We start from the raw sequence: 72,089 nt of genomic DNA on the forward strand, positions 1-72,089 counted from the left end.
AAAGCGAGATCGGGTTTAGGGTTACCTTCTCTTTAAGATGAAGTCTTTCAAGAGTCACCGTCTCTCTCAAGAACTCTCTCTCTCTCTCTCTCTCTCTCTCTCTCTCTCTCTAGGTTCTGGTGTGTCAAATATGATGAAAATGAGACATAGGATTTATCTTAGGTCCTTAAATAGACCATATGGTCACACAATAAGTTAAAATTCTTTTAATATTTTTACTACAGATTATGATTGATTGTTCGACAGTGAAGATAATGCCAACAAAGATAAAGGTCTAGATGTGTTTTCATTTTATTGGTAGTAAAACGCAAAACTTATACGGACAATATGGACAAATATATATATATAAAGATATTTTAGGAAAAATCCTACATGATGCCTATGAGTAAACCAAACATTGGGAACTCACATTCCCAAAGAATGCTAGTCGATTTCTAATATTTTTCAAACATGGGAATAATCACATTCTTGAAAATTTAGATTCCTAGGCATCACATTCCTAGAAATAAACCCATCCTGCAACACAAACCCGCTGCTCTCAGCACATCTTCCACCAAGCCGCTCTCAGCTTCTATCGCTCTCGAAACTGAACATTGTATTTTCGATTTGAGTTTGTTGTTCAGGAATCCACTCATTTTTCGGCTTTCAAATTCCTTGTAACCCTTTTCTAATATTGCTTCTTCTTTTTTTCTTCTTTTTTTAAAAAAAAGAAAAAAAAAATGGCAGTTCAATCGTTTTCAAATTGTCCTGATCCTAAGATGAAGGAAAATAAAATAAGGTTTGGGTCAACGTTTTCTTCACGGCAAGAATCATCTCTTTGTTATTATTGGTTAGACAATATTTGGATGGGCCCTGCATGATTGCTTTTTGATGGGCCAATCATAATAGAGGCCCATATTATCCTTACTTCCCTTGAGCAGTACTCTTCCCTCCACTGCTCTTATGAATGATTTCGAAATAACTATAATATGATTAAGCTCCTTTGGAGTTAAATGGCTTCACTTCAACTGCACTCTTCTCAAACAAGCCAAATAAAATATGTAAACAATGATTTAGCTTTGGTTCCAATCAATATAATGGAAAGTAAGGTGACTAGGGTCCAATCTTTTCAAATGTAATCAGTCTTTCTAATCATTTTTCATCATCAAGTTTGTGTTCATTATTTCTTGCATAGACCCCCTCACATCTCAATTTGTACAAGATTTCCCATTTGCCCATCAACACTATCCTATAGATTGATAAATTCCTAAGTCACCTTCATTTTCAATGTTCTCATCAATCTTATATTTGTTGCATAATACAACACGCTCTGCAATCGACGTCTACCGCAACCTATTCTATCAACACTGACCCGATGGTAGCCATTTCCCTTTTGGCAGCTCCACTAATTTATCAGTATTCAATAACTTAATACGATGCCCATACATAATATCAAGACATTTTAATATAATCTACAGATCGCCCCCTCCAGGACTCAACTGCAAAATCACAACTTAATATATTCGATCCCATACTCGATGAGTTGGGTGTAATCCCATACTTAATGTAATGATGACTCTAATACCAAATGATATAAAAAAACATGAGTTATACCTGTATGTTCTAGATGACGCGTATTCTCCAACAAACCTTTTGGGAAGTAAGAGAGGAAAAGTGTTTTCCCTTCCCATTCACTCGGGAAAGCATCAAATGATGTTCTTCATTGAACTTGAAGCCAAAAAAACAAAAAATTACTTGTTTTATATGCATCATGTCTGGGGGACCATGAGTGGCAGCTGGGAGCATAACAGATATATATTGCATATAAATTCTAAGCATGTATGTCAACCACAGGCATTGACTTGTCAGGATATCATGGGCTGTCATGGACTGCCAGAAGATGGGCACCCATGAGTTGTATTCAAAATGGATGGGGCTTGGTGATGGCTGCTGTAAATTGTCCAACAGTTGAGGGAACCCCTTTCTCTAAATTTGTTTCCTTTGATCTTATGGTCTCTTTAGAGATCATCCAAACAAAATTTAAGGTATATATGTTAGGATTGAGTCACCCATAAACAACATAATGCAGAATGCAGCAGAGAATTGCACCCTGGCAAAGCTCCAATGCAGAATGGTAGCCTTTGTTTTGCTCGGTTTGCTGGTGGATTCAAAGAGTTTCATTTGCATAAGGTAGAAAGGGTTAAGAAAATAGAATCAACAACTTGGGACCTATTTGATTGTGTTTTCAGAAAATAGCTTTTAGAAACTGTTTTCAGAGTACAAAGAAAAGATACAAGAACCATAATCTCTTATTATTATTATTATTATTATAATATGTTTTTGTAGGCTCTCACCTGATCAATCTTCTTAGGTGTATCAGTTGTTACTAATGAAATATTTAATTGAGATGAAAAGTAAATTGTAGAGTTAGTATTTAAACTCAAAACATTTGCTCTGATGCATATTAAATCAACACTTATCTAAAAAATTTAAACTAATTAGAAAAAAAGAAAAAAAAAATAATCATTTAACTAATATTCTAACAACAAAAAACTACATAATGCTTGAAAAGTTGAAACGATGTATATGTAATTTCCCATCAAACACGGTAAAGGCATTATCATAAATGATATGAAATGACATTTTTCATATTTGTCTAGGGGTATACCTGCGGATATTGCAAATATTCGCAGCCGGATCCGCAAAAATGCGCATATTACTTTTAGATATCTACATCCGCATCCGCATAATGTTTTTATTAACTGCATTCGCGCAATTATTGTTGTTATTATCTGCTATCCGCATATTAGGTAATAGGCCTTTGTGACATTTTTTTGTGTCTATATTAGAACCTATTTTAAACGATTTTAAAATAATTTGGGCCCATTTTTAGTGTTTTGGGTTCGGTTTGATTTTTTTTTTAAAGCTCTAATGTTTTGAAAATATATTGATTTCACATTACTTTTGCCTTTTTGTCTAAGTGTTACACGAGACGAAAACTTAAAACAATATAAACATAATCTATACCTAATCCAAAATAATGTCATTTTGGTATTAAACACCAAAACGACGTCAATTTGATGAATTATAAAGAATATACGGATGCGGTTAATTTTCACATACCCTAAAACTATTATCCGTATCTGCATATGCGGATAGTGATTTTTGCTATTAATATGTGGATGACTATTAACCGTGTCCACATTCGTGCGTGCAGATAATTGCAGATAGTGAATACACGCGGTTAATATTCATCCACATGTACGCCCTTATTACTTGTCAAGTCCAATTTGAAATGTAGTTTAGTTGAATTGGCTTAAACTGCGCAGATTAGCAGAGTGGTTTCCTTTTACTTCTAAAATTATTAGACCATCGTCAATCAGTTTTACAAAGTTACCCGGTTCTCTACCAATAATGTATACTTCTTGATAATAAAGATAATATTAACAATAGCAAAACAACAATTAATAGTAGAATAAAACTGATGCGAATTTGATAATACTGATGCGAGCTGTAGAAATTTTGAAAGAATGATATTTGATTAAAGAAATTGAAGTTTATGTCTCTAATGCTACCTGTCTTCCTATACTCTATTAACTTTGATCCCCTCAAAAGAGTTAAGTCTAAAGCTGTATAGTACAAAATTCTACCTTCTTTTTTACCAACTTACAACAAGAAAGAAAGAATAGATTACAAAAACCAAATATGGGTGAAAATTGAAAAAAACTGAATAACATCTGGTATCAGCAGTGACCTTAAAGGGGCAAGTGCTTCTTCGATTCAACTTCTCTGTTTATTGGCTTCGAGAGGGAAAAATATATGCACGCACGAATGCTAGTCATCAGAAGCCAGAGTAGGGCTCCTTGAGCAGCTCTCCTTTTGATGAAGTTCTAATAGCTTCTTTTCTGGGTCACAGAGCCCTGCATGAAGTGCAAGGTCATGAAACATATATTCCTCTCCTAGAGTAGTAAATAAACCTTTATTAAGCAATAACCAAAGCACTTTTGAAGAATTTTTATCCTCCTCCTGAGTCCTCACTCTCACGAATAAGATACATTCCATAATATTTTATGAAGCAAGTGAAAAGAGATTAACATTGAATTTATAGCACAGACTCATGCCTTTATCATGCACAGATTTGTTATTAATTTTATCAAGTAAAAGGTCACTTATTAAACTTTTCCTCATCATCCTTGCGATGACTCCAATCTTTTGCAATGATTATCGTTTTTATACTTACTATACTATAAACTACATGCCAGAGGATAAATGTGTGTCAAAGGTAATAAGAAAAGAAAATGGGATGATATTTGTTAGACGTGGAACAGTTTTTATCTCCATCAGAAGTCCAAATTCTCAATATACTGTTATCTATTGTAGTCACCCGGCATCAGGTGGACATTTTTGAGGTCCCCATAATGCACAGATAAAAATACATGAGTGTCTGTAGTTAATTGTAGAGAGGGAGTGAGGAAATTATAGACTACCAGAAAAAACTCTGGACCTTTGGCTTCTTTTTCATTATTTACTTCTATAGTTTATTTGAGGTAACACCAACCTGAACACTTGGGAATATCCCAGACTGCAATAGATGACTGTGTACAATCTGGTTCACACAGTGCTTGATTATTCTCATGTTTGACATTCATTGCAAGCATCCATGCCCCAATTGTAACATCCTCATTGCTGAACATCCTAAAACTGCAATTTCGAACAAGATGAAACACGTTATATACAAGTAGAGATTCTGAAATTGGTAAAGGAAAAGGGCATCATTTGTACATTTGCATCAGTGCATCTGTTATCATTTTTCTCCCTCATGCTCCCCCTAAAAGGTAAGCAAACGGCATTTCCATTTCAGCAAAAGAAAACAAATTGCTAATAATATAGCATACAAATTTTCATTCATTATATCAAGTTTTGTATGGGAGGAAAAAACAAAAGCAGGATTGCTGGCTGTGACTCGAAAGCAATCATGTTAGCACAATGAATGTAAGCTCTAATATTATATTTGGGTTTCAGCTACTACTCAGAGAACCAGAGGGGCGATAACCAGATTATCAAAGTATAGACAACCAAGAATCAAGCCCTACCTATTAATAGATCCTAATAAGATATCTATGCAGCTAAACAGTATGGATAAAAATGCATATGATTTAACCACATCCTTCGAAAGGTGACGTTTATCTCTTCTCTTTATTACAGGGAAGGACAAGAGGTTTTCACACCACAAGATCAAATTAAATCAATCAAAATATCTTCAGTATGGAGCGTATTCTACGTCTAATGGAAGCCCATCTAGATGTGAGGCCTAAAACCTCCAGTCCTTTGGACAACTGATATTGCAGGTGAACCCATGAGCATATAACTTCCAGTGATTTGGGCTTTCTTTTGTTTGGGGAAGCGGGGGAGGGAAGATGGCACTGACTACCAGTCATTCAAGATTAACAACTTAAAATAAAGGAAAGAGGGGGGGGGGAAAGTAGTTCAACCACAAAAAGATTAGGCATTCGCTAAAATATACTTTGTTTTACTCTGAACTTTTTCTCTAAAAAGCTAGAGGAAGAGAACCAAACACTCAGCTCTCCATCTTAGACACACTAAGAAAAGATATTTAGCCATAAATTTTAAATTGAAGATGCTGTCAACAGGTAGTACGTTTTCCAAAATTTAATAATTTATTGCAACAAATAAAGTTGGACACATTCATCCCCCCTGGGCCTTAGCTTAGCTGGCAACAAAGGGTTGGGGCAGGTCATATGTTTGAATTGTGTAAAAAAGAAGAAATTAACAACAAAAAAAAAAAGTATAGATTGAGCATGTACATATGTGGACATCCCATGCATTTTCTGCTAGACAGATTTAACATGCAAAACATGCATATTAAAATATGACTAGAACGTAACATTTCAGATGTTACCAAATAATCTTAAAAACACCGAGGACTGAGAACGGAGAGGAGTGGGAAGTTTCTATTAAAATGTTGAGAAGATTTTTGAGATTACTATTATTTCTCTAACTAATAAAACAATGGTATTCTGTAGAATTTGCAGGACTGGAAAAGGCCAATCATTAGTCCCACTTCTTTTATCAGTCGAAAATTTTATTAAAAGCGTAAGACGACTCTACGTACATAAGAAGTATACAACAGAAAACACCTAACTAGAGCGAGAAACACCGCAACCATAGAAGACCCCCACAAACACGACTAACTTCTCCACCCCCACATTTATGGTGGAGATCAGTCCCACTTCTCTCTATATGGTTGTATAAATACCAACTTTAAATTCCTAAAAATAAAAACTTCAAGGCCTACCAAACATTAATCAATACATCTAGTGTTACATCTCATGATGAACATCAGTTACCCTATTATTTTAACAGATGCAACTGGAACAAAGTCAGAGATGCTTGAGTGTCTTTAATATTAGGAGGGAGGTACCAGCAAAGGAAAAAACTTGCCTATTGTTCCTAAGAGCAACCAAGCTTGTAACAACATCGGCAGAAAGAGCATATATTGGGCCATAAGCATGAAAAAAGTACTCCCTTCCAAGCAAATAGGAGAGTGGCTCGTACCTGCATTAATTTAACTGAATTGATCACATCCTTATTATTGAAAAAACAAAAAAAGGTACTATCTTTGCTGCTAATAACTAATCACCTTAAGTGAGTGAAATATCATAATCAGGTCAACTAGGTCAAATCATGAGCAAATAGAAAAATCATTATATATATGTGTGTGTGTGTGTGTGTGAGAGAGAGAGAGAGAGAGAGAGAGAGAGTTTGAAATAGATAGCAAAGAATATATATAAGACATGTATCATCGACTATTTGACCTCTTCAATTTAGCTCATATCATTTCACAGTTACAGTAGTACGAGCCAAACAAAAATAAAGAAAGCTGATAAATTAGCATCATTTAGCCATTTCATCCATTTTCTTCTAGTTACCTATCAAGTTCGTTTATTACCTATCAAAAAAATAAAAAAAGAACAGCATAATCTAGTTACTATTGATGATCTCCCTCCCTCCCTCCCTCCCTTCCTTCCTTTGTGAATGTGTGTGGTTTTTCCATAATTGAGCAGCAAGACATTAGTAGCAAGAAAGGGGGATTAACAATCACCCTGATATTAAGTCAAAATGCAGATAAATGAAAACCATAGAAATCATGGATGTCAAATGAAGAAAACAGAACTAACCATTTGAGTTTAGGGTCAGTGAAAACAGGGCCTTTTTTCATGCACCCGATGTAAGTCTGAGAATGAGACCGCTCTTTAGCCAAGAGCAGTGAGAGGCGATCTGACAATTAATGGGAAGTGATTAATTGAATGCCAAGAAAATCTCAGAATGAAAGCATAGAAGTATATTGAAGAACAGCCTTATCAATCCAGTCACCTGGCCTTAGATATATGTCGTCATCTGCTTTAACATAAAAATCAGAATCAAAAAGTGCATATGCAGCTTTAAAGAAAGCTATCCTGCAAGAAAAACAGTGAGGAGATTGATTTCATGGTAACAAACTAAAAGCATGAAAGACATCCATTATATTACAGTTTGCACTAACGTTTTGTATGGGAGCTTACTATACTCCTCTTGAATATCCAATAGCAAGAAATCATCATATTCTGCCACCTCCTTCTTGAGTTCAGACATCTTTGATTTATCATTGGTTTTACCAATGACAAACCTGAAAGCTAAACCAGTTGCTTCTTCCAAGCTGCAAGCCATATTCCAATCCGTAAAGTGATTAGAATAGAAGGACTAATGTTATTAATTTCCAAAGCAGATGACAAGTATCAGCTAACTGCAATAATTAATATAGTTAAAAAAAAAATCGCTATATTCCTGTTGAAATCATGGCCTACATCAAATCCTCTTTTCACACAAAACTTTCTCCATCTAATGCTTACCACACGCAATTTGAAGGTCCCACGTTCGATCTACGCTCACCGAATTATTTCCATAATTTCGTTTTGTAAAATTTTAATACTATATCAAATACTTATGACCCACCAAAATACTTTAGAGATCAACTCCTCCTTCACTTTCTATATAGATCCTAAATTGTTTGACTACTTCAATTCATCTCTCACCTCCAGAGAATTGATTCTCATTCTTCAAAATTTGAACTAGAATTGTAAATCACTAGAATACTAGCTCGAACCATAGCATTTTGATACATACGTATGTATGTACATACATGCAAAGGCACCTACGAACATTTAAAGCTAAGATTGATATCAGTGAAAGCAGGAAAAGCGGAATCGGTACCGTTGAAGGCCTTGGCGATCGGACGGCATCCAAGTCTGGCGCAGGGAGCGCCGGCGACCAGCGGATCCGAACCCGGTCTGAATGCCCACAAACCCCATCACCTTGTGCCGCTTCGGATCCCCACCAATCCCGTTCGCATTCCCATCGCCAGCGCCTCTCTCCCACACCACTCGGACCGATCTCGGCTCGGCGTTCGAGCATCTGTTCGGCGAGATGCCCGGGCCGAGGATTGCCACGAGTCCGAATATGAACCCCGTGAACCCGATCAGGAGGCAGCTGGCGAGGATCAGGACCGTCGATCTGCGCGGCGACGGGGATGGGCGGTGCTGCGCGTGGAAGACCTTGGGCGAGGAAGGCATGGTGGTGAAAGACAAGGAGAAAAAGGAAAACCCTAGACTAGAAGAGGTCTAGGGTTCGTGGGATTGTACGGATGGCTGGTGTGAGGTCTGCTTTCATGGCAGAGAAAATTAGAGAGACTCAGTGAGTCACAGTCTTAGTGGTCTCGGAGAAGCTTCGTGGTTCTGTTAATGGCAGTTGGCAATATGGGTTCGGATCTGGTCCGTCTGGATCTTTGGGCCAGGACTGGGCCCGAGTTCGAGTTTGTCCCTGGTCTACTTTCGACTACTAAAAAAACATTAACACCATCTTTTTATAGCATTTCTAGGACCCTCATCAAAATAGTTTAAGCTATTTTGGTGAGCCGATTTGATAATAACACTAAAAAATCACTCTTAGCAACCTCACCGTTTTAACCAAAAAGTTTTGGTGAGTGAAAATACTCACCAATTTTGATGAGTAGTATTCACTCACCAACTCCCTCACCAATTTTATTTCTCATTTCTCTCTTACATGATCACAGTACATTTTTTTTCCTTTCTTCTCCCATCTCCCATCTCTCTCACACACGATGATGTTCTTATTTCATGGACATAAAAGTTTCTTTGTCTCGAACACAAACTTTGTGATTCTTTCATTTGTCTTTTCTTTTTTTCTTTCTTGAATTTGATTGAGAAGCAAATGAAAACTTCAGTAAATTTCTTAGCAACGATCTAATCTCAAGATGAAGATGTATGGTAGCTTATTGTATAAAAAAGATTCAACAGAGAAAGAATAAAGAAATTTGAAAAAGTATCGTTTAAATGGAATAGTGATAGTGAATAGTTAAAATAATGAAGCTGCTGGGGGAACTTTAAAAAAGTGGCTCATCAAAATAGAGAAAAGTGATTTTTAACTACTTTGGTGAATAAAATTTAGTAAGACTAGTAGGAATGCATACATATTGTTTTTTCAATCTCAAAAACTAGTAGCTATAATTGTGATTTATAATAAATCATTACCTAATGTTTTATTCTATTTGATCAAATAATTAAAAATTAATTAATCACTTCCTGAGGTAAGCAAAAAAATAAATAAATAAATAACAAATTAGTCATTGCCATTAAAAAAGTTGACAAAATCTGTTAATATGCTATGCGTCCGTTTGAGCTTGCGATTTTAAAAAAATGCGATTACAAAATGATGATTTTAAAATGTGTTATTTGAAAAAGTAATTTTTAAAAACATGGTTAAGCGTTTGGCAAAATCGCAGGTCAGGCTTTACAATTCTGCGTCTTTAAAAAAGTATCAATTTGCCTACGATTTGAAAAATCAAATTTTTTACATTTTCAAATCACAATTTTTTAACAACACATTTCACGAACGATTTATTTTTTGCAATTTGGTTTAAAATCGCACTTTTATCTATGAAATCGCAATTCTAAACACAATCTAAATAAGGGTGCAAAAAAAACATTGATGAGTGGCCGAACTACTTTCAATGGCCATGAGGTGGCTTGGCCACCCCATTTGGCCAGCCTGATTCGTGCCGATGCGGTACATTAACGGATTATGTTAACATTTCTAACTACGTGAACTAATTCGTACTTTTTATAAAACTTCAAAATTTTATTTGTCAAAACCCCAAATCACATTAACCAAAATTACATTTATCTCTAGTAATAATGGAGAAGAGGCAATAATAAGGCCATGGACAAAACCAAATAGACTGAAAACATTGAAAATCACTCCATCCCTTCCTTTCTTTTTTCTTGTCCCTTTTCATTGTTTCCTTCCATTTGAAGGCTCGTGTTGACATTGATTTTGCACCAACCTCTGCAACCTCCAATTTAACATCCATTACCACCAACCACTATACCGTGGGTTTTGCTCACACCACAGCCTGCAAAGAATAAAGAAATTTTTGAAAAATAATATAATTAAATTGAATAGCTAAAATAGAGAGCGGGATGTACGTGCTTTCAAAAAGTAGGTAGCTAGTTAAAAAACAAAAACAAAAATGTCATTTTTTAAGCTAAAATTTAGAATAATTTTGGATGAGCCGAATGTAAATGCTCCGATCCGAAATTGAGGTAGGCTTATAACACACGATTAATGATTTTATTTAATCCTTTAAGTTAATCTTTTAGTCTTTATGTCCTAATTCCACTAGAATAAGTAGGTATATAGAGCTTTGTATCCACTTAACAAATTTAATGAAGAGTTACGAATGAGTCTCATGGGCCAACAATGGGGTTTGGTAGAGTCTCATTATAGAAGGAAGAGAAATCACACATCAAATAGGTTAGAGCTTTAATAAAGATTCTTCCTTCATTGATTATAGATAAATGTTTTGTTTCCATCTTTTTACTCATCCTTATCTATCTCCATATAAGATATGGGCAAATCTAGATTAAATATGTGGGACAAATTCAATGGTAGATTTACAAATAGGTCTCCCAAGTTCAATAATGGATTTACAAAAGAGATGAACAAAATATAGATGTTTAATAGCTCTCTTGATTATAACATTATTTACATCACCTTATATATTGAGCTACCAACTTAGACTTCTATTATTTCATAATTAGCCCAAAGTTACCATTAATTATAGGAAAATGATTAGGGTAATACAAATTTTACTACAAGTCTCTTACAAATTGATGTAGCAGTCCATAATTTATGAAATGATTAAGAGTATATAATTAACAAGTCAGCTACTAACTAATTAAATTAACAAATAAGATTTTTGCTTAGTCATTTCACTAATTATGTCACATTAGTTTGTACAAAAACTTGTGGTAAAAGTTATAACCCCTGACAACACTCTTAATTGTATTTTATTCCACTATAAAAATACAAATGCACTCTAGGTTTTTTTTTAAAAAAAATAAAACAATTATATAAGAGCTGAACTACTAAATATTGCATTCGATCCCTCTATGAAATATTTGTAGAGAAATACATTAAACTAAAACTATTGTCACTTTATTGCCTCTTGATTTCTTGAGTATCCAATTTAATCTCTTTATTATTCTTATACTTTCAAAATTATATTCTAAAGAGTACTTATTTTAGTAACTTTTTTACTAAAATGCTCGGGCAAGAAACTTAAAATAATCAATTCTCGTCAAATTTATCTTAAGGAGATATTTCGTGTCTCATATCGAGATTATAAATTCCATATTGAGTACTAATGTTTCTATAATGTTACATGCGATTACTTAATGTATTGAGGTTTTCATCATACAAGATTTCACTCTTATTTATATATATATATCAAATTACCCTATACTTTACGTTTGAGTTCACAAACCTTTCAATTGAGAGTCAATGATTAGCAGTCATGAGTTTAATTATTCAATTGACAATAGTTTGTAGAATAATAATTCACAATGTTCCAGTTCAGTATTTCTAGATCGAATGGTTAGTTTGGAAAAAAGTTGTTAAAATCGTACAAGAGTTGTATAGAAGTTGTAACTTATCATATTTCATATGAAGGTGTGTGTGTGTGTGTTAAAGTGTGGTGGTGTGCATGTTCAATAGGGTTTCAAATGGGAAATGAAGAAAGATTTTAGGGGATAAAGAAAAAACGTTAGGTAAAGGGAAATTCAGAAGGACATTCAAGTGGGGTGAAGAATAGAGAAGTTGGGTAAAGGGCATTAATGGCTGCGATAGACTAAGGTTACCTTTGGTATGCGGAATGACTATTCCATTAGGAAAAAGAATAGTTTTTATTGAAAATAAAAAAATGTAAAATGAAATAGCTTTGAAATAGTCATTCTCATTACCCAAGAAAGAATGGTTATTCCAAGTGTCAGATGTTTATCATATACTCTAATACCAAGGCTATTCTATTCTACTTTCTTTCATTTCTAACAAAAGCCATTTATTTTTTCTAATGGAATAACCATTTTGCGAACCAAATGTAACATAAGTGCATGTGAATGGCCCGAATGGGGTATTGGCAAACATTGGAATAGGGAGCCCCATACATTTATGGGGCGACAGACATTTGGTGAAGAAATGAAAGTGGCACAGGTTTTGGAAAGAATAGAAGAGACATCACAAAACTTGGGAAGATTAGTGTGAAACCTACAACATGTGTTGTAGTTTTTTCAACGGGTTCATGTTTAATTTCACTTTCTTTCTCAGGGAAAACTTGGAATCAAAACTAAACCATTGAAAATACTACAGCACTTATAATATACTGTAAATTTTTTTACAATACCTAAGCCAAATCCAATAAGATGTGTGGAAGTAAGAAGTTGGGGAATCATATAGTGGTTGGTTTAGAAGAAAGGGCAATAGGTAATTTGTGTAGTAGCTCACAATTGGGTTTGAGGTGAAAGAATAGAAAAGGGTTAAGGTGTGTCAGTAGATTGTGGAATGCTAAAGTGATGTGGGTGATCTAGTGTAAGGAGTGTGGGGCTTAAGGGGGGGGGCCTGAGTGTGTTTTGCATGGGTTTCATCTGATATGGCAATGTAGTTGAGAGAGCACAAGCAGCCAAAACTAGCATTTTGCCCACTATTTCCAAAGGCCATGATACAACAATTAATCCCCATTTTGTTCTCTCCCACTCCACTGAACCATAATCTTTTTGTTTTTTCTTGGGTGTTTTAAATCTTTCGTTTTTGTTACTTTTCCTGATTTGCAGCAGGGATTTTTAAGGCTATGCTATCCCCGTTAGACATTTGTTTTCTGACCATCAGGCAATTTTTCTACACATAATATATTTCTACTTTCCATTCAACTCACAGGCTTTCTGCGGCTGTTCGCCCAAAGAAAGTTGACTTTCATCATACAAACCATAGAATTCATTACCAGAAACTATTTTAGGCTGGCTATCCCCTAATGTTGGAACCGGCTCTTCACAGGACATTTCTGAAAATTGGTCCTGCAAAGTACCTACTTGGCTTTCACCTACTTCCATTTTCTTGCCTTCTGTATGCCTGATATCCAATTGAGCACCACCTTCATTAGTGCAACAGTTTCCATTAGATTGAAAGATTTCCATTTTAGCTCCATCTTCAGATTCCTGCAAATTTGCGTCCACGAGTCTGATTTCCATTTCAGCATCAACTTTTAATTCCTGCCAATTGTTGCCTACCACGCGTCCAATCTCCGTTTCGGCGCCCACTTGGTTAGCAGAAAAGTTTCCGTCTTGCTGTACAGACTCAATCTTGAGCTCTCCTCCGGAATGGAAACTAGATTCTTCTCTTCCAATTGAAGATATATCTACTTGTCCCATATCACCATCAATGATTGCCAGTTCACTATCAGTTCCAAATTCTCGCAATTCAATTATCGATTTAGCACCGACTTTCTTACTGCAGGAGCTTCCACCAGATTTCTGTAGGGACTCTCCCACGGGCTCCCTTTTGGAACAAGCATCTACTTTTGTTGATTCATCTGCTCTTGAGGGTGATTTATCACCTGGTCAATTAAGCTCTGAGAAGATTTAAAAGCCAGCATGAACATGGAGTCATATAAAGAGACGAGAAAACACTCACCAGAATGTCTATCTGCCTTTTGAATTTCATACAAGGGCTTTTTGAGCAAAACTGTTCCAGGAAAAACCATCAAGTTGATCTTATTCAGATTTTTCTTTTCATTTTCTTCCACAGGTATGAAGCCAAAACCTTCTGTCCATGTCTCCACTAAATTTGGAATGGCAGCTATCACAAGCTTTTCCACCTTGAAAGACATTAGCATCTAGAGCCACCAAGCCACAGAGAAAGAATACGACAATGAAGCAATTAGAAAAACTCGATGTGAATAAATGTGTGGGAATAACAAACTGTAAATTGATGCTCTGATCTACATGCTATACATGGGTTTTAGTACTGAAAAGTTCTTAACTTGTGTAGAAAACTAAAGACTGTATATTCCACTCATATGCAGTAGTAGAATTTAGTTGAATCTGGAAATATAGAAACAGAAAAGTTATCTACCATATGCAACAGAGATATTTTACCAAGAAAAAGGTCCTTGGGGGGGGTGGGGGGTGGCATAGACCTCAACTTTTAGCTCTTCTATTATTTAGGAAGATTCATCAGGCTTCTTATGCTTTATAATATATGCAGGGCAGCCGAGAAACAAGATGATGGCTAAAAATAAGTACTTAAATAGCTTCTTCATGGGAAAGAAGATAAGGACAGGGGTTTCCCCCATACTAGGTTGGAGCTATAAAATTACTATGTATCCCTTAGTATGTGAGAAGCACATGCTTTTTTAATAACATTAATAGAGTCGGAAGAAATCCTATTCTCATATGCTCGAGCGACAATGCAACATTATAGTTTGGTTTGGGAGAAAACTCTGTCCAAATAAAAATGAATGGAAAAAGGACCCATACTTCAAATAAATACTAGAATCATTCTATCCAAACAAAAGATAAGCAAACCCCATCCAAGCAATTCTTGGCAATAGCTAAAATCCAATTACTACAAAAACTAAATATATTTTCAGAGTTAACTGCAAACTTTTACCTCTTCAATAGCAATCATAAGGCATCGACACATTCCCTGGCGACGATATTGACTGCAAGTAGCAATAAGAGGCATCTCTGCAACTGTAGTACCATGCACCCTGTAAGCAGATAAAGTTCCAGAAAAAGAAATTACATGGGGAGGAACACCAACTTAAGTAAACCGGAAGGAAGCAAACATGACCCTAAGGTATTAACATTCCCCCTCATTGCATGTTTGTAATTGGATGTCGGTGCATAAATCAACATGATAGTAACTCGATGAACTAAGGTATTAACATGCAACACTTATTTCTCAAGTGATGTTGGACTTCTCAGTTAATGTCGAATTTATGATTTTGTTTGTCTGCTTTAGTTTGCAGGGTTGGTGTTTTGGTTCAAAATTCTGCAGCTACAACCAAAAGAAGGCCGGATATCTAACAAGTTAATAATCTTTGAAAAAGCAAGTTCCAGGAAGGCATTTGGGCTTTGGCCAAGGGCAGCCACCCCCTTATTTTTTCCTCTTCTTTATATATATATATATATATATATATATATATTAGTTTTTATTTTATTTTTTCGAATTTATAAGGGTATTTTTGTGTTATTGAAAACTTTTTTATGGTCATTTTTGTCTTTTTCCTGGCCTTGAGGGGGAATATTGACAATTTTTTTGTAGTTTCGGGGGGACATTGTTCCACTTGAAAGTTTGGGAGAGACATTGTCAATTGAGTGGTAGTTTGAACGAGGGTATGTGGACTTTCCCCTAAATTTTTAATCCAAAAACAGACAACACATGGTAACCATAACTATAATAATTAGTGATGCAACCTGCAGGATGAAATTTTAGAAGTGTTATTAGCGTCCACACCTGATATCATGAATATCAAAGGGACAACTAAGATTAACAACAATTGTTCAACATATGATTAAGAAAAATGTACTTACAAGGGCATATAAATTCATAGTACCTGATGGATGCTACAGAAATCAGCACATCATCTTTCTCCAAGACCACTGAGTAAAAACCATAAAAATTTAGACGTGCAAAATCTGACCTGAAGATCATGGAGAAAAAACAATGCAACCAATTAAAAAAAATAATAAATACAAAAGTACATTCTCTAACCCCAGATTTGAATAAACCTGAAACATAGAAGCATTAAATCTTAACTCATAATAGTACCAAAACCAGTGTACTAGGTCATATAAAGATAAACACATCTCATATCAATATCCACAACACCATCCATGATTATTAGTGTCACTCCTATAGTCCAATCTTTAACATGTCATGTCACACATTTATATATGCTTTTTCGTAAGGCAACCTAACCATTGCCATCCCCTATGCCATACATAGACGTGTGCATCAAACCCTGAGTATGGGATCCTTGCACGATGATGGCAACCGTCTATGTCCAATATTCCACTACAATTGTAGATCTAAGACGATGCCAAGTAATGCTCCCATATCATGTACCTGGTACAAAGTACACTGTTCCCAGTCCAAATAGAAACTGGAAGTCAAACAATTCAAATGACAGCAGCCTAAGGAAACTAAGACATTGCTTGGCCAGTCTATAGATGAAGAACTCTAGAAAAGGAGACTTTAAGGGGGCGAGTCCTAAAAAAGGGTTGGCTTATTAAGGTGAAAATGGAAAGCTATCATTGGTCTAGAAAATGGAAAAGCTTATCAAAATGATTAGAGGTGACTTTGTCTAGGGAAGGGTCTTCTATTTCAAAAAAGAAGAGCACCCAAAAGAAGATTGGATTCTACCGAAAAGAGAGACCATGAATCTCAATCCTAAGATTTGAGGATAATGCAACACGGTTTACATCAATCATATATATTATAAGTAATCTAAATATTAGTAAAAGTGAAAAGCGCTATTCAGGTACACAGCGAGTATACAAGAGAAACACATATCTAGGAGGAGAAAATAAAAACAAGAAAATTATGAAAACTAAGCTCCCAAGGAGCTACAAACGCAGCTGTCCAAGTATAAAGAGTTAAAAAGAAAAAGGACTCAAGCTCCACTAACATCCTCTCACGGTTCTCAAAACTTTTGTTATTTATTTCCCTCCAAAGGCACTACAAGAGGCAAGGCATCATTTCCCACACAGGCTACACAGCAGCACTTCAAGTGCGACCACCAATCCACCAACAAGCAAGCAAGTCAGCTATCTAGGGTCATCCTCAACAAAAAAATTAACAATGTAATAATAATTTAACCTCAGAAAGTGCACAAAAAAGTAATAAAATACAAGGTGAGTGAAACCCCATGAAATATTAAGACTCAAAACTTTTCACATCAACAATTTGTTGAGCGTTTACCATGTTATCTCAACATTTCCCAATATGATGATCTTCAGAAGTTTCACAATTTTGAATCCCCACATAAGAAAAATCATGAAGCCAAATCATAACTTAGTTGTAAAACAACATATAGCTAAAACATTAATGACTTGGGGATATTGATCCAAGATGAAAACCTCTTGTAAGGAACAAATTAGAACGTAAATGGCTAGAGTCGGAATTTTTTTTTTATAAGAAAAAAAAAAAATTCGAACTCTAGCCAATTACGTTCTAATTTATTCCTTACCAGATGTTTACGTAATTGGCTAGTGTCAGAATTCAGGATGCCAATCAGAATGTAATTAAGCCAAAGAATCAGCTTTTTAGATGCTAACGAGTTGGCATGCTAGTACTACCAGTGAGAGAACACGCAAATTAGAGATCAGTTTTGTTAGTCAGATACAGCGCCATAATTTAGTCTCTCTAATTATGGCATGATTTTATATTATTGCTATAGATATTCTGTAATTAGTAGGTTGATTGTAGTTGATATTCTGTAATTAGTAGGCTGATTGTAGTTGTCTTATTTAGTCTCCTAGATTGCTGTAATTGCTGATATTCAGCCTTGTAATTGATGTTTCAATTACTATATAATACAAGAACCCTCACAAAGAGAGGTATTCAGTCCAATTGACATGTTTTTCATGTTGATTTTTGTTTTTTAAGAGTGAAAGCAACCACTATTTGATAGCAAGGACATCTATCTTCCTCTTTGTCAAGTTTCTTGGGTTTGTTGAGATACATAGTATTTCTAGATAAGCCCCTCCCTTTTTCTTTCTCTCTTTCTTGGAGCTTTCCATGAAACTTACAACAGTAATGCTACTCTTCATATCCATTTCACACCAGCTGCATGAGTGTTTTAAGTGATTTTCTTTTTATTTGTTTTAAGTGACTGACATAAAAAGTTACTTAAAATACATTATGTCAGTCGGTGTGATAAATGAGTGTGAAGAGCAGTATTACTCAACTTACAATAATAGAGTCATCTCAATTGAAGCAAATTGTGAAATATTCTATTAAAGGGGAAGTTCAAGACCAACCAGGATTAAGAATGGAATTAATAAACCCAATAAAATATATAACAAAAATCACATCGAATGGAGCATGACATTCATAGATATTTTAGCAAACATTACAAAATTAGTGTATTACTAAGCCAAGTCCATAAGAGTCCAGTAGAAAGAAGATGGAACAGGGGAAGGGAGCAAAATAAGAATAACATGAAGAGCCAAATGACTGAAAATAAGGAGAATTCAAAAGTGACTCACCCCCAATTGTACAAAACTTGAGGTATCATGTCTATGCCTGTTCTTGGATCCACCATGGACACAAAGCATTCCTCCATGATAGCAATAGCAACAGCTAATTTTGAATTGCATTCTGCCTTCAATGTAAAACGTTGGGCAGAATGAACCTTTTGGTCATCATGAATGCATCTAAGAAGTGTCCATGAAAAACCATTAGCAACATGATTGACGAGCCCAACACGAGACTGAAGACCAGAGTAAACCTGCACATACCAATGAACCAAATTCTTTGTTACAATATTAATTAAATGATTACATTTACCATTTTCTATCAACTTAAGCTTTTAGGACAAGTAGTAATTTAACATAATATTAGAGCCAGAGGTCTTGAATTCGAACTCTGACTCTAGAGTTTACCTCTCATTTTTCAATTAAATATTTCATGTATTGGATCTCACTTATTAAGAGGGAGTGTTAGAATAGTTTACCTCCCATTTTCAATTAATTATTCCATGTGTTGAGCTTCACTAAGAGGAAGTTTGAGCCCACACGTGAGGAGTGTTAGAATATTAAAATTTTGTTTGGGCAGCCACCTTGGGAAGTTGAAATTGTGGATAAACTAATTAAAAGCAATATTATCCTAGTAGACTGGTGTTGCATGTTTTAATATAGTAATGAGACAGTTAATTGCCTATTAATTAACTGTCAACCATTAGAGAGTTGTGGTCCTTTGTTTTTGGGGTTCCATGGATAATGCATCAGAAAGTTGAGGTGTACTTCAGTTGGAAAGGTCTCTTTGAAAGGAAAAAAACCAGTTTTATTTTTGGGTAAATATAAATTTACTCCAAGAGTAATAGTGTCATTTCAATTTATTCCTTGGGTTTCTAAATCGTCTTTTAACTCCCTAAGTTTTTCATTCTTTTCATTTCACTCCTGTCCAAAACTGTCTTAAATTGCTGACATGGCATTAAACCTAAAAAGAAAAGGTTGAGAGGGATGGCCTGCGCACCCCTCCACTGAGGCTGGCCAACAAGTTTTGGACAAAATGAGTGAAATGAAAAGAACAAAAAACTAAAGGAGTTAAAAGTCTGATGTAGAAACGCAGGGAGTAAATTGAAATGGTGCGATTACTCAGGGAGTGAATTTACATTTACCCTTTATTTTAATCAGCTCCCTTTGCTTATGTGGACAATATGAAGCAAAAGGGATAACCACGCATTTAATGGCATTGAGCTCTCTATTCTTGGGCTAAAATATTTTATTTTTGCCATTATTTTAAGAGTAGTCCAGTGGTTTTGGCAGTGTTCACATCCTTTCCTTTGTAGACTTCGTTGGTTATTTGAATTTTCATTTGTAATTCTTCAGAGGGATTCTTTGAACACAATTCTTAAAACACTGCTTGTATGTATGGATTTTCTCTTTCTAATAATTTTGTTATTACTTTTCAGGGGAAAAAAAAAAGCATACAAGATGCAACAAGTCTCCCTAATTAAAGAAAACTAGGTAATGCTTCGATATGTTATTAAATATGAGAATCAACATTACCAAATGTTTTCCTAAATTTCCTGGATGATGGTTCAACTAAATAAAATAGGAGGATTGCACAGGAAAATATTTTATTTTTTTGATAAGTAAGATAATTTCATTAAAAAAAAGCGTAAGGCGCCCCTAAGTACACGGGAAGTATACAAAGAAGCAAACTCAGCTAACCCACATAAAAACCCAAGAAAACCCACAAGAAACCCACAAGAAAACCCCTAACAAGCATATTAGAAACCTCCACAAAATAAGAGAAACCCCCAAAAGAAACCTGCGAATACAAAAAAGCCCCTAATAGCACCGAAACCAACCCCAATACCCCAACAGGACTCCCAAAACCCAAAGGAAAAAACCCCAGAACCCGAGAAAAACCCAAGAGAAACACTCCTCAAAATAAACCAAGCAAAAACCGAACCCGATGGATGACCCACAGACCCACCCAAGCAACAAAGGCACACAACTCTACAACATAAAGTCCTTTCCTATCCTACGCCTAGCGGAAAATATGAGCCAGACATACTTTTTATGAGGAAAACAATTTACCAAACACACAGTCAGTCCTTACCAACAATACTAACATACAGGAGAAGAAAATTCCCTCATTTTCTAGGTCCACAGATCCTCTAAAAACCAAAATTTAGAAAGTGTGCAAAACACGCTAAAGTACCTCATGACAGCTTTCACCACAAAACCAAGTATCCGGTACAGCTCCTTCATATACACCTTTTCCTTTCATGCATGCGTCATGATCTGTTCCCAAAAAAAAAAAAAAAAAAAAAAGATTATTAAGTTTTAAACATAAAAATTGCCTGGAAAAGCATCAAGAACAAAACATTGTCAGAGTGACAGTGGAAACTCCTCTATCTATAAATACTATGATCATAGAAAAGCATCATGGACAAAACATTGTATGAATGTAACTTTGCAACTCATTATCTATTTATAAGGACTATGACATCAGTTAAATTAGCAGCCATGTTGGCAGGAAAAGCAGAATAGGTAAAGCATGACTGAGGGTAAAACTGCAACTACCCCACAGGCTCCTTAACAACTAACAATTCAAGACGCTACATAAAACTGAGATCGAGAGGAACAAGTTCCTAGTAGTTTTAATAAGAGATATGCGCAAGTGATCACAGAAGAGCTAAAGTTGATAGTGATGACCATTGGCCATTACTTTTTTCTTTTTTTCCCCTTATAATTCTACTCAAACAATTAATCAATATACCAATCCAGATGTTAAACTAAATATCCAAACACAGATCATATTATGATTTATTTATTCCAAATAAAAAATTCAAACCATCCACATTGCTTTTCTCCATAAGAAATTAGTCCATAATTCTACTTAAAACAATAATGAATATGCCACTCTAGATGTTTAACTAAATATTGAAACACAGATCATATTATAAGTTATTTATCCCAAATAAAAAATTCATCCCATCCACATTCTTTGTAACTGCTTTTCTCCATTTTTTTTTTTAAAGTCCATCAACAAATAAGAAAGGAAAATTTATTGATCCCAAAGGAAAATTCCTTTCTTTCAACAGCGAGTAACCAATATACTAAACATTCTCATGCTATCCACAGACTTTAGAACAGTTTAAGCTACGAGAAAAATATTCAATCTAGATCTGGGGTGGGGGGATTCACATTTATGCTCGCACTGTAAACATTTTAATGCATCAGAAGAACTTGAAGCCTCTTTATCATTAACCAATTCCCCACATATCCGACAGGTGCAATTTGGACAGTACCAGCTGCCTTCAGGGAGCTCCTGAAGTACAAAAGGCAAAATAAGATCACTCATTTACAGAAAGTATGGAAACAATCTAGAGCTCATAAGAATCACATTCAACACAAATCTGTATACAAAGACAAACAGTAAGGTAAATAGTTTTGATTATTAATTTACTGAAATTATAGGATTAAGACACCTTATTTAAGAGAGTAAATAGATAGATATCATCACCTTTCTCCAAATGCAAGAGAATAATCTGATAGCAGTCAAATACATAATGTAAAGATATCATGCATTCTGGAGCAACAAAAATAAACAGTGCCAACATGCAAGTTGGTGGAAAACAAGTTCTTTCCCATGATAAATATACAGGAATTCAAGGTTATCTGCACAAAAGGAAAAAGGAGAGAGAGAGAGAGAGAGATAAATTTACATGCCTTACTTAGTGTTGTTACCGTGCATAACAATGATGAATAATACGGAATCGAAAAGAGAGAACAAGAGAAAATCGAGACATAGATTTACATGGTTCGGCAATGTGCCTACGTCCACAGGAGTGTGACTATTTTTCTATATGATTTAGGACCACAGGCTTACAGCATAACGTATTTATAAGAAAACCCTAATTGTACGGACGTATTTTGAAAAACCACAAAATACCTTGTATCGTACCGCGGGGGCATTGGCCTTGCACCCCCACAACTTATTCTTCCACAGGCCAACATAATCTTAATTACGCCTAATGAGCCAGTTGTCAAAGCTCCACTCCGCTCTAACAACTGACCACTATACTAACATTTCGTATTACTCTCTATGCCTGAGAGAATATAAGCCACTTGTTCCAACACTTGGCTAATTTCAAAATCCTTTCATGGTAGAATTTCCTAGTTTGATGAACTAATGCCATTATCAATTGGTTGATCACATAATAAGATATTATCTATTCATATCTGATCAATAACATTTTAATGATTCTTATGTTGGTATTCGTTCATTATGTGACCGTGTATATCTAGATGCCCATACATGTCAACTAATGCACATGTCCACCATCTTTGTACTCCAACATTTCACAAATCCTGCTTTACGTAACTCCATTTTCTTTTTCTTAATGGATGAAATTGCATTCCTTTGATCCTTATACTTTGCTAGAAAATAACAATAAAATTTATTATGGGGTATGCAAACCATACATAAAGTGTCTATACTAACAGCTTATTACTTTGTTAGCTTACTGACCATTTCAACACTTTTATTAAATATACAGTCATCCATATCATGCAACCTTTTCGAAGCTTTCATAGTTTCTGAATCTTAATTTGGCAGTCCTGTGGCAGATAAGCATCTGGATCAATGGAACAATCTCCTACTTGTTACTTAACTTGGCAAGCAATGCAGATTAAATGCAAGAACATTAAATACTATCACGAGTCTCTATAGCTATCCAATCTAATTCAAGAACTAGTCAATAAACATTGCATTAGGTTTTCCTGAGGTCAGAATGTATCCAGATAAATGCAACAATAACAGAGTTCAAAATTCATGCTTATATTGATATTGTTTACCTTAAATCACTATCTTCAGAAATGTAACAACCTTGTCAAGGAAATCTAGGGTATGTTTGATAATGGTTTTGAAAAGTGTTTGTTGGTTTTTGTCTAAAAAAGTGTTTTGATGTGATACAAAGATGAAAATTGTTTTTTGGTTTTGATTTAAAAAATTGCTTTGAGGTCATATAAAGGTAAGAAGTGTTTTTCTAGTAGAGTCCACATTCGAGAAAATGTTTTCTAAGGGGTCCACTTAAGAAAATTGTTTGGATGTGGTTTCAATGAAACAAATACTAAACATGCTTATTTTGAGAAAACATAAGTAGGTGTAGACTTGACTTCTTACTTTAAAAAAATAATAATAATTTTTTTTAAAAAAAAAAAAAAAATGAGTCAGCGTGTGGCCATCCTTAACGAAAGAGAGATGGTTGCGCAATTACCCTTGGCACACGACTACCCCCGTCCTGGTGTGGTGGCCAAGTGGCCACATCTTACCGGGTCAGAGGTAGTGGCGCAGCCACCCTATCTAATCGAGGTGGCTATGCGGCCACCCCTAGCTAGTCAAGATGGCTGCATGGCTCCTAGTTGGTTGATGTGGTCGCACGGCCACCTCTGACCTGTTGGGGTGGCTGCGCAGCCACCTTTGTTCGATAGAAGTGGTCGCGCAGCCACCCCTCTCCTTCGTTGGAGGTGGCCGCTCTCCAATCTTTTTTAATTATTTTTTTAAAGTAATAAGTTGGCCATACACCTGAAAAATTACAGATCTGTTTTCTCAAAATATTCCTTTAACAAGGTATTCTAAAAAGCTTTTTTATGTTCTGAATTGTTCATTAATGGTTTTGAGAAAAGTGTTTTTGGTTTTGAAACAGAAAAGTGTTTTTAAAACCATTACCAAACGAGCCATAGTTTCCAGAAGCTTTGAATCCTAGACCATCAATAAACACAGGATATTTGTCACCAAATTTTTACTATTCCAATTTAGCAGCATCTATCATAAACCATCCTTTATTTGCAGTAAACAAACTACAAACGAAATTTGCAAAAGATATTGTCAACCAAAATATATCCAACAGGGACAGAAGCATAAAAAACTTGCCTACAGTATACCAGATGGATCTAGAGTCATTAAACGAATAGAACCAATCATGCCAGGTTTGCAAGCATTTCACGGAAAAGGAGAGGAAAATAATAAGAATAAGAAGCAGATAAGAATGAAGAAAACCAAACCAGCACAGAACATGCAACACTGACAAAAGACAAACCTGTGTAGACAAACAAGCCTGATGAAAAGTAGAGGGACAGTTATCACAGCATATCAACTCGCCTCCATCACCACACAGCCCGCATGAATCATCATTTTGATCGTCCTCACCAGCTTGCACCACCCGGGTCCTGCTTTTCCTGATCTTGTATTCCGCAGACCAGGCTTGAAGCTGGCATAATGTGAAGGGCTTACCAGACTCCATGAAAAGATTCAAGCAGGGACGGTTCAGTTTAAACCCTGCATGGATCTTGAACTCAGAGATTGTAAGCACCTTACTGCAGCATTTACAAATTATACCATCCCTGGTAATCAGACCATCTTTAATAACAGAATCATCCTTGGGGTTCCGATACTGGATTACATCATTCAGAGAAATGACTCCAGAATCAATCAACCACGACAACACAGTTCTTGCTCCAGCAGAATGCCACTTTCCATCCTTAAAGTGCTTCCCCTCACTACCCAGGTTTCGTGGAAGCAACCTGCAACGACTCTTTTGGCTTTTAAGCTTTCTCCGAGATCTTAACTTGCAGGCTTTTATTTTAGCAGAATGTCGAGCAGTACTTGGGCTGCAATCCTTATTTTTTATAATGGCTGAAACCAAGAGGTCATCATCGTCAATTTGGCATGATTTCTTTTTTCCAGTTCTAGAACCATTATGAGCACATCGTCTTTTCAACCTTGAGCGTCTTTTCTCAATTTGAAGCTGGCAAGAACTTAAGGACAAGGAGTTCTTGTAACTTCCTCTATTTCTAGAATTCACAGGAGTACCAGCAATGAGGTACTCCTGGACCTCTTTCAACTCTATGTGAGTGCAATGTGCTTTGCTATTTGGCAAGTCAGCCTTATCAGTAGAAGTTGTACCCAGAATGTCACTTTGGTATAATGTACTCAATTTGATTTCAGATATCTTTTTAGACTTCCTGCGGATCTTCCTTTTCATAATAACATCTACAGTATCTACTGGAGAAAATGTATCCACCATTTTGAAATTCGAAGCTTCAGAGCACTGCCCACCCTCTTGCTCACTATGTTGAGACTGCTGAACTGCCTCTGAGTCCTGAGAATGATCCAGATTATCATTTGTGCAGTTTGGATGGTGAACCAATGATCCCTGCAGATGACTTCCCACTTTATCAGTAACTTTGCCTTCCAGCAATTTATCTTTCCCCTCCAAAGATTCCAACAACACATCTTCCGCAACTTCCTTAAGTGCCCCCACATTATGTTCAGAACTCTGTTTATCAAAGTTTGGTGATTTTGTATTAATATTCTGATGAGGGGAAACAGCTCCAGACCCTCCAAGCATGTTGTTACAGTTTCTGGGAGTAACAAGAACATCATAGCGACAAATACCTGACTGGGAAAATGTGCTATCAGACCCACAAGCTGGTGAGGAAGTCAAATACTGACTGTTTATTTTGTTCCCAGGGATTCCACTACACTGATTTCCCATCCCATTGACAGTATGCAGCAAACACATGCCATCAGCCTTATACATAGATACACCAGTCAGAAGTTCCACTGCCCCATTATTTGTTTGTCCACCATATTTTGAGACTTGTTGACAGCAGGTGTGGAAATTCCTCCCAAAGACTGGCAGTGAATTTTCAGCTGAAATCTGACTGAGAGGAAACTGGTGCTCAACGCAGTTGTTCAAGGCCAAAACAGTATCACTTTTCTTGTTCCTATCAATCAGCAGGCTTCGAGTTGCTTTAACTACCTCTCCCTTTCTCAATGTACCAATTTTTCTATCAATAAATACAACAGTTACAAAGGGATCTAAAAGCCTCCACCAATGAACCAATCTGCTAGCAGTTTCCAAATGGTTCATTTCTTTCTCAATATTTATCAACGTATCAGAAAGATCTGAATAGAACTGACTAAAATCAGCCCATTCCTTACACTTGTTTTCCTGCATAAAGATATACCTATCTTCAAATAAAAGTTCACCACATAACCTCCAAACCTTAGGGAATTCACGAACTGGCCTTCCCTTTGGTGTTATATAGACTGTATCCATATAATGCCTACTAGGTCTTTTACGCCTCTCAATACGCCATCCTGCTGCCTCGAGTAAGTTAATGACATGGTACTGGAGAAGAGAACGAGGATCCTTCATAGGGTCTGTCTTCAGAGACAAATTAGATTCATCCATTTTAGGAGATTCCAATAGCTTTGGTCTTTCCTCAGCATGTACAGATCCAGACTTCTCCAAAACAGGGACAGATGGGCTTGCAGTCAATAATCTGGTTGCAAAGCTCTCCTGGGAAACGGGTGAAGCGATGGCTTTACTTACAACCACTTCTTTTCCGTCATTCCCATCCAAGCCAGGCAATCTACACTTAAGAACATTTTGGTCACTCACAATACCCTGTCTGTCCATTCCCACATGTTGCTTCAACAGATATGAACTAGATGTGACACCATGACTTGATGATTCAACTAAGCGGAAGGTCAATGTTTCACAAACAGAGCCACTAGCTGGACAGAACATGCCAGAAACAATTTCTTTTGGAATCACGGATGAATTGGAAATCTTTCCTGAACCAGTTATGGTATTAGGCAGTTCATCAACTGAAAACTTCATTCGCTTTACACTCACATCCTCATCATTCCTCTCTACCAAAGTGATTTTGTCTGGAGAACACCCTGGTGCAGAATTCTCTTTAAAAGCCTCAGATACGTTATTGAAATCCTCTATATGTATATTTTTAGAGGACGACTGACTTGTTACAACTGAGTTTTCACTATTAGAACAGAGTGATGTATCTGTGTTCTTACCAGACTCACAATCTAAGTTAATTACTCCAGTAACAAGACACCTCTTACTAGTGTGATCAGTGTCATTACCAAACAAGACCTCTAGGAAAATACTGCGCTCATCATTTGATCCCTCAAAGCCATCATCACACAAATCCTCAATTTCTTGGCTCAGTAACATCTCTACCAATTGATTCCAGTTCCACTTACCTACATTCTATTTCCTCTGCTCTACATATAATTAACATCACAAAAGGCAATGTCTACCACATTGGAAATTAATGTGGCAAAGAGTTACCAGATTTCTCCACTCATAAATCATTTGTAAAGAAGAAATTAACAAACTTCATCTTTTTGATTGATGATCAATCTGCCGTTCAGTCTGTATGAAATCATTTCAAGCAGCCTTTGGCTTGCTGAAGTTAGGCTAAAACATCCAATAATTCCTACAAAATCTGCATTAAGAAAGAAAAGCATTATTCAAAAAATAAAAAAATAAAGACGAAGGTATAGTGTAACTAAACTATGTAAATCTAAAAGGTTGCATTAATTATACAATTTGATGATGGCATCCAAAAATTGATGCAAAATCGGCAAGAAGAACGAATAACATATGAATTAGCAAAAACAGGACTGGCATAATCAAACTACTATGCAAACTTTAAAGAGCTTCAACTTTATAGAGCAGAGAGACGAAAAAAAAAAGCTTAAACTCTTTGTGACAATCATATAAGAACTCTTTACGAAAGCATACAATGACAGTCCCCCAAAACAGTCCAACTCTGAACTACATGCAACACAAGAGAGTCCAAAACCAGAAAACCAAGAACCCAAATAATCCAGTAATAATTAAAGAGTCACCTCAACAAAAAATGGGAATAGCCCATAGATTGGGCTTAAAAATTAATTTCCAAATAGATCAAAATTTCCAGATTTAATTGCATTGTGAGAAAATACTTCAATATATGACAAGACATTTACGAAACTCTGCTAGAAAAAAGTAGGATGTCAAAAAAAAAATCAAATAGAAATCTCTTTTTTCTTTGGTCAGTCAAAAAGCCAAACAAATGACTGAAACTATTCTTAGACAACAGTCAGAATGCCCAACTCCAGCTGTCAAAGAACCCCGAGAGTTCGCTCAAGCAAATGTCGCGCCAATGTTGCGCGAACTCTCAGGTCCTCAGCATTCTAAGTCATCCATGACAGCACTCTGTCTAAAGTGGTATATTTGGAAAGAGCATTACCACATGATCTAAGAAGGGCAAGAAGGGGTTTGCATATAATCAGTCTTTCATATGGGTGGACATTACTATCTTATTTTTAACTTCTCACACAAGGTAGGTTCTAGGGGATATTAGCTCCAAGTTATGTTTGGTTTGAGTTTCTTACTTTACATTTCAGACTGGGCTATTCTGCCGAACACACAATGAGGCAACTGATGGGATCACTAGTTTGTAGTAAATCTCCTCCCCCCCTCCAGTGAAAAGAGAGATGTCTATGAGTCATATAACAATCATATACTTTGTAATTAGCAAAACGATATTTACATCCTTGACTTGTTTCAGTTGTTTGATCTAGTTGGCATGTCTTGTTCAAAAAGGAAAGGGAAAGAGAAAAGCTTGTCTGTCAAATCACATTGAGTGATTTTTTTTTTATAAGTAATAAATTTTATATAAAAAGCGTAAGCGCTCCTACGTACATAGAAAGTATACACAAGAACAAACAAAACTGCCCAGAAGAAGAAACCCAAATAAACCCTCAACCCTAAGACCCTCAAACCCATAACCCACATGGAGCATGCACGCTACAACACGTGAGCCTTGCCTTTCCTTCATTGAGAAGACATGCTTGCATCACCGTAGTTAATAGAGCTATTTAGGTTTAACACCTCCCTCCTACCTTTGTTCTTTGGACGTGCAAGCTTTACAATCCGAAGAACGTCCTCTTCAATGGCATCCTGAAACTCCAAGGAAGGATCCTCAACCTCCTCACCATTTGACACCCCATCCTTGTCATCGACAGTCATGCCTGAAGAGCTATAGCCCACATAGGAGGGAGAAACGACCGTCACTACAAGCAAGGACCATTCACAAAACCCTCCTTATCACTGACTTGCGCTGAGGTGAGGGACTGCTGGAGAAGAAAATCCCCGAGACCTAGAGGGCCTTGACTTCAGAAAACCCCGCCGAAGAAAACCCACATCCGCACTTGTCGTGGTATGGGTCTTCTTAATAGACGGTGACTTGTGAATCTCGTCCAGCGTCGGGGCCAGACCATCAACAACAGGACTTGACGGAGAGGACTGAATAATCAGCAAAACTTGAGGCTTCTTCGCAAACTGCGACCTATGCACCACTTCCAACGAAGGGATCACATCCATATGAGAATCCTCCTTGCCACCCAAAAAGCAACCCATTTATTTGCTTTATCCGCTCTCAGTGGAATAAGCCCGTGCATTCAAGCTAGGTCTCTCGCACACGTAAGAGTAGAACCCTACCCCCCCTTCGCTTGCTATCACTCATGCCTCTCCTCAACCGGGAGTCATGAGCAATACCTGCACTCGTCCCAAGGGGGGAGTATGATACATTCACTCAGTATGCTACCAATCCTGAATGCCCTCCCCGCCTCTGCTTTTTGGGCGACAACGGTAACAATAATGTTATTCTGCAATATTTACTTTGTGCATGTCGCTGGGATGTAGCAAAACTTCATGTTAGGAAATTGTACATCTTAAAGAGCCTACTATTGTTGGTCCTAACTCATACTGTCAACAGATACAGAAAGACAACCACTTTTTTGTATTATTATACTTTACTCAACTTTCACTTTATCAATTGAATTACATGTTTCAGCATATTAACTAGGTATTTTCAAAGAATTCCAAGAGCTTTAATTTAAAATAAAAATCCATAAAGCAAATCCGGCCATAGCTCCCAATGTTCATGAACCTTACAACCTAATAAATGTATTTTTCAGCATAATAAATATAACAGACTTATAGCATTAATATATTTTATTACATTGGAAAATTAATTAGGTGAAGTAGCATTCAATTAAACTCTGAGGCAGACATTTTTCCATCTGAGATTCAACTAATGTAACAGTGTGGAGACAAACTTCCACATTAGATTCTAGTGACTCCACCCACCCTAGATTATAACAAACAAACAAAATACCTATATCCATAACAGGAAAAACCCAATAAGAAAAATAAACTAATGCCTAATATCATATATTGAAAACAAAAAATAATAACAGTACCACCACTATCACATCTTAAAACACATGGAAAACATCATATGTGGAGAGAGGTAGAGAACAAGAAAGAGAGCAAGAGGGGTGAACAGTCGCCCATGCAAATGATAAGATTTGACACACATACAACCCATGTTTTCAACAAATCTCTTTTTTCACTTCCCCATATCACCATTTAGCTTAAGCCACACAAGTATATATAGAGAAATCACAAATTACTTTTTTCAAAGTATTCCAGCTTGATGTTGCTCGTGCGTGTTTTTGTCTGTACACACCCGAGAAAAGTTTGTGTGCACATTCATGTAAGTGAGAGAGAGAGAGAGAGAGAGAGAGAGAGAGAACAGAAAAGGTGATCTTCAGCCACATCCCCTTCACAATAGGCCAAACACAACCGGTAATGAGGGATGCAGAAAACCCGAATCGGCTTCCTCCTAAGTACAATAGCACCATTTTAACTCTCTCTCTTTAGGACCCAATCCCCCTTTTCCACCGCCCTCTGGATCTCTCATGTGTGTATATGTCATCTTATTTGTATTCTCTTCCCTCTCTCTCTCCACTTAGCTCTCTCTGTGTTTGTTCAACCCTTATTCCATATGCATAAACCCCAAAAATGAAAATTGTAAAGTACAACTTACTTTAATTTGTAGGAATTGCATACAAAAAATTTATAGTGATTTCCTTGTATAGTATTTAGTAAGACAGAGTTCTTAGATGCCTTTTTTTTTTTTTTTTATAAGTAAAAGTATATTTCAAAAAGTGCAGAGGGATGCAACCCATAGTATATAGGATGTATACATGATACCCCTAATTCCAAGAGAAAAGCGAGCACCTATCTAAAAAATCAGAATAAGAACACTCAGACATAGACTGTAGTTTCACTCTCCACATAAACAAAGTTTGTATCACCAGCTTTTTCAAGTTAATCAAACCAGTCTCACAATCTTTAAAGCTACGTGCATTCCGTTCCCTCCATACACACCACATCAAACACAAAGAAGCCATTCGCCAAATCGGTATCAACATCCAGTTACCCTTTTGCCCCCTCAACTCCCCAACATATCTTTCACCCATCGCGGCATTACCCACACCACACCAAACAGCAACCATACAATACAGTAGTTGCCTTTTTAGATGATACCATCTTCTATTCTCACATATCTATATTGGTATGTGTTGCTAATGGCCCTTGTCTAGATTATGTAGAATAGATACAAGGAGTGTTACATAATGGCTTCTCAGAGTATGCCTTTTTGAGATAGTATGTTGAAAAACTTCTTTTTTCCTTCTTTTTTTTTTTTTTTTGGGGGGGGGGGGGGGGGGGGGGGGGGGGGATTGAGAGAGAGAGAGAGAAATTGCTTTAAAATGAGAAACAATAACCAAGAATGGCACTGTTTTCATTTCATGTAAAATACGGTGCGACAACAACTACCAATGTCCAGAAAAACCAAAGATACCTCCAAACTCTTGATCATGATGGGATTTTTGTAAATCTTGAGACATGTCAGTGTACACCGCTTCTACAGTTACTTCTCAACTACCATGCACCATTGAATTAAGTAATAATAGAGAATTATTAGGACATGTCTATTAATTTCAAGGCTGGTGTGCTACAACAACAATTTATTATACATTCAAAAATTCTAAAAATATGAACTAGTTATAAGGAAACTACCAAAATATACTCATTATGATATTTTATATGTAAACCAACTAAAGAGTTAAGTGACAACCAAGGAAGGAAAAAAAAAAGTTATAAGGAAAAATGGGACAGTCCCCCATGTAAATGGTCAACTTCTCCACATACAGTTTAACCCTTAAAAAAACAAATAAATTAAAAAAAAAAATGACAAGTAAGAAACCAATCTTATTAAAAAGAGTATACAAGGAAAACACCTAACTAGAAAGAGAAAAGCGAGCGAGAAAGTCAGGAAAAGAAAGAGACAAAGGGTGGACATAAGCCATAGTCCAAAAATACAAGGAATGGTAGAACGAGGAAAGAATCTCTTCCAAGGTACTTTCAAAGTCCTCAAAGCTCCTATTGTTTCTTTCCCTCCTATTTCTCTGCATTGTAATTTAGCTTAGCCTTTTTCAAACAATTGAGCTTCATCAGTAAGTATTAAAATGTACAGGTGGATGAAGTCATCCTACCAACAATTAAGAATTACCATCCCCTTTCATTAGCATGTAGAAGTATATAATAAATTCATGGAAAAATTGAAAGTATTTTTAGTTTGGTACATTCTACCAGAGCTGCATTTCCCATTAAAACCCACCAGTAAAGAGGGATGCAGGAAACCTAGACAGTGCTCCCAAGTGCAATACCAACTTGGATCTTTCTTTCTTTAAAACCTCCTCCTTTATCTACTTCCCTCTGGTTCCCTGTTGTTCTTACATGTCATTTATTTTACTCTTTTCCTTTTTCTCTATCTCCACCTAGTTCTCTCTCTGAGTCTCTTCATTCCACGTGCGTAAAATCCTATGAAACTCACTATAATTCGTATGGAATGAGTATAGTTTTAGGGTTTCTTTGCCTTTCCTCGTATAGTTTCTAGTAAACAAGAATTCGAAGTTACCATAGCTATTTTCAGATGACAACATTATATCTAGATTACTATGTGCTGTTAAAAGGCCCACATATGCGCTATGCAGGATAGAATTAGGGAGTCACTGAAAATCAATTTAGCACATCTATTTTATTTTTATTTTTTATAGAATGGGTTCACTTCTTTTTGAGGTGGTAGAGAGAGAATTAAAAGGAAAATGAGAAATGGTAACAGAAGAGGGTCAGTTTCATTTAGTGTTGAGTATGTGACAACAACAACAAATAACGAATGCAATGAATGATACTGCTAACTTCTTGGGGTCAACTGTATTGTTGCAAGATGTGAGACATGTCAGTCCATTTATAGTTTCTACTGGTTTCTCTTCAAATAGCTCGTGTAACAAGATTATTTTAAAAGGAACATAGACATTTTAGGACAAGCTTATCACGCTTTCCATTTTTGTAAGCTACGACTACCATGTATGACATTAAAAAATTCCAACAAATATGGAAAGATTATAAGGAAACCAATATGAACAATTTATTCTCTTTACCATTTCATATTTAAACCCAAACAATCCCCATTGAAGTGTCAACCTAGTGCAGGAATTTTTTTTTTTTTTTTTAAAAAAAGTTGTTGCAGGTTCACAGGTCCCTTTTGTAAAAGGTTAAAATGTTAAATCCTCCAATATATGTTTCAACCCATGTTAATCATATGTCCCTTTTCTTATCTTTCAGATATGTAGCTTAGCTTAGTTTTTTTTTTTTTTTTTTTTTTTTTTTGATAAGTAGCTTAGCTTAGCTTTGTCAGAGTAACGGAGCTTAATTAGTAAAAAAAAATTTCTTTTTTTTTTATGAATAGCTTAATTAGTCAATATTGAAACATACAGTTTAATAAAGGCATGTAACCAGCAAGTTAAGATAACCGTCAGAGTTCATATGCATGGAGGAGCAAACATTAACTCATGAAAGCCAAAAACTAAAAAATAAAAATTAAGTTTGATTCATTTCTAGAATTCCTACATTCCACCTTTAGAAAAACATATCTAAAATTAGTAATAATGCAGAGACATGACAACAAGTAAATTTACTAGCTTGCATGATTACAACTCCCACAAATTTTTTCCTTGCAGCCAGCCCAATTTTAGCAGTAAAACACAACATACCCATCCACTGGGCCCTAAAATAGAACATGGAAAAAGAAATAAAATATTCAAATTCCCAAGACTATAAAACCGGGCATTACGGGGAAATAGGGTCAGAGATTCACTGAGCATAAGAGATCAAATACACATTGATCATGACAATACTTTATATATATATATATATATATATATATATATATATATATATATATATATCTATCGGACAGATCCCAACTTTTTAAAAGAAATATATGTACATATTAGAAAGAGAGCGAGAAAGAGTGAGAGATAGCCATGAATTTATCCTACAAGCAATAGCATAAACCATCCATGCATTCAAATCAAAAGAGCATGAAACCACAAAAACCGAACAAAATCAAAAACCCACGAACATTTCCCAACAATTCTTTAAGCCCATTTCCAGGAATAAACGATTACTCAACAATCAAAAGCATAAAAGCCCAAGAAAAGAACCCACCTTTTTTTTTGCATATCAAGACCAGAAATTACTCCCAACAGTCACATTTCACTCTTTCCAGAACCACATTCAATAATTCCACACATTAAAGAAAGGAAAACTAAAAATTAACAAACAAAAAAAAAAAAAAGCTCACCTTTGCGATGCATTTCCGGAGCAACGTGCAAAGAAGATTGAGGAAAAAAAAACCAGGAATCAGGATTCTAAATTTGAAGAAAGCTTGATGGGTTTTGCCGAGAGAAAAAGATAGAATCTTGGAATACTGTGAAAAAGGAAGTTGCCTTTGGCCTCCCTCACCTGCGCAATCGACCAAACCCAACAGTAAAGAAAGAAAGCTTTGGGAAACCCGAATAGTGCTGGCGAGTACAACAGATGTCATGTATTCTCTCTCACTTACCCCTCAAAAACCTCACTCTCTCTCTCTCTCTCTCTCTGACTCGCTCTCCCATGTGAGTGTTGTATGTCATCTTATTTGTACCTCCAAAACCACTTTTCTTTAAAAAAATGTTTCTTTTTATGGAGTATCATTCTGGCACCTGATATGATATGGGTTATGGGTGTTTGGTTTGTTTTTGCCATTTCTGAATAGTTTAGGAAACATAGACACCAGCATGCTATAATAATATTAATGGTCTGGTCTCCAAAGAGGGACTCATCATTTGGGCAAAGAGAGCTGGAGACGGGAGAGGACGGTCTTTTATGGCTTTTGTAATGGGTTTTGATTCTGGCATAGGATTTGGGGCTGGGGTGGGGATATGGCTGTATTCTAATCGAGCTGAGTTGAGTTTATGGCTATCGAATTCGACTCGAATACATAGAATAGGGGTTCGAGCTCGACTCTGTTCGAGCAGAAACCGAATTTTGAAGAGATGTTCAAATTCTACTTGTTAAGAGCCTAGCCGAGTTCAAGTTTAGCTCGAACTCGACTAGTTTAACAAACCGAGTCTCCAATCATGCTCGAGCGGCTTGAGCTCGATTAGAGGTTTAAAATAATTTCTATTTTATATATATATATTAAAATTCACTATAATTTTAACTTTAATCTATATTTTACATTCAAAATTGAACGTTTGTAGTATTACGTATTATCATGTTTACTATGTTAATATTTATACACTACAATTATAGAATCTTATATTTATAAAACCGAGTTCATGAGAAACCGAACTCATCTAACACTCCCAGGTGGGGACGATAAAAGGAAGAGAATTTTCCCTAACATTAAAAGATGGCAAATGAAAAAAATAATGGAGCTTGCTTTCATTTTGGGCAAATAAATGTTTTATATTACATCACTATTTTACTGGACTGATGTGACAATAATGTCTATCAACCTTTAATAAAAACCAAATTAAAAAATTGACGGGTACTTACACATAAATAGAATGAAAATACGATAAGACGAGAGTATAGCACGTAGAAGAGTAATGGTACATCAGCTTTTTGAACTTTTGTTATTATTTCAATAATGAGATTGCATGTAATATGTGGATTACTTTTGCTGAAATATTGACCAACCAGCTGTATCCTAAAATAGTATGTTTTAGATCACCCCCTTTCTTTTTTAAGTCATGTTTTGAAATCAAGCTCGTTTTCAACCCTCTGAACGGCCGGTACATACTACATATGGCTATAGATTATTTGATCTACCTATCAGCGTTTGGTCAAAAGATTTGGCGGCTATACAATTATTCCATTTTTAGCTTCTGCATCATTTATAAGAACTTCAACCAATTATTATTGTTGTTCACGTGGTTTGGCGGCCTTTCTACATCTGTAACTAATGTTGAATTGAGGTCAACAAATCCGGAAAATCTCACTACTTACGTCAATTAATCTTCTTCTTCTTCTTTTTCTTTTTCTTTTTCTTTTTCTTTTTTAATAAATTGGGAATAATGGGGAAAGGGGATAAATAACAAACAAATGAAAAAAAAAATGAAATTATATACAAAAATAAATTAAAAAAACAAACAAAAAAAAAACATTTTTTATTGAGAGATTGACACAATTGGTATTTTGTGGGAAACATTGGCAATGAGATAGCAGTTTGAGGGGATTATGTGTATTTTTCTCCAAAAAAATTTGTAGGGCTAAGGTTTAGGTTAAACAAGTTGGCGGGTTGGGGGTTGACCCATTTACCGACACGATTATAAACGAGTTGACCAGCCAACCCGTCAACTTGCGGATTGACCTGCAAACCCGTTTATTTTATTTTATTTTAAAAAAAATGCGATTAAAAAAAAAAAAAAGAAGTAAATATCTTAAAACAAAACCATGATTCCCTGACATCTAGGAAAAGAAAAAACGGAAAAAAAAAAATATATATTTTTTAAAAAAAAAACTTTAAAAAAGTCGGGTCGACATGACCCGTTAACTTAATCGCGTCGTGTCGGGTAATCCGATGAATTAGTCATGTCATGTTCGAGTTGTGGGTTTCAACTTGATTAATAATCGTGTCGAGATTGGGTTGGCGGGTTAACTCGAACCCGACACGACAACCTTAATTGCCAACCCACCATCTGTCCATGAGTTGTCCAGTGTAGACCAACTAGAACTAAGGGATATCTCAACCAGAACCATCTTTTTAAACTATTCTAACGAGCAGATTGACCTCCTAGTAGCTGTTTAGTTTTTAACAGGTATCCCAACAACACCTTCATGCTTTTGCATATTTTAGCCCATGTTGTGACCCTTCCTATGCAAGATTTTTTATAGGTGGTCATGAATGGTGTTAGCTATCTAATGGGAAAGTAGCTCTAGACCTTTTATATCTCTTTAATTGATTGGGCCCTTGGCTATTTATTTAAGTATCAGTTGCCCCCTAATTCCTATATCCGACCTGTTACCTAGCCAGCCATCGAGAATATTATTTTTGCCCACAATTAGGGGTTATTCTGCGTCCTTTGAGAATGATACAAATTTTCAAGTGTTGATTATGGGTTCCTCCCTTCACTGCCCTTTCCGGGTTGGCCCCCAATCTCTTGGGGGGTTGGTCATTTGTTGGTGTCAAGTTTGTCGTTTGGTCTTTAGGCGCCAAGCTCATGGCTTCGTCTTTTCGCATCGAGCGCGTGACTCAAACTTTCGATACCAAATTCATGACTTGGTTTTTTTTGTACCAAGTGCAAGACTCGGGTTTTGGGTACTAAGCTCATGACTTGGTCTTTTCCTATTGAGCACATGACGCGAATTTTGGCTACCAAGCTCGTGACTTTGTATTTAGGTGCCATACACCGTAGGGGTGGGTATAGGGCTAACAAAACAAGTTTAGGTCAACCCGTTTGACCCGCCAACCCGTTAAGGGTCAACCCTGATACGACCTGTTTAACTAAAAGGGTTAGACCCTTGGACCCTAACACGACCTACTTAAATAATGAGTTGACATGACACCACCCGTTTATTAAACGGGTTGTGTTGGTTTAGCACGACTCGACACGACCCGTTTGACCTATTATATAATAAAGTCTATAAAAATAAAAATAAAAACACAAATATAAACTAAAATAAATCATATTGTTTGAAAAATCATATTGTTCCCAATTGAAAGTGTGAAACGTTGAGTTGTTTTCTTGTTTACTTGTTTTTGTTTAACTTCGAATTCGAAAACTTGAAGAAAAAAAAAAAAAAAAAAAAAAAAAAAAAAACTTGGCTAATTTTTTTTAGTCATTGCATTTTTTGTTCAAATTCTAACCTAATAAAAGAAAAAAGACTTGTTTTGTCTTTTATATGATTTTTTTAGTTTAGTTTTTACTCTTTAGATAGTGAGAGAAAAGAGATGTAACATGATTATTTAGATTTACTTTTTAATCGTGTCAAAAATTGCCAGCCCTAAATGGGCAAGGCTTAGGGTGGGGCGAATTTTCGATATTTTTGAAACCCAACCCAAGGTAATCGGATTTCGGAATTCAAGCTCAATACCTGAAACATAATACTGGTTTTCCACTAAGTATCGAGCTTGACTTAGCGGGGCGGCTTCAGGCTCGTGTATTTCTTGTATGGACAAAATGTTATTTTTTGTCAACTGTTTGAGTTGGGCCTAAAATTATATAATTAGCTTTTTTTAATGTAAATCATGTTCAAATTGGGCTTTCATAGTACTATTCAAACTGGGTTAAAAAAAAAAAAAAAAACCCTAGAATCAAACTGAAATTAAAAAATTGGTCCTAATACAAGATTCGTGTTATTCAAACTGGACTATGCTACTATCAGTATGATTTCTCTATGTTGGTTTGTAATTAGTTGCATTTTGTTGGACAAAATCACTTCCATGTCATGATGCTTTTAAGCAGGGATTCAGTTATTTTCAGTCTTTTTATTCAAAGTTACTTCTAGAAGATTCTGCACAAATTCTAAGTTAGAGAAATCGGATCCCTTGCATCTGTCCAAACAACATGATATTTCATTCAGATGCTCGGCAAATCCAAGCACTAAAGGCCGCAAAAGGTGGAGAATGATCAATACTGGAAAGAGCTACCTACTTGGATACAGAGCATGATCTAGTGGATGGATCATCATATGAAATCCTGCCAACAACCATAGACAGGAAGGCAGGCATGGGTCAGGAAGAAGGATGACATTCACCCCTTGAGGGGGAATGGACTCACCTAGTTGATGCGGATATTTATGCCTAGGATTTGGCTCCTAATCCTAGAGCATCAGGTTTGATTGCATTGCATGATATTTTACTTGTTATATCTTCTAGTTGCTTTGCAATTTATGAACCACTGTTATTTGCCCCCTATTTCTTTTGAGAGAACTTTGCAGGTACCATTTGGGAAAGACAAAAAAAGCATGTCGGGTGACTGCTTTTCTGTATTGGTAATTTTGATCATTCACAAGTTTGATCTTGTCTTACATGCTAGTCTTATGATTTTTTTTTTCTTCCATATAGCATGTTTTTATTGTTTTTAATAATAAAAAAAAAAATTGGGGAGAAAATGCAAGGAATTTTTTTTTTTTTTTCTTTTCTTGGCAAGTCAGATATTGCATGTATTTTTACCTAATACCTCAGTTCATTGCGCATTAATTGACTATACTTTTATATGATTTAGAGTTTATGCCTAAATATCTGCCAAGTTTTTCCTATGCATCTAAATGTTAGATAGTTACTTTCCTCGTGCAATGAAAATGTGCACTATTCAAGGCTCCTTTAAGGTACATCATTTTTCTCTCTGACTTCTTGCTTCTGGAAATTTTAATAAGAGAGATGTTTTTGATAAGATGATCAAATTGACCAACATGCTAGTTGAACCTAGAGCCTAAAAATTCTAGCATTCTCTCTAGGTTGCAGCACCAAAAAGAAACAAGCAGTTATTCTTCCGAATTCCTTGTTATATGCTTATATTCACTGCTTCTGTATTGAGTTAGCTTTATTTCTTGTCCTTCATGGTGCAAGTAAAAATTTTATCTTATCCTTCATGTTTCAAGTAAAACAATAGGTGTTGCATCTTAGGGGGATGTATCAGATGAGGATAGTTAGGCCCTAGTAAATAATAAGGTATGACTTTAGACTAATATTTCTTTGATTTTATCTCTTGTTTAGAAATCCCGGCTGTTTTAAATCATATCAGTGAACTTCATACCTTATTGAGAAAGTCTTTACACATACACGCATTGCATGAGTTGAATAATCTATATAAAATTTCTATATACAGGGAATTTTTGTGCTGATTGAACTCTGAACTCTCTTTTATATCTCTACATATTTTTGAGATACTATCTGACTGCTTTATCAGTTGATTATACATGCGTGTTATGAAGTTGACATTAGGGAAAATAATTTTTCTACAAATTTTCCTTCAGATTTTTTTTTTTAAAGTGAAACGTCCAGACGGGTGCGGCTTAGACGGCCGGACGATCAGGTTACACGTCCGGACGCGCGCAGGCTGTCGCATGCTTATGTGGCAACGCGCGTCCAAACGCGTTAATGATCCATCCGGATGGGGACCCCACAGGGTTAAAACATCACTTTCTCCCTTAGCCGCCGCACTCTCTCCAATTTTTCTTCTCTTTTTGTCTCTTTTGGGTGCAATTTTCTCAATTTTTTCTCATGATTTCTCTGTGATTTTTGTATGTTGTGCATATTTCTCTCCATTCCAGGTACTTTTTCAGTTCTCTTTATTCTTTTCAGTGTTTTATTAATTGTTAGAATATTGAATTTTTTGGAAAATTTGTTTGAGATAAAATATACATATTTGTGATATCTGTTGTGTTAGGGATTATATGTTTTGGTTTCTTTTTGACTGTATTGGGTTGTTTGCTATTTGTAATTTTTGGAAAAGTCCATTTTACTACCGTTATAATACCGGATTTTTTTTGGAACTAACAAGAATCTAATATTTTTGAGAATATTGTTGGCATATCTTGTTGGTTATTTTTGCAAAATCATGTCTGCTGGTAGTCCACAACGCAGGGTACGTCAAAGGACATAAGAAGATGTTGCAGCCTTTAGAGCCAGAATTATGAACAGGGCAGTCATTCCAGAGAGGAATGTCATTCGTGCTGATATTATGGTTGCTCCCCTGAATGATATTCATGAGATTATCCAGACTTCTCACTAGGGCTATCTCCACAACTGTGTTTGTGTTGTACTCACCAGACTGGTCCAAGAATTTTATTCAAATCTTGAGGTGGTACATAATGATGACAATAGGATTGTCCTACAGTCTACCATTGCAAGGCAAATTATTATGGTTGATCCTCAGGTTATCAGCCAGATCATTGGAGTGTCAGTTCTTCAGATTTCTGCTAGTCCTTATAAAGAAGTTGTATTGCCTCCTTCCTTGGATGAGCTCTGGAAATTCTTTCATGCTGTCCCCCAAGGTAAGGAGCGATCTTTTTCTATCAAGATTGGTGCTTTGTCTGCCCCGCACCGCATGCTTTTAAAGATTGTCCAGCACAATCTCTAGCCTATTGTTAGGTGAAGTAATCTGATTCTGAAGAGGGCATAGTTTGTTTATGCCATCTATCTACACTTGCCTTTTTGTCTATGCAAGCATATTATGGGTGTTATGCTAGAGGCTCAAGATGAGAATAATACCGGTCTTCCTTTTGGTTGCCTACTTACTCAGATCATCTTACAGTTTGGCATTGATGTAGCTGGAGAGCCGAAGATGAAGATCCAGGATCCCCTAAGCAAAAAGACCTTGATAAAGTCCAATGCACAACTGAGGCGTGATGATCAGGATGACAACCTTCCGCCACCTCCTATTCTTGTTGAGATGCCAGACATTGCTTCTTCATCTCAGACTACTCTGTCGCCTCCACAGCAGGATGCCGGTTATGCACAGATTTTGGAGGCTTTGGCTTCTCTACAGGGGGGCATGAGCGCTATGCAGCAAGCGATGTCATCTATGCAGTAGGAGGTTCACTCTATTAACATCCGTGTGAAGCAGAACCAGCTAGACATCCATGAGTGTCTCAAGGACCATCATCCATCTAGCAGTAGCAGTGATGACGAGAATGATGCGCCTATGGCTGAGGCTGTTTGAGTTTTCTTTGGTGCTTGGTTTTTCTTTATTTTGAGACATTTTATCTTTCTATTTTTGGATAATTTGTTAAACATTTTAACTCTTGGATATTTATTACTCTGTTTACCCTTGTCTTGCTGAGAGTCTAAGACATTTAGGGGGAGTAATTTATTTGTGGTTTTTCTAATACTCTGTTTTACCCTTTGTCATTTTGTGACAAAAAGGGGGAGTATTTTTTGATTGAACTGGGATTGTATTTTTAACCAGTCAAACGTTTTTGTCCCAGAATGGCCAAAGGGGGAGTTTGTTGGTTTGTAATTGGCTGCATTCTATTGGACAAAATCACTTCCATGTAATGATGTTTTGAAACAGGGATTCAGTTATTTCAGAGTCTTCTTATTCAGAGTTACTTCTAGAAGATTATGCATAGATTCTAAGTTAGAGAAATCGGATCCCTTGCATCCGTTCGGACGACGTGATATTCTGTCCGGACGCTCAACTGTCCAAGCATCATCTGTCCGGACGACGAGAACTTTCCTTCCGGACCTTCCTCTGTGTCGAGAACCTTTGAACTATTCCTGGTTGCATCCGTCCGGACGTTCAGCAACAAGGCCAAATGGCTTTCAGTGTTCGACACGGAAAAGGACTTCGTTCCAAAATACAGATATGGGAAGACAGCTGCAACCGTACGAACGATGTGTGTTCCCGTCCGGACGTTATCCTTGATAAGGTAAGATGTGCATACAAAGTTCAACCGCCCGGACGACATTCTCCATGGTCTGAACGGGCAAGCCTTAATATGGAAATAGTGTGCTGCAGAAGTTCAACCGTCCGGACGACAGACTCCATGGTCCAGACGCTCAAGCCTTAATATCGAAATTGCGTGCAGCTGAAGTGCAATCGTCCGGACACTAGGGCAACACTATCTGGACGCGGCTTTATTCAGGAAAGAATTTCAAGCGAATTTGGAAAGCCGATCGCATAGTTGTTCGTCTGAACTCCCTCAACTACCGTCCGAACGCCGCCTAGGAAATTTAAGTCAAACTGGAATTTGGATTCTTATAGCCTATAAATAGAAGCGCCTAGGCATGTAATTTGTAAGAATTCGATAGTGAATTCCGTAGTGCTTAGAGAGTTTATTTTTAGAGTTATTGTGCTGATCAACTCACTCTCAAGTCGTTGTCAAATGCTGTTGCTATGTTGAAACTGAAATCTATCTTAGGGGTTGGCCATAAGGTTAAGGATTCCATTGAAGAGCCATTTAAGTAGGTTGTTGGGAGGCGTTCGTGTTAGGTTACACGCTAGAGTGCTAGATACAATCGCTGCATCGGGTATGTGAGTGTTATTGTCTATGTACTAGCTTTATCTTCTGAATAGTGGATATCCTGGGTTTGGCTACCCCGGAGTGGTTTTTCTTTTAATTGAGTTTTCACTTTGTCAACAAAATATCTGTCTCTTTATTTTCTGCATTGTGATATTTTGTTGCATACTATTGCACACACTTAATAAATTAGAAGTCCTATAATTTTCACTCTAGATAAACAAAATAAAACAGCTAAACCTTAGTAACTTACAATCTCAAATTTAAGCAAAACGCATAAAGCTTACATAAAAGATAAATCAGCAAATAATAAAAGATAATCCAGCAACAAAAAAACAGAAGCCAAAAGCCATCAAGCAAAATGTCGAGCATAGTAGCACCTTCAACTAATCATCCTCAAGCAAAATCATGGTCTTCTTAATTTTTTTTTCAACAAAAGGGAATGATACAAAACAAAATTATAGTCATAATTTAAACTGATAAATAGAATTTGTAAAAAGCTAAATAAATTAAGAAACGAATGATAGCAATATTACCTCATTCGAGCCTATAACTTTGAGCACCATCAACGAACTTTGAATCATTATCTTTGTCACTACCTATGAATTTTGACTTTAACCAATTTTATGAGCATATCAAAGCTTCAACTGTTCTTGGAGCCAGTGAACTCCAAAAAGGGTCCAACACACGACATCCGTGCTAAAAGCCGACTCTTAAGTAACCATTGTAATAGGTATGGCCAAAACATCTCTTGCTATTTGAACAAGTATTGGAAATTTGGTTGAGTTGACATTCCATCAATTTAAAATATCAAAATTAGCAATCGATTTTCAACATCCTCCATCAAATATCGATCTATCTCTCATTTGTTTTCTATATCACTTTTAGAAGCTGAGTACTTATGAAATTTATTCATGAAATGAAGTGAAAGATTATCACTCTCACTTTCACCTATTATGATTGAGGAACATTTTGGCGATTCACTACTATGTTGAACATGAGATGCACTCCCACCAATGTTTTTGTAGTGATCATATAAGTTGTTAATGTGGTGCCTTAATTTTGTAATCATATGAGTTGCTTGCTCAGCATCGAAAACTTATTTAAACAAAAAATCTAATGAATCCAATTTAGTGTGTGATAATAGCTTAAATGTGCAATTTTTTTTTTAATTAGTATGCATTATCAAACCTTATTTTGTACAAATTCTTGCATTTGATATTAAATTTTTTAGTTTTTTTCAATTACTAATCTTGAGTTTAAATGAATATTAAGAATTTTGTTTCTATAGAAAAGAAAAGAAAAAAGAAATGTATGAGACATACATACGTGGGAGCAAATAAAAAGTCTTTTTGGAGGCAATTTAGACTTTTTTTGGTCTTCGAAATGGTGTTTTAAATTCATGTCACGCGAGTGTTTAAAATAAAGCCAAAGGAAGATAAAATGAAAAAATGAAAAGCCAAAGGAAGATAAAGGTTTGTCTTGTAAATTATAACGTGGAAAGAAGAGCAAAAACAAGAAAGCAAGTTGTCTTTTGTACCAGCTGCCAATTATTTTGTTCAAGGTCAAGTTTGTAATGTGAAAAAAAAAAGAAAAAAAAAAAGAAGAGGACAAAACTGTTTGGAAATTATTATCCCCTAGGATAGATGGGCTCGGATTGTACCATCGGGTTGTGCACAGGTCAAATATACACAATGGCGCTTGGATTATATAAAGGTCGGGTATAACCAAGATCCTTAGAATTTATTAGAACCTTCAATACTTATCAACACAGTCAAATCAAGTCAGAAATCATATCAGATGTCAGCATGGAGCGTCGTGCTTAACATCTACACACATTACCGGACGTCAGAACACCATGACTGGTCATTATTCAAACAAGACCTCCTCTACAAGCCAACGAATGAAAGGGGCCTATATATAATGGTTAAGAGGTATCATGTACGGGATCTGCTCTCTCTCTCTCTCTTCTCACTCTCATGGCTCTTTACTGACTTAGTCATCGGAGGAAGCTTTGCTAGCCAACCTCGGCGGGCCTTTGTTGTCTTGCAGGTGACAGACGAATGAATCTGCACTCTTATGGCTCTCTACTAACTTAGGCATCGGAGGAAGCTTCGCTAGCCAACCCCGGTGGGCCTTTGTTGTCTTGCACGTCACAGGCGAACAAATCTGAGGCTGCCACATCACTAGACCGGAAACTGCATCAGCAAAAAACAAAAAAGATATTGAAACAAAGACCAGTGAGAAACAATTTTTGGCTCTTTCAAAGAATTGTGGAGCGCGTAAGATAATTTTTTCGTGCAAAAATAGGAAGGAACACGCTTTCTTTCATTCTGAAAAATATAAAGAAACAAAAGCAGAAGGAGAGACAGCTATAAGAACCTTAGTTTTGTTTTACAGTCCGAATGCCCCAGCCTTGGTGAAAAAAAGACACAGTATACATTCTTCTGAGAAGAGGATTGGTTAGTATTTTGTCTTGCCTTCTATAATCCTGCTTCAATCGTAATACCATGCAAGTATAAGAGACAAATTTTGTCTCAGCAGTTGTGTCTGAATTCCGCTGGGAGAGAAAGAACGCAACAACCATGAGGCTTTACGTGGTTGGGTGTAAAACAAAAGAAAATAGGAAAAACAAGTTGAAGTGTATGTGGGTGGCAAGCTGTGTGGAAAGAACATAACCAAAAAAAAAAATTGCACGAAGTCCTTAAAAAAGAAGGGGTGCTGGACGTGAAAGTCTCTCAAGTTTTTGGTAACGCAGTTTCTCTCTCTCTCTCTCTCTCTCTCCATTGGGCCTGCAACATTTTTAATCTCTTTAGTTTTTATCTTTTATTTTATTTTGTGGGTTTAATGTTCAGCACTTTAATGATGGAATTTATTTCCATGGTTATGAGTAGCTAATCTTTTAGCTAGGGCTATGGGAGAAGCCTAACATTTTTATTATGTATTATTGAAACTATTTTGGATGTTCTTAGATTTATGATTGAATTGTTGGGGATGATTTTAAATTTGATAAAAATTTAATGTTGACAAGTTTATTTTAGGGGTAATTACCTTTTTCCCCCATGAACTACCAAAAAATGCACAATGCCCCCATGAACTACCAACTCGACCAAAATAGAGCATTCAACTACCAAAGACAATCATTTTCCCCCCTTCCGTCAGTCAAAGAGGTTAAAACAAACGGTCAACGGGTCATGTGCCGCTTTATATGGGGGCATGTTGGAAGATGATGGTAGTTCATGGGGGGAAAAGAGGAAGATGATGGTAGTTCATAGGGGGAAAAGAGGAAGAAAATGAGGGTAAAACGGCGTGTGACTAACAGAAGGGGGGAAAATGGTTATCTTTGGTAGTTGAATGCTCTATTTTGATCGAGTTGGTAGTTCATGGGGGGCATCGCGCATTTTTTGGTAGTTCATGGGGGGAAAAGGTAATTACCCCTTTATTTTAATTCATTATGATTTTTGTTTATATCAAATGTTTACTTTATTTGATTCGTTATGATTCGAATTTATAATGAATGCTTAATCTCTCTTAACATATCATTGAACTCAAGTTTTTAATCAAACTCATGCTCAATCAACTTTATTTTCAATTAGTGCGTGATTGTTTTATCTTCCGATTAGGAGAGTTGATTCCCTACCTAGTTGAGGGAAAAAAAGGTCTTGAAAATATGTAATAGAATATTAGGTGGATCCTCAAGGCCCTAGTGCTTTTCCCATTAATTTTCCTTAACTCTATTTTACTTGTTAATTTAATCTCTCCATTGCTCAACTTCTTAGTGGAAAAACAACAATCAACTTGTTTTATTATTTTTTTTCCTGTACGATAATAGAAATTTTACTTGAATGTCTATCATTTCTTAATGATCGACCTCGATCTAACCGATAACTTTATTACTTGTAATAGCCTGCACTTGAGTTTTGCAATCTTTTTGATGCAGCAGTGTGTGGATCAAGTATAACCGCAATAAACAACATCAAGTTAATTGATAAGCGTCGAATGTTTCACATTCAAGCCCCTTAACTTATATATGTTAATTCCTTAGCATTGTTATTTGTTTGATTTTATGTTGTTTTATTGTTTTCAAGTTTTAAATAAATATGCAATTAATTTCTATTAATTTTGGGCTTAACGCACACTTTGAGAAGACCTAGAAGATATGTTTAAGCTTAACCAATCAGAATAGAAGACCTATATGATGTGGTTAAGTTTAATCAAATCATGTGAATGATTAAATCGAAATGTCTCCACTAAGAGTCAAAATCGGATTAGATTCAAATTTGGATTCTGCACATGTCTCAGTATTTTAATCATAACTTTTGGCTCAAATATCGGATTGTAATGAAATTAGTGGTTTTGAAAAGCTAATAACAAATTCAACAAATATGTTAGAAATAGCTTTTTCCCAATTCGAACATTTACTATGTAAAAATTACCCCACAATAAAATATCGCGATTCTGGACGAATTTGGAATCCTTTTCCTACTTGGATTGAAGTTTCAATCTCCTACTTGGACAAGAAGACTCAAGAGATAATTTTTTTGAAATTCCAAGAGCTTCTAGGCCTCTCCTAGTCTCTATAAATAGACCCCTAAGCTTTAAGAGAATGTGTGCTTGTGCTTAGTTTTAGACAGTAAATTCTTCTTGGAGGCTTGACAAATTGAAGAGGAGAAGAACATGGTAGGAGGTCATCCCAACACCACAATGAGCGGCTAAATTCATAATAGGGTGTTGATGTAGCCCTTTCCAAGTAACAATGGTTTAATTGTATTTTAATTTGGTATTTTCTATATGTATAATGGTTGTATAACTGTGAGAATTGATCTTAATGTTTATATTCAATCATTATGAATTTCTTATCTTGTCTTAGAAAGTCTTTTATATTAATTGAACTCAATCATTCATATTTTCTGTGATTATGTGAATGATTGTTATACAACAGTTTTAATTGATATATGATCAAGAGGGTTAAATAGACTATGTCTAGGGAAGACGGATTGTACTACACCCTAGTTTAGTGTAATTTAGGTAGACAGTTCGTACCAACCAAATATGGATTATACTTTTCTATTGATTGTGTGTATTCTATTAAAGACGTAGTTAATCCATACCTAGAGAAGACGAGTCGTACCACATCTTAGTGGTTAGGTGGACGGTCCGTACCAACCGAAGATAGATTATACTTATTCTTTAGAGGTAATTTCTTAACTACTCGAGTGAGACGAGCCCTATATCATGCATAGTATGAATTTTTCTTGTTAATTTATGATTGACTATTGTTATACGGTGAGTGGTGAAATCAATCCCCTATTCTTTCTCTCATCATAACTCTCTTTATTTTTATGTCTTTAGTTTTATGCATTTAACTTAGCTATAAACAAAACAAAATCAAACTTCTTTTAATTAAGTTATATTTAATCTTGAAAAACTTGATAGCAATTCCTATGTAGTCATTGAGGTTCAATACCCTCAATATAGCCCTATCTTAGAAGGATTCATCCTATTACGAGTAGTAATTATTATTATTGATATATTTTGGTAAACAAATGACCACATCATTAACCTTATCAAGATTCCCCAAATACTTGTCGCACTCAATACATAATCACCAGTACTATCACTAAAAGCTTGTAAATGTGCTTGAATACCACGATTTTTTTGGAAGTATATATTATATAATATATACAAAGAGCCCAAAAGTTACATTGTTATATCATAAAAAAGTTTGAAAAACTTAAGAAAATTTATAATATTTTCTCAATCATTACAAGTAGGAGTTCCCAAACCCCTTATCCCGTGTCCATTCACAAACAACATAGAAACAAAGTACCCATATTTTTCTTCCATAAGTTGTAAACACTTTGACATTTTTTAGGAATTTCCAACATGGGCACGCCCTTCAGCATTCAAGGCAGGCGATACAACGCCTGGCTATTGTAAAATATAATTGATAATTTTCAGTTATTTTTCCTATAGTATAACTGCTCCAAATGGCCATAAACTACTCTTTATAAATAGTCTCCTGTTAAATGGGTTGATATAAGTTTTTTGAGAAAAAGACAGACTTTCAGTTTTTCCTATGCATCTAGACCGTGGATATTGTGAATATTACTCCATTACTTTTTGGTAATGTATCCCACTGCCAAGAATAAGAGGCTTATTGGAAAATTACGTGGAACAATATTTGATTGCAATGCATATAAGGTATTGCTTTATTCCGTTGTGCATGACAATTTTATTTCTAACATTCGTATCAGATCCATTGTTATTGTTCTCGTGTTTTACAAGTTACTATGTTTTTTTTTTGAAACATAGTAGCTGTGTTTCTGCCATTTGTGGCGGTGCTCCACCACACCAACACATACTAAGTGTTGTGCAATGGCAAGAGCCCCACCGTGCCTTATAATTTCAGTCACGTGTGCCCAAAGGGGCAGAAATCTCCTCCAAAACGTCAAAAATGATGGTGCACCATCATGTGGCGGTGTGTTGCCGTCGCACTGTGAAACAAAATGGTGGTGTTGTGTTTCGGAAAAAAGGAAAAAAAAAAAAGAGATAGGAGAGGAGCCGTGGCAGGCAATGGCTATACTGCCACTTGAAGAAGAGCGTGCGGTAGCCTCCAGCGACAGGCTGTGGTGGTGACAACCATGGCTGTGTGACACTGTGTGTTTGTGACAGTGTGTTTTGTGTGTGCATCAATGATGACAGTGATGTTGAAATACAAACTAGAAGCATCGGGTAGGGTTTGTTTCTTAAAAACCATAAGAGAAATGCTAGGGCTACAAAAACTTTTTCAAAGAGAACTTTAAACTAACATGGAGCCTCATGAAAGGCTCCACGTCAGCTTAGTATTAAAATAAATTAAAACAATTTTTTTGTACATAGACAAAAATACCCTTTCATCTCATGTTGAACCTACTTCCCGGAAACCATCACACCATTGGAAACTCAGCACGCCGGCCACCACGACTTCGACCTCGACCACTTGAAACCCAGCACCCCAGACAATCTGGAACTAGACCACGACCCCGACCACGCTTTGGTCGGGAAAGGGCTAGATCCCAGCCAGCCGGCCTGGATCTGGCCGGGGATGGGCCGGATCCCGGACAGACGGCCAGGGGTGGGCCAAAACCTGGACATACGACCAGGATCCAGCCGTTCTAGCTGAGACGACGACGCTACTGGACTACTGGAGTGACCCGTTCGTGGCTGGAAGGGTATTTTGCTAAAAGGGTATTTTAGTCTTTAGGTATAATGCCATGTCAATTTGTAAAGTTCTCTTTGTAAAAGTTTTTGTACCCCTACCATTTCTCAAACCAAAATGGGCATGGCCCATTTCACAAGTTTTATTAAAAAAAAGAAAAAACTATATTACTTGGGTCAGCCAACCCAGCCCAATTTGGTGCTTCCTGGTTTAGTAAAAAGAATTGAAACCTGTTGTTTTATGAGTATATAGGGAGTAGAACTCAAGTCCTCATTGTACAAAGTCCCATAGCCCCACCACTGGGCTGCAGAAACTTGTTAGAGAAGGGAAGTCTTTATTAGTTTTATATATGTGAAAGTAGACTATTTTTCAACAAATATATTTTTTTATTGGTGTAAAGAGGCATATATATATATATATATATATTGGATTATGCCTCGACTATTTTGAATAAGTGGGAGTATGGTTAAGTTGAATTTATTTTTCCTTCCATACAATTAAGTTAAAAATTAATAATTTGACACTTGTGGCGTGGGAGATGATTAGGAAGCTTAGCGAATTTTTGATCTCGTGACGTGTTAATAATTATTTTTTATTTAAATTAGATTAACGTGGTAATTTTTTTTTGGATGTGTGTGTAGCATTCCTTGCGCATTTTTTTTTTTTTTTTTTTTTGTAGTAATATAGCTTCAAAAAGCATTGTTGCTAATTTGAATAAGGGGGAAAAATTGGATGGGGAAAATTATGACATTTGGCATCGAAAGATTCGATATGTCCTATATGAACAAGAGGTCTTGGAGACCCTGTCCCATTCACTGGCTGAGCCAGGGCAAGAGGATACTGAACAAAATATTAGTTTTTGATTGGCTGCATTATGTTGGACAAAATCACTTCTATGTAATGATGCTTATTAAACAAGAATGCTGTTATTTTCAGAGTCTACACTTCAGTTATGTACTTCAAGAAAACTTTGTACAGAATTCAAGACAGTGAAGTTCAAGTCCCTTGCATTAGTCCGGACGCTCATCTGTCAAGCATCATCCGTCCAGACGACGAGAACTTTCCGTCCAAATGCCCATCAATGTCTAGAAGCTTTGAACTGTTCAAGGTTGCATTCGTCCGAATGTAATGGCAAATCGTCTGGTCGCTCTTCAGAGTTCGAGAAGAATCCAGTGTTCAAGTGCATTTGTTTGGACGACATGGAAATACTGTCTGGACGCCTTTCAGTGTTCGACAAGTAAAATGATTTCTTTCCAAAACACAAATATGGGAAGACAGCTGGAACCGTCCGAACGAAGTGGCTATTCCGTCCGGACGCTATCCTTGATAAGGCAAGTCGTACAGAAGACATTCAACCGTTCGGACATCAGACTCCATGATCCTGACGCTCAGGCCTTAATATGAAAATTGCGTGCAATAGAAGTGCAACTGTTCGAATGCTAGGGGCAACACCGTTCGAACGCAGCCCTATTCATGAAAGAATTTCAAGCGAATTTAGAAAGTTGGTTGCACAGTTGTCCGTCTGGACGCCCTCAGCTACCGTCCGGTCGCCGTCTAGAAAAAACCGAATCAAACGCAATTTAGGTTTTCTGTAGCCTATAAATAGAAGCCCCTAGACATGTAATTTGTAAGAATTCGGTAGTGAATTCCATAGAGCTTAGAGAGAATATTTTAGAAGTTATTGTGCTAATCCGTCTACTCTCTAGCCGCTACCAAGTACCTATGTTGTGTTCATGTGAAGTCTATCTTAGGGGTTGGCCTTAAGGTAAAGGATTCCATTGAAGACCCTTTTGAGTAGGTGACTTGATTGGAAGGCGTTCGTGTTGGGTTACACGTCAGAGTTCAAGGTACGACCACTGCATCAGGGGTATATAAGTGCTATTGCTTTGTAACTAGCTTTGTCTTCTGAATAGTGAATATCCTAGGTTTGGCTGCCCTGGAGTGGTTTTTCTCTTAATTGAGTTTCCACTTTGCCAACAAAATATTTATCTCCTTTAAATTTTGCATTTAATATTTTGTTGCACATTGTTCACACACACACAGTTAATTAGAAGTCATCTTTATTTTTTCAATTGGTATCAGAGCAGGTACACTCCATTTAAATGATTTAATTCCTGAGTGTGATCATTATCTTTTGTGACTTCTATTTTTTGATTACGCATTTTATCATGAATTCTTCTCAGTTATCTGAAGAGAATTCTGATATTAATCTCTTTAATGTTTTTGATAAATTGAAGAAAGCTAAAAATTCTAAAGTTTCTCATAAAGAGTTTAAAAAGGTGAAGCAAGAAAAATAGTTTTTGATTGTTCAGTTATCTGAATCACATGTTTTGATTGACTCTTTAAAATCTGAGAATACCATGCTATTTGACATTATTAATACACTTGAGAATAAATTAAAAGAATCTGAAGATCTCTTGAAAAAAATTCTCTAGTGATAATTTAAAAGGCATGCTTTGTATTCATTCAAATATTTCTAACAAGTCTGCTTTAATTATTGATGATTTGAGTACTTTTACATCATATGCTTTTGATTTTGAATTAGATTCTGTTGATATTAAGTCTGTGATAGTAGATGCAGCTTGTTCTGAAAATTCTTGCTTAAATAACTGTGTGAAGCCTAACTCTAAGGATTCGGGAACACAAAGTAAGTTTGTTCCTATTTGTCATCACTGTGGGAAGGTTAGTCATATTAGACCAAAGTGTTATCTGTTAAAATCCCACTGACCTTAGAAGAAGCAGGAAGATTCCAAAATGGGCTATATTGAGAAAACCTTTTTAGATAAATATGTCTCTCCCCATAAGAGGCATATATCTCAAAGAGGTAAGGACTTTGTTATTTGTAAAAATTCTAATCTTAAATTTGTAGAGCCCTTTAAGAAACATTTCAACAAATGAAGTCAGCCTACCTGTTATCATTGTGGTGTCTCTGGACATATCAGGCCACACTGTCCTCAGATCCGACATCAGCAGCCTCGGATCAGGAAAACAGAGCAAAAGACAGATAAGTCTAACTCTAAACCTTCCAAGCCTCATCATGCTTTTTGGCAATTACGACATTATCCTCAAACGGGTTCTCCCTCATGCCATCACTGTGGTAAGTATGGCCACACCAAAGCTGAATGCTTGAAAGTGTAGCCTCATAAACCCAAGAAAAATCAGACCAATGAAGGGCTTATCAACATGATGAATAGTATCCTTGTTAGACTGATCAAATTGGACATGGCTCACACCCATGCCTCACAGGTAGAGAATGTATGAGTAAGGAAGGATGATGTCATTCACACCTTGAGGGGGAGTGGACTCACCTAGTAGGTGAGGTCTCCTATGCCTAAGATTTTGATTCGTAAATCCTAGTGCATGCCAGGTATATTTGCATTGCATTGATTGTCATATCTTATATTTTTGTCTTGCATTTTGTTTGAGGAACCATTTTTTTTATCCCTGAATTTTCTCTTTTTGCTTTGAGAAATTTCTGCAAATTCATTATAGGGATGACAAAGAAAGCATGTCATTGTTTCTGTCTTGGTATAATCAAACCTCTCTCCCTAAGGTCAGGTTTGCTTTTACCTACATGCTTTGTCTAGAAACTCTGGAGAAGATGCATAATTTTATTTTGATTTCTTTTGGTAGCTTTCCAGATATTGCATGTATTTTTGTCTGATATCTCAGTTTATTGTGCATTGATTAAATATGCTTAAATATGATTGAGAGCTTATGCATGATGTCTGCTAAGTTTTCCTGTGCATCTTAATGTTAGATAGTTGCTTTTCTCATGCGATGAAAAATGTATACTATCCAAGGCTCCCCTAAGGTACATTTTTTTATTCTCTTAGACTTTTAGCTTCTGGAAATTCTGATAAAAGATTTTTTTTTTTTGATAAGATGGTCAAATTGACCAACATGCTAGTTGAACATAGAACTTAAAAATTCTAGCATTCTCTCTAAGTTGTAGCACCAAGTGATAAAAAGCATTAAAAAATGAATAAATATGGATAAATAAAAAGATCCACTACTTTTGTGCTATAAATCTGTTCTTGAGCTTGTCCCTATAGAAATAGTCATTGACCAAATCATTGGGGAAATAGACGGTCACTAAAAGATTAAGTAAAAGAAAAATGCTGCATCTTAGGGGGAGTGTATCAGATGAGGGTGTCTAGGCCCTAGTAATAAATAAGGTTTGACTTTTGACTGATCTAACATTGATTTTCTCTCTTGTTTAGAAAATCCAGTTGCTTTATTTATATCAGTGAATTTCATACCTTATTGAGAAAGCTTTCACACGCACACGCATTGCATGAGTTGAGTAATCTATTTAAAATTTCTATCTGCAGGGAAATTTGTACTTATTGAATACTTAACTCTCATTTATATCTTTGCAATGTTATTTGACTGCTTTATCAGTTGATTTTACATGCGTGTTCTGAAGCTAACTTTAGGAAAAATATTTTTTTCTTCAAATTTTCCTTCAATTTCAGTTTTTCAGCGTAAAGCATCCGGACGGACCTATTCTTACGTCTAGCGAGTGCGGTCTTGCCGTACGCTGATCTAGCAGTTGCCGTCCGGACAGTCAAGTGACACGTCCAAACGGGATATCTACAGGTTTAAGACTAGCATCTATTTCTCTACCATTTGCACACCTCTGCATTTTTATTGATTTATCATGTTATGTTGTGTGTTTTTCTTGTAGATTTCTCTCGAGATTTTTGCATTCTTTGCACATCTCTCATCATTCCCAGGTATTTTCTATGACTTTCCTTATTCTTTTGAGTTTAGAATACTGGAATATTTGTTGATTGGAGTGATGTTTTGAGATATTGTGCACGAAAATCTTATTGTCTGTGTGCTGGGTTGATCTGAATATATTTATGCCTTATGAATTGCTGCATTGCTCATATTTTTCTTTGGCTTCCAATTGACAGCCGTCATAAATACCACATTGTTTTTGAAACTAACATGATGTGATTTTTCTTGGTGGTGGTATTTTTAGAGATACTTCTGTTTAATTTTGTTTCAGGAATATGTCAACCAGCGGCTCCCAGCACATTGTCCGATAGATGGATCATTTGGAAAATTAATTTTGTTTGAGGTCATGTGTTCAAATATCCAAAGGTCTCAAGATTTAAGATGAGCTTTTTTCCCCCAACTCATGCATTGCCTTTCGTAGCATCTTCCTCAGATCTGTATCAATTAGAGATTCAGTGGTGAATCTTCTCATTTATCTCGCAGACCAATTGCTTAGAGGATGTCAATCTATGGATAATCAATTTCAATTTTTGCAAAATCTAGCGACTGAAGGTTTTTCAGTTTATGATTCCCGACTTTCGAAGCTAGAAGCCAAAGTAGCACAAATCCAGCTTTTTGTACGGATTTCTCTCCGTTACTTGCTTTCAGTGGATCATCAGGATTTGATACTTGAAGGATTCGTGTTCCTCTCTTTTGGGCCACTTGCAGACTCTTCTCTACTATTCCTATTGTTTTGGATTTTAGAACATTTTTGTCTGTGGATTTTATATACTCTGTTTACCCTTGTCCTATTGAGACATCAATGGGGAGTATTTTATTACTGTGTTATTTCTATACTCTGTTTACCTTTTGTTCTTTTGAGACAAAAATGGGGAGTATATGTTAGTTTTGGACCGGGAATATATTTTTAAACTAGTCAAGTGATTTTTGTCCCAGAATGGCCAAATGAGGAATTTGTTAGTTTTTGATTGACTGCATTATGTTGGACAAAATCACTTCTATGTAATGATGCTTATTAAATAGGGATGCTGTTATTTTTAGAGTCTACACTTTAGTTATGTACTTCAAGAAGACTATGTGTAGAATTCAAGATAATGAAGTTCAAGTCCCTTGCATTCGTCTAGACGACGTGATATTCCGTTCGGACGCTCATCAGTATTTAGAAACTTCGAATTGTTCAAGGTTGCATCCGTCCGAACGTAATGGCAAATCGTCCGACCACTTTTCAGAGTTCGAGAAGAATCCAGCGTTCAAGTGCATCCGTTCGAACGGCGTGGCAATACCATCCAGACGTCTTTCACTGTTCGACAAGTAAAAAGATTTTTTTCCAAAACACATATATGGGAAGACAGCTGCAACCGTCTAGACGACGTGGCTATTCCGTCAGGACGCTATCCTTGATAAGGCAAGTCGTACAGAAGACGTTCAACACTCCAAACGTTAGACTCTATGGTCTTGAGGCTCATGCCTTATGCTCCGTTTGTTTCGGCGTAAAATGATTTCCGGAAAATGATTTCGGTATTTTACGGTGTTTGGTAGGGGCGAAAATAACGGTCAACGAAAATCATTTTCGGTTTGACCGTAAAACCTTCTTTAATTTTTGGAAAACGATTTACGGTTTTTAAAACCGTAAATCGTTTTCCAAAATTATATTCTTCGTCCTTGCACGTACGTTTGATATCTGACTGTCCAAATCCTACAATAGTCAGTCGTTCGAAAATAGGCAGCACCGGTATCCGGCATCATCAAGTCACTGGAATAATGCCGGCGTCGGAATCCGACCACCGGAATCCTGCCGGCTGCCGGAATCCGGTTGCCAGAATACCGCCGGCCGCCGGAATCCGGCCATGGACAGAAACCTGCCGGAACCCGGCCTGATCTGACCGGATCCGGCCACTGATCCGGCTGGATCTGGCCGAAATGGCCGGGATCCGGCCGGATCTGACCGGATCCGGCCACTGACCCCGCAGGATCCGGCCAGAATGGCCGGAATCCGGCGGGATCTGACCGGATCCGGCTACTGATCCGGCCGGATCTGGCCCAAATGGCCGGAATCCGGCGGGATCTGACCGGATCCGGCCACTGATCCTGCCGAGATCCGGCCAAAATGACCGGATCAGGCCGGATCTGACCGGTCCAGGAGGTGTCCTGCCGGAATCCGGCAATTTTGGCCGGATCCGGCCAAACATGTTCGCCGGATTCCGGCGACGGCGACCGGTCGTCGCCGGATTCCGGCGACAGTTGCATTTTCCCTTTTCGTAATTTTTTCGTGCAAACCAAACGCCGAAAAATATTTTCGAGAAAATAATTTCTTTTGAAATTGATTTCGTCGAAAATATTTTACGACGGAAACCATTTTACGTCGAAACAAACGGAGCATTAATATAAAAATTGCGTGCAGCAGAAGTGCAACCGTCCGAATGCTAGGGCAACACTGTTCGAACGCAGCCCTATTCAGGAAAAAATTTCAAGCGAATTTGGAAAGTCGGTTGCACAGTTGTCCATCCGGACACCCTCAGCTACCGTCCGGTCGCCGCCTAGAGAAAACTAAATTAGACGCGATTTAGGTTTCCTGTAGCCTATAAATAGAAGCCCCTAGGCATGTAATTTGTAAGAATTCGGTAGTGAATTCCATGGTGCTTAGAGAGAGTATTTTAGAAGTTATTGTGCCAATTTGTCTACTCTTTAGCTGCCGCCAAGTACCGTTGTTGTGTTCGTGTGAAGTCTATCTTAGGGGTTGGCCCTATGGTAAAGGATTCCATTGAAGATCCCTTCAAGTAGGTGACTTGATTGGGAGGCGTTCGTGTTGTGTTACATGTCAGAGTTCAAGGTACGACCACTACATTAGGGGTATGTGAGTGCTACTGCTTTATAACTAGCTTTATCTTCTGAATAGTGGATATCCTGGGTTTGGCTGCTCCCGAGTGGTTTTTCTCTTAATTGAGTTTCCATTTCGTCAACAAAAAATTTATCTTATTTAAATTTCGCATTTAATATTTTGTTGCACATTGTTCACACACACACACACACACACACACACACACACACACACACACACACACACACACACACACAGTTAATTAGAAGTCATCTTCATTTGTTCACAAAACACAAGAGATATTGCTGCTTTTGAAAATTGGAGCAAAAAGGATCAATGTGTGCGCTTTACCATGTTAAGAAGCATGCACAATGATCTAATTGGTGAGTTCGAGGTATATCCAACAACTCAAGGCATGTGGGAAGCACTGAAGTTAAAGTTTGGTGGCACTTTTGCCACTAGACTGTGCGGATTAACCATGAGGTTTGACTCCTACAAGATGCGCTCAAATCAGAAAATGAAGCAACATCTCAGGGTGATGTCATCCATGATCCATGAACTCAATTCAGCCGGAAACAACCTTACCAATGAGTAGCAGGTCCAAGCAGTGACTCGTTCACTCCCTAGTTCCTGGGATGCTATGAGCCAAAATTTGACGCACAATGAGAACATTAAAACTTTTGAAGATGCTTCGCGTCATTTGGAACTTGAAGCTGAGCGCCTAGAGGCTGCTAAGCCCAATAGTTCCGCATACTTGGCTGAGTCAAGTTCGCGCAAGGCTTTTAGGCCCAAGCGGAAGAACAATGGTAAACATGGAAATGCTGGACCACCGTGGTAGCCGACTAACCGGCTACGTGGATTTTAAATTTATATATTTTACCACTCGCAATAGTACGAATCAATTGTACTATAGTAAGGGTTATCGAACCACAGAGATTGGGGGTTGTTTTGCGTAATGAGATACTTTAAATAGCGTATTTAACTTAACTTAAAAATAAAAATAAAAACAAAGTAAAGTTGTAGAATTGAAGCTACAACCAGTAAAATAAGAAAAGCGGGAAATGAAAACAAACTTAAAAGAAAACTTAGGGTATTGATGTTATCTAATCCTCAACCAATGAAATGCTTAAAGTCTATATGGATCTTCCTAATATGCATGATATGAGCGCGTAATGAGCGTCAACCATTACGACGACCTCGACATGAAAATACTTTCGTTAGAACATAGTTATAAAGCACCTAGTTTCACATTAAACAACTCCACGTAAAGATTAGTCTATAATTAAAAAACGTTTACTCTACCAAAGGTGTGGAGTGATTAATGCTCCTTAGCTTACTACTCTATAACACATCCTAATAAGCATACACAATATATGAAAACCCTAACTTGGTCACAATGATAAGGTATCTAGTTTCACACCGGTCACATCACGTAAAAGTTACATTATAATTGAAAAACGGTTTAAACTACCAAAGGTGTGAAACGATCGGTATTCCCTAGTATACCCTATAAGGTGACTCTAATAGGTAAACATAAATCATGTCAAATTAGAACCATTGCAAAAAGACATTGTTCTTGTTTCCAAGAACGTTTGTTTTACTTAAGAAATCTAAGAAAACTCATAGACAAGTTTAACTATTTTTCATGAATAATTAGATTGGAATCTTGAAAACAAAACCTTTTAACATGGGTTTTGAGATCCTTTAGCCCTTAACAATCATCAAACATCTCAAGAAAATCTTAAGAACCTCAAGAACACTTCATGGTTTTTGGATAGGATTTTGATCAAATCCTAAGAACTAATTTAGCTAGACATAATTGAATATAATCTAAGCATGAAATCTATGAAAAGCAGTAAAGAAACAAGATGAAAATAAATTAAAACAATAGATTAAAAACTTCTACAATCCGGATTACAAGGAAAGAAAATAAACCTAAGCTATAACATGAAATTTAAAGGAAAAACAACAAAGGAAACAAGCTCCCTGGATTTCGGTCCAGAGAGTAGCATCAAAGTAAATGAAAAATACTAAAAATTAAGTGATACACCTGAGCAAATCTGAAATCCCCAAAAGATGCATGTCTAAACCTAAATCCCTAATCTCATATATATAGAGAATTGGATTTACAAAAGACCATCAAGAGTTAATTGTAGCCGCACAAACAGAGCTGGTCGGTGTCCATTTCTGTCCACAAAATCCAACTTATGATTTGAATTACATAAAGAATTCAAAAGATCTTGAAATATCTGATCTTCTGGAAGACGGAGAATTCGATCGATCGATTATAAAGTCGATCGATCGCATTTCGCTCGATCGCAATCGGGGCTGTCCTAGTTCGATCGATCGCATTTAGCTCGATCGATTTTATCTTTGACTGATGAACTTCGATCGATCGATTATAAAGTCGATCGATCGAATTGCCTTGGTCAATTCTTCAACTAACAGGAACAATCTCGAACTCTGGAAATGACTAAAATACCCTTGATGTATTTTCAGGTCTAATCAAGTGTTTTGAATTAGATTTCAACTAAGACCTGAAAATAAGACAAAACACAAAACTACAACAAAACGTTATATTTACAACACAAACTAGGCATAACAAATGTAAATTAAGGGGTCTTGAATCAAATAATTCAAGACTTATCACACCGCCCAAGAAGGAAAGGAATTACAAGCGCAAGAGTGGTAAGCGCGCTGGTAGGAAAGATAAATCCAAGATGGTTTGCTTTAACTGCAGAAAGGAAGGCCACTTCGCTCATGAGTGTACTGAGTCGAAAAAGGTACTCTCTGACTTTTCTCGCTATGTTTATGTTACTAACCATGTTATGGTTGCTCACTTCTATCCTATGTGGACTGTAGACTCAGCAACAACCTTCATGTAGCTCGAGATCGGGTCGGATTTGTGGAGTATCGTCGAGTTCCTGTTGGGAGTCGAGTTATCAAAGTGGGGAATAGAGCTAGTGTGGAGGTACTCGGAATTGGCACCTACAAGCTGGACTTACGAGGTGGTCGTACTCTATTACTCCATGATGTGTTATACACTCCCGAGATTCGACGAAACTTGCTTTCTGTAGTTACTTTGATTAAACTTGGTTTTCAGTTTGTATTTGACAATGGTGTTTTCATTTATCTGGGAACAACTTATTATGGATGTGGTTTTATTTCAGACGGTTTTATGATTTTGGATTTGAATTATTATAATTATGACAAATTATTTGTTTTATTGACTTCTTCTGATGATGTGGATTCAATTAAATGGCATGCTAGGCTTGGCCATATTATGAAAGATAGGATGACTAGATTAGTAAGAGAAGGCCTCATAGGCAATCTCGCTAAGGTCACTCTATCCACATGTGAACATTGTCGAATGGGAAAGTCAATTAGAAAACTGTTTGGAAAAGCCACTAGGGCATTTTTTTCATTGCAATTAGTCCACTCGGACATATATGGCCCAATGAATGTGAGGGCAAGACATGAGAGTTTCTATTTCATCACAATTATAGATGATTTTTCGCCATACGGTCATGTCTATTTGATCTCCCATAAATCTGAAGCATTGGATTGTGTTAGACAATATATGAATATGGTTGAGAATCAATTAGGCAAGTGTATTAAGGCTCTAAGAATTGATCGTGGATGCAAATATCTCTCTGAGCAATTTGAAAGGCTCTGTGATGAAAAATGAATAAAAAGGTAGCTTACGATGTTAAGTATGCCACAACAAAATGGGATGGCGAAAAGGAGAAATCAAATGCTATTGGAAATGGTTAGGTCAATGATGGCGCAAGCAAACTTACCAATATCATATTAGGGCGATACACTTTTGACTGCAGCCTACATTCTTAATCTAGTGCCCTCCAAATTAGTATCTTCCACTTCTTATGAGTTATGGACTAGTAAGAAACCCAATTTGAGTTACTTTCAGCCATGGGGCTCAGCGGGTATTGTTCACAACACTTCTTATAAATATGGAAAATTAGGCCCTAGAGGAAAGAAATGTACCTTTATGAGATATTCAGAGCATTCCAAGGGTTATGTGTTGATAGGTGAACAAACCGATGGAAGGGTGACTGAGATTGAGTCACGAGATGTGGATTTCATTGAGGATGAGTTTCCAACCAGAGGTGAGGTTGAAAGAAACTTAGAGTTTTATGAAACTATGGATCGAGAGCAAGGTGCTTTAAGTAGACTAGTTGAGAATGATGAATAAATTCCTCAAACTCCTAGGGACAGTGGGAGTGACTTGTCGCCTAGTGGGAGTATACCACTAGAGGTGGATTCACAACAACCTCAGCCGCGAAGAAGCAAACGTAGAAATTTCTCAGTCGTCGTTTTGAGATTGAAGGGGAAGCTTTCATGATTGCTCCGCATGATGATGATGAGCCTTGGACAGTACAAGAGGCTCTCTCATCTTTTGCCAAAGATGAGTGGATTAAAGCAATGAATGATGAGATTGAGTCAATGAGGACTAACCAGGTTTGGGATCTAGTGAATCTACCGCTAGGGCGAAAGGCCATTAGGAACAAATGGGTTTTTAAGGTCAAACGCAAGGCGGATAGTTCAATAGATAGGTACAAGGCTCGTCTTGTGGCAAAATGTTATACCTAATAGGAGGGTATAGACTATGAGGAAACCTTCTCACCAGTAGTAAGGTTTGCCTCAATACGTTTGATTTTGGCCATTGTTGCTTATATGGATTTGGAACTCTACCAAATGGACGTTAAGACAGCTTTTCTCAATGGAGAACTAGATGAGGAGATCTATATGGATCAACCAGTTGGCTTTGTGGCCGATGGACAAGAGCGCAAAGTTTGTAAGCTCAAACGGTCCATCTACGGGTTGAAGCAATCATCTAGACAATGGTATCTTAGATTCCATCGAGCCGTTCTTTTGAACGAGTTTACAATGATCGAAGAAGACCATTGTGTTTATGTTAAACGGTCAAAGGGGAGTTTCATCATTTTGTCATTGTATGTTGATGACATATTACTAGCTGGAAATGATAAGGATATGATAGTCTCCACCAAATGGTGGTTGTCCTCCAACTTTGAGATGAAGGACATGGGTGAGGCAGACTACATTCTGGAAGTTAAGATCTTTAGGGATCGATCAAAGAAACTTATAGGTTTGTCTCGATAGACCTATATAAAGAAGGTTCTTGAACGCTTTCAATTGTATGATTGTAAACCCGTTGACAATCCTATTGCTAAAAGCGAGAGCTTGTGCTTAGATATGTGTCCTAAGACTCAAGATGAGATAGAAAATATGGCTCGTGTTCCCTATGCTAACACCGTAGGAAGCTTGATGTATGCTATGATGTGTACTCAGCCGGATATATGCTATGCAGTTGGCTTGGTTAGCAGATTCCAGTCTAACCCTGGATTGGCCTGTTGGAAAACAATCAAGAGGATATTGAGATACCTCAAAGGAACAATGGACTATGTACTATGCTATCAAGGTTTAGATTTGTGACTTGTTGGGTGTAGTGATGCTAATTGGGGCCGTAACATAGATGAGCGCAAATCGACATCTGGATATGCTTTCTTGCTTAATAATGGCGCCATTACATGGAGTAGTAAGAAACAATGCTATATAGCTTTATCAACCATGGAGGCAAAGTATGTAGCTTGTTCAACAGCTGTTTGGTTAAGAAGGTTCCTTCAACATCTTGAGAGTGTCAGGGATGCTTTAGATGCTGTGACAATTCATTGTGATAGTACGATAGCTCTTGCCTATGCTAAGGACCCCAAATATCATGGGAGAACCAAACACATTGACATACGGTATCACTACATTAGAGACATGGTTGCGCAAAAGAAATTGGTCCTGAAACACATTTCTATGAGTCGCATGGTTGCGAATCCCCTGACAAAGCCTATAGCTAGAGATGTTTTTTAGGCTCATGTTAGGAGTTTAGGACTGCGTAGAATGTAATGGTTTGTTATTCAATTGACTATTAATGTACTATTTCAGGATATTTATTTGTTATTGCATATGATGTTATTCATTATTTTTTGGTTTGGGTTTATCATATGGCATGTTGATTAAAACACACACTTACCATGTGATTGGTTCCATGGTATGAAAGGTATGTCGACAGGCCAAGATTGGCTCACTCACACGAGCGATTGACTTTGGCGCTTAAGTAGCGAGCAAAGATGGGATGTTGTGTCCCTTAATACTTGTTTAGCAAGTAAAGGTGGTTGACACAAACATATGTTACCTTAGTAGGAGCTAAGATGAGGTCTATGGTATTGTTTAGACTGTGCATGGATAGCCCACAATCCATGTAGCCTGTGATTAGCCTGTTGTGAAACCTTAATTTGGCGCCTGAGATGGTGAGCAAATTGAAGACTCAGGTTAGGCACTTGAATAGTGACTAGACTAAGATCTGTACGGTGTGTTGAGTTTTGACATACACTCTTTTGGAAAGAAAACTTCACGTAGCATGTATTTCATACTGCATGTGCTTATTCGACCAGATGTGGATGTGAGAGAATCGATCCTTACTTCCTCACTGTGTGAGTCCATGAGTCATTTTATGGCTCTATATTATGCCCTTGTTGACTTTTTGACAATGTCATTAAACGGAGTTTTTGATATATGCTACTCTAGTATGTTATCTATAACTATGATTGATTCAGTCTAAAGAGACATAACTGGGAAAGCGATTGGACCAAAGTTGAGTGACATGAGGGCGAAGGGAAGACTATTTGGCAACACATCACTGAGTGTATTCACTGTCGACAGGTTAAGGCGCTATTTAGTGATAGCGACATAATCATGAATCCGTCACGGTATTCTGGGTAGGTCAAACATTGTTATGAGTTTTCTTTGGAACTTGAAAGGATTAGAGGTGTTTGATTGGATGTGTTCGGATGAGTCTAGGGCATAACGAGACATTTTTTTTTGTTTTGGGATGTTGCTATGCTGGTCTTTTTTCGTAAAGATTTGGTATAGTGCTTCAACCCTTTTATGCAGGTGTTCTCGGTGGTCACACAGTCTATTTGCAAGTATGAATAATGGAAAATATATTGAAAGATGCATGAGTAGGTCATACCCATTGTATGGGAGTGGGAGATGTTCAATATGAAGGGGCCTCCACAGGGGCACACTCCTCAGCATTCAAGCCAGGCGATACAATGCCTAGCTATTGTAAAATATAATTGATTATTTTCAGTTATTTTTCCTATAGTATAACTGCTCCAAATTGCCACAAACTACTCAATATAAATAGTCTCATGTTAAATGGGTTGATATAAGTTTTTTGAGAAAAAGACAGACTTTCAATTTTTCCTGTGCATCTAGACCGTGGATATTGTGAATATTACTCCATTACTTTTTGGTAGTGTATTCCACTGCCAAGAAGATGAGGCTTATTGGAAAATCACGTGGAATAATATTTGATCGCAGTGCATATAAGGTATTGCTCTATTCCGCTGTGCATGACAATTTTATTTCTAACATATATTATATACAAATAGCCTAAAAGTTGCATTGTTATATCATAAAAAAGTTTGAAAAACTTAGGAAAATTCATAATATTTTCTCAATCATTACAAGTAGGAGTTTCCAAACCCCTTCTCCCTTGTCCTTTCACAAACAACGTAGAAACAAAGTACCTATCTTCTTCTTCTTCCATAAGTTCTAAACATTTTGATATTTTTTAGTGGCTTCCAACATCTTAGACGTGGAGTTCCATCTAGTTGCTACATCAAGACACAACAAATCCTTGAACGAATGTTTTTCTCTCTCCATACAACCCTTAAACTTCTCATATCTTGAAGGTGAAGGCTTTACATAGTTCACGATCAATGATCAAGTACAAAGTACCCATCTTCTTCTTCCATAAGTTGTAAACACTTTGACATTTTTTAACGGCTTCCAACATCTTATGCGTGGAGTTCCATCTAGTTGCTACATCAAGACACAACAAATCCTTGAACGAATGTTTTTCTCTCTCCATACAACCCTTAAACTTCTCATATCTTGAAGGTGAAGACTTTACATTGTTCACGGTCAATGATCAAGTTAAAACGAGTATTTATTGTTTAATAATAAATCATGCATTTGTTTTCATGGTCGATTCTTTTATTAAATAAACCTAAATTGAGTCTATCTCAATCGAACTCGAACCTATTTGCTAGCAGTTATACTCGTTGAGTAATGTTATACACACTCCCACTTTTCCACACTCATTTCTCCACACACTTAGGTGGCTTTTAAAATTACCATTAGATTAAAATTCAATAATGATTCATTATCCATATCAAAGCCAATTGTAATTTTAAAAGGCACCTGAAAGTGTGAAAAAAAAAATATAAAAAAAGTGAGCGTTTGTTTAGAATTACTCATACTCATTTACATTCCCAAGACCAAGGATTTGAAATCAGGGGCTACAAAAATTATGTTCTACACTTGGAATTTGCTTAGCATTGGGCGGTTGGGCCTAAAAATATCCAAATCTTGTTGAATATTGCAGGATCCTCAAGCCCAAGTTCTCCCTCGGATTCCTAAACCGTACAATGATAAATTTCGCTGTTACTGATAACTGACGTGGCAAAATCAAAGCGAATAATGATCTTAAACCGGACAAACATCCACCGTAGAAAGAACCCCAGACACATTGCCGCCATATCCGCATACTACGCTAGCTCTCAACTTTCCTCGCTCAGAAGTCCACCTAGAACATTCATATATTTACTTTTTCTCCCCTGGGAAATGGCATTCCGTCACTTAGCACCTCAATACTCTCTCCAACGCCTCTCTCACATAAATAGAATCACTTCTCCGAAGAAGCGCTTCCTCTCCGTCTCGGCAACAATGGCTTCCTCTGCACGAAAGGTTAATGTTATTGCAGTGAATAGAAGCAAAGTCTTGATTTATTGAGTTTCATGTTGAAGGGCGTTTGGTTGACTGATTTCGATGTTTTTAGGTTTTGGTTCCGATTGCGAATGGCTCGGAGCCGATGGAGGCGGTGATTACGATTAACGTTCTGCGAAGAGCCGGAGCTGATGTTACGGTGGCTTCTGTGGAGAAGCAGCTCCTCGTTGACGCTGGCCACGGCGTCAAGATCGTCGCCGATACTTTGGTTTCTGATTGCGCTGACGGCGTCTTCGATCTCATCACTCTACCTGTACGATTCTGTCCTCTCTCCGTGTGTGTGCGTGTGTGTGTGGGGTGTTTGTTGATTGAGCTTGCTACCATTTTTTGATGGTGTTTGATGGTTGTTTTCGACAAGTTTTTTTTTTTTTTGATAAGTAATTTAAAGTTCAATAAAAAAGCGCAGAGGGGCGCAACCCTAATACACGGGAAGTATACAAGAGAGCCCCTAAACAGGAGGAACAACTAATAAATTAAGAAAGTCTACAAAAGTAGAAACACCTAGGTGGCAAAGATGGGGACAAGTTAATTAGGTTTCCTTTCTTTTTTATTTTTTTTAACATTTGAAGTTGTGGAACTTGTTCATGAAGGGAAATCTAGCTTTGTTGAATGCTTTTTTATTTTTGTTTGATTTCTTTTCAATGTATATTTTATGTATCTGTTGGCCTCCGTAAAATTTTGTGAATGCAGCACTTGTAGTTTTCTGGTTTGGTTGTGGAAAAGTCTAAGGGAAGGAAAACGAAAGAATTTTTTTTGGACATGGTGAAGTACAATTATGATTGCTCAGGAAAAAAAGGACATTATGATTTTTATAGGAGAAAGTAAGATAATAGTTTTCAGTTAATTTGATGTGGTTTGTAGAGCATTGATTACTTATGCAGCAATGAATAAGGGCGTGCTTGGCCTTTCCATCTTAAAAATATTATTGTAAATTAAGAACAGTTTGGAGCTACTAATCAATAAACTAGAATCACATGTAGTTAGAGCAATCAATGAATTGGATGACATGAATTCATCTTAGGATTCCATAATTCATCATGTTTCAAAGTTTAGCTATCGTTTGTCTTGATGGCTGCTACGTTCTCTGAGGATTCCATTTTATAGTGTGCAGGAAATCATATATGCACTGGAATGTACTATTTGATTTCCATGGGACTTACAAATTCACCCCTGGAGAAGCATCATTTTCATAATTTTACTTTCAGCTCCCCACCCAGCTTTTTCCAATTACCAAGTGGTGCTTACTTTTTTCTAATTGGTTACTGAGAGCCCTAATATATTGATTGGATGAGGTCTTTTCCTTCCTCTATCTCTATCTATCTGTATCATTCATTCCCTTGCTACAAGTTTCTATTAATACTGTTAATTTGTTATTCATCGAGTTGTGTTAGAGGTTAATATAGCATTCAAATATTTGCTTTATTATCCTATAGGGAGGCATGCCGGGTGCTACCCATCTTAGAGATTGTGCTGTTTTGGAAAGCTTGGTGAAGAAGCAGGCAGCAGATGGGCGGCTTTATGCTGCAGTATGCGCTTCACCCGCCGTGGCATTCGGGCCATGGGGTGTGCTGAAGGGCTTGAAAGTAAGTTAGCTAACTGTTTCATTCTAGCCATCACATTGTGTATTTTAACTCGTTATCTGTGTTGATAATGATCTCTTGATTATAATGACTTAAGTCAAAAGGTTTGGGTGCATTGGTTTTGATAGGCAACCTGTTATCCATCGTTTATGGAGCAATTAGCCCCTTGTGCAACTGCTGTTGAATCGAGAGTGCAAGTGGATGGCAGAGTTGTCACAAGTCGTGGACCTGGAACTACCACGGAATTTTCTGTTGCGCTGGTTGAGCAATTGTACGGGAAAGAGAAAGCTAATGAAGTTTCTGGGCTATTGGTATTTACATTTTCTCTAGTATATTCTTTTTTCTTACTCACATTCCCTCCTTAGGAAATAATATGCTTGTAGTTTTATGTAAAAATCTGTTGGCCAGGGTAGCTGCTCAGAGTTTGATACGGTCTTCGTTGAGTTATCATGAACGGAGAATTGACATCTGTCATAAATTTACTGTTTAAATATTTGCATTAGGTAATTATTTTTCTTCTGGGCCTGAGCATCAGGAGTTTGAATAGAGGTTGCTGGAATATCTAGTGTACTATTGTTGCGGTGCAATTGAGGAGGAAATGTAATACCCTTCTGAGGTTAAAAAAAAAATGGTAAATAATCTAGAGGATGGTATTCTCTGGAGCAAAATGTTCAGATACACAGTAAAGAATGGCTATAGAGCATCTTGGGGAATCTCATTGAAAGAGTTTCTTCAGGCAAGCAACCTGGTGGAGTGTTTGAATGCCATCATCAAGAAGTGGCTACAATGCTTGACTCACTGTAAAAGAGGAAAATTTCATCTGAATTTGGTAAAGAATCTCTTTAAAGGAAAATGCTAATGACTGGAATGTAGCATCTTATTGCTTTTGATATTCGGGTTATTGACCAAGGCAGGAGAGTAGTAGAAAAGAGTGGATATAGATTTTTTTTCTTTCTCTCCGAAGAGATAGTGAACAATGGAACCATAAATATTATTGATGTTTCTCTTGTACACTTTTCGTGTACTAGGGATCCCTTTGTCTTTGTGCTTATTGGTCAGTTCTTTACTTATCAAAGAAGAAAGTAAAAGCTTTTGGAGTAAAAGAAAGCCTGGAACATTAATTGTAACACAATTGAAAAATATCTCTGCAGATAGCCTTATTGCAAACTCAAGTTTTGAGCTTTACAAAAGTTCATTATTATTCTTTCAGTTAATGAATTACCTAGCTGAAGGACTTAGTGCCATGATTACTTACAATCGTATTTGTTTCAATATGTGTCCAAGAAGGAGCTGGTAAGGTGGCTATAGCTTCATTTTGGTGTTAGAAAGGTTGAATTTGTGATCAAGTAAAACGTATTTGGGAAGCTGATTGACTTTGTTGAGCCGATATGAACAATTGTGCCATAATCCTAATCTGCCGTTCATTTATGGAATTAAGATGGGTCAAGTGTTACATGCACTCAATAAGTCGTTACGACTCTCTATACATTGAGCAGAATTCGTGGCGGCCTAGGGTGGATGGAATTTCTTTCTCCTCCATTGATGCGGATGAGTGTCTTTGGTTAGAACGAGGCTTTGAGGAGCAGGAGGTGTGGGAGGTGGTTCGGGAGATGAACGGGGATAAGGCACCGGGTCCTGATGGTTTTTCTATGGCTTTCTTTCAGAAATGTTGGGGGGTTCTCCAAAAAGATATTATGGCGGTATTTTCGGAATTTCATAATAGTTGCCAGTTTGAGAGGAGTTTGAATGCAACCTTTGTTTTCCTAATTCCTAAGAAGGCTGATGCTTTGGAGGTTAAGGACTTTAGGCCTATCAGTTGGTGGGAGGGGTCTATAAAATTATTTCTAAGGTCCTTGCTAATAGGCTTAAATCAGTGTTGGGAAAAATTATTTCGAACTCTCAGAATGCTTTTGTTGGTGGAAGGCAAATCTTGGATTCGGTTCTTATAGCCAATGAATGTCTGGATAGCCAAAGGTTGTTAGGGGAGGCCGGATTATTGTGCAAACTGGATTTGGAGAAAGCTTATGATCACGTGAATTGGGATTTCCTCCTTTACATGCTTCAGAGGTGTGGGTTTGGGGAGAGGTGGAGGGAATGGATTAAATTTTCATTTCTACGGTAAAATTTTCCATTTTGGTAAATGGCGTCCCTTCTGGTTTCTTTTAGAGCTCGCGGGGGATTAGGCAATGTGATCCTCTTTCTCCTCTGCTGTTTGTGGTGGTTATGGAAGCGCTTAGCAGGATGTTGAATGCGTCTATGCTCCAAGGCTTACTTTCAGGCTTCTCAGTGGGCTTCATGGGTATCGAAGTTTTAGTGGTGAATCATTTATTGTTTGCGGATGATACCTTAATTTTTTGTGGAGCACAGGTTAAGCATGTTCGAAATTTGAGGTGTACCTTCTTATGTTTCGAAGCAATGTCAGGGTTGAGGATCAATTTAGGCAAATCCGAATTGGTCCCTATTGGCGAGGTGGAAGATGTAGAGTTTTTGGCACATATTCTGGGTTGTAGAATTGGGTCTCTGCCGATGACTTATTTGGGTATGTCATTGGGGGCGTCGCTCAAATCTATTTCTATTTGGAATGGGGTTATTGAGAAGGTGGAACGAAGGTTGGCTAGTTGGAAGAAACTATATTTGTCCAAGGGTGGAAGGGTGACTTTGATTCACAGTATTCTTTCTAGCATTCCTACTTATTACTTATCTCTGTTCCCTATTCCTGTGAGTGTAGCTAAGAAACTGGAGCGGCTTCAAAGGGAGTTTTTGTGGAGTGGTTTGGGTGATGAGACTAAATTTCATTTAGTCAATTGGCATCGAGTCTGTACTCCAATTAAGGCTGGTGGATTGGGTGTTCGTAATGTTATTAATTTTAATCAAGCCTTATTGGGAAAATGGATTTGGAGGTTCTCTCAGGAGCGTGATGCTTTGTGGAGATCGGCGATTGAGGTGAAGTATGGGAGTGTGAGGGGAGGTTGGTGTTCTTTACCAGCTACGGGGCCTTATGGTGTTAGTGTTTGGAAGTTTATTCGAAGGGGGTGGGATAGTGTTGCCTAGTTTTTGCGGTTTGAGGTGGGTGATGGGTCTCATATTCACTTTTGGCATGATCTTTGGTGTGGGGACAAGCCTCTGTAACGACCTACCCCCAGTGATACAATA

At 36.9% G+C, this 72,089-nt stretch overlaps 3 protein-coding genes across 5 annotated transcripts in view; 1 reads left to right on the plus strand and 2 right to left on the minus strand.

Annotated features, from left to right (window-relative positions):
- Positions 1-3,499: 3,499 nt before the first annotated feature.
- On the minus strand, positions 3,500-8,767 carry LOC133875964 (probable beta-1,3-galactosyltransferase 14). The gene is made up of 7 exons (XM_062314254.1): positions 8,251-8,767; positions 7,544-7,696; positions 7,375-7,457; positions 7,179-7,278; positions 6,442-6,555; positions 4,538-4,680; positions 3,500-3,899 (listed from the first exon to the last, which is right to left on the minus strand). Exons 1-7 carry the CDS (start codon positions 8,607-8,609, stop codon positions 3,814-3,816), a joined length of 1,038 nt encoding a protein of 345 aa, XP_062170238.1. The 5' UTR covers positions 8,610-8,767; the 3' UTR covers positions 3,500-3,813.
- A 4,515-nt stretch (positions 8,768-13,282) lies between these two features.
- Positions 13,283-35,601, minus strand: LOC133875310 (increased DNA methylation 1). 3 transcript variants are annotated; one of them, XM_062313403.1, is made up of 9 exons: positions 35,055-35,599; positions 24,734-27,953; positions 21,837-21,960; positions 20,848-20,930; positions 18,663-18,904; positions 16,007-16,093; positions 15,058-15,157; positions 14,080-14,281; positions 13,283-13,978 (listed from the first exon to the last, which is right to left on the minus strand). In XM_062313403.1, exons 2-9 carry the CDS (start codon positions 27,677-27,679, stop codon positions 13,305-13,307), a joined length of 4,458 nt encoding a protein of 1,485 aa, XP_062169387.1. In that variant the 5' UTR covers positions 27,680-27,953; positions 35,055-35,599; the 3' UTR covers positions 13,283-13,304. The 3 variants fall into 3 exon arrangements, with proteins under 3 accessions (XP_062169387.1, XP_062169386.1, XP_062169388.1); XM_062313402.1 differs by having other exon boundaries at positions 13,283-14,002; positions 35,055-35,598; XM_062313404.1 differs by having other exon boundaries at positions 13,878-14,017; positions 35,055-35,601.
- A 31,548-nt stretch (positions 35,602-67,149) lies between these two features.
- Positions 67,150-72,089, plus strand: part of LOC133875274 (protein DJ-1 homolog B-like) — a 9,164-nt gene continuing 4,224 nt past the window's right edge. Inside the window, exons 1-4 of the mRNA XM_062313347.1 lie at positions 67,150-67,317; positions 67,409-67,609; positions 68,790-68,939; positions 69,065-69,247. Of these exons, the coding sequence (XP_062169331.1) occupies positions 67,195-67,317; positions 67,409-67,609; positions 68,790-68,939; positions 69,065-69,247 (657 nt within the window). The 5' untranslated portion in view covers positions 67,150-67,194. The remainder of the gene's footprint in view (positions 67,318-67,408; positions 67,610-68,789; positions 68,940-69,064; positions 69,248-72,089) is intronic.

The sequence above is a fragment of the Alnus glutinosa genome, chromosome 8 (assembly GCF_958979055.1).
Source record: "Alnus glutinosa chromosome 8, dhAlnGlut1.1, whole genome shotgun sequence".
NCBI lineage: Eukaryota > Viridiplantae > Streptophyta > Magnoliopsida > Fagales > Betulaceae > Alnus > Alnus glutinosa.

Coding starts and splice junctions, on each gene's coding strand:
- LOC133875964 (XM_062314254.1), bottom strand. CDS start 8,609: ATGCCTTCCTCGCCCAAGGTCTTCCACGCGCAGCACCGCCCATCCCCG. Junction 7,697..8,250: donor GATCGCCAAGGCCTTCAACG/GTACCGATTCCG, acceptor TATGGCTTGCAG/CTTGGAAGAAGCAACTGGTT. Junction 3,900..4,537: donor GGATATTCCCAAGTGTTCAG/GTTGGTGTTACC, acceptor CACTTCATGCAG/GGCTCTGTGACCCAGAAAAG.
- LOC133875310 (XM_062313402.1), bottom strand. CDS start 27,679: ATGTTACTGAGCCAAGAAATTGAGGATTTGTGTGATGATGGCTTTGAG. Junction 21,961..24,733: donor AGGCTTGTTTGTCTACACAG/GTTTGTCTTTTG, acceptor TTTGTACTTCAG/GAGCTCCCTGAAGGCAGCTG. Junction 16,094..18,662: donor CAAGTTTTGTACAATTGGGG/GTGAGTCACTTT, acceptor CATGATCTTCAG/GTCAGATTTTGCACGTCTAA.